Source organism: Lactuca serriola, chromosome 7, assembly GCF_051521515.1.
Source record: "Lactuca serriola cultivar US96UC23 chromosome 7, Lser_US96UC23_V15, whole genome shotgun sequence".
Lineage (NCBI taxonomy): Eukaryota > Viridiplantae > Streptophyta > Magnoliopsida > Asterales > Asteraceae > Lactuca > Lactuca serriola.
In genome coordinates, this window is record NC_136414.1 from 197,897,859 (window position 1) to 197,969,947 (window position 72,089).

Consider the following 72,089-nt stretch of genomic DNA (forward strand, 5'->3'; position numbering starts at 1 on the left):
GGTGTCAGATTGGGATGTTCATTTCACTTTCCAATTTTGGAAGCGGATTCACGACAAGATGGGTACTCCTCTCCACTTCAGCATCGCTTTCCACCCTCAGAAGGATGGACAAAGTGAGAGGACGATTGAGACTCTCGAGGACATGATACGCGCATGTGTATTGGATTTCGGTGTTAGTTAGGATACGTATCTTCCGTTAGTGGAATTTTCATATAACAACAGCTACCACCCTAGCATACATCGAGCTCCCTTCGAGATGCTCTACGGGAGGAAGTGTAGGACCCCAATATATTGGGGTGAGGTCAGTCAAAGAGTCATGGGGTGTACTGAGGTAGTGCTCAAGACCACTAAGAGGATCCAGTAGGTCCGGATCAGGCTCTAGACTGCTCAGAGTCGGCAGAAGAGCTATGCCGACAAGCGGCGTTCAACCTTGGAGTTCATGGTGGAAGACATGGTCCTCCTAAAGGTGTCGCCTTGGAATGGTGTCATCTGTCTCAGGAAGCGGGGCAAGCTGGGCCCCAGATACATCGGTCCGTTCAAGGTATTGGCGCGGGTAGGTCAGATTTCTTACCGTTTGGATCTTCCAGCGGAACTCAGCTAGATCCACAATACTTTCCATGTTTCTCAGTTACGGAAGTGCTTAGTGGATGATTCGGCGGTTGTTCCCCTAGAGGATATTCAGGTTGATGACAGCTTGAATTATATCCAGATACCGGTAGCTATTCTCGATAAGAAGACGAAGGAGCTAAGGAACAAGAGGGTTGAGCTAGTAAAGGGACAGTGGCAACACCGCACGGGTTCGGAGTGGACTTGGGAGCCCGAGGAGGAAATAAGGGAGCACTACCCGGAGTTGTTTTCCGACGCAAAAGACTTCGATGATGAAGTCTAAGAGAAGTGGGGGAGAATTGTAATTCCTGATTCCTGGTATGCATTTAGTTATAATTTATTAATTTTTGAAGGGCTAGTTGACGAGTTGGGAGACCTAGACTCATCGAGTAGAAACAAGATTGGACGCAGGATCTTAAGTCACCTACTCGACGAGTTAAGAGCCTCGACTCGACAAGTAGGTTTGCCAGAATGAAACCCTAATTTTGGGGTTTTGCACCCTATTTAAGCATCTTAATCCCCACTTGTTGTCCTCATTTCTGGCCTCCAAGTCCCAAACCCTAATCTACAAAACCCTAGTGCTTTGTATGAGCTTGTGAGTAGTTTTGAGTGAATATTTTGTGTTTTGAAGCTTGTTGAAGAAGGAGGATCTTGTAGATTCAGAAGGAAGCTAGTAGATCTAGAAACAACATATCGTCCTCTTCATTTTCTGGTAAGCAAGTCTCAACCTTGCTTAGTAGCTTGATAGATCTCCTTCTTTTCACTTTATGGGGTTTTTGGTCCAAGAAGCTTAGACCTTAGAAAATCGATGTCCCAAGTGATTTACCTTTCAGATCTAGGGTCTAGAAGGGGTTTCATGGCATAAAGGTGCAAAATTTATGACCATGGAAGCCCCATGAAAGCTTTAAGGTGTTATTTTTAGCCTTTAAAGGCCAAAAAGGCCATGCGTGGAAGGAAAGTTAGGAGCTTTACATGTTCAAATGATGTCTAAGGCCTAGATCTATGTTAGTATACTCTAGTTTGGAGTATTATGGCTTTTGGACCAAGATCTATGTCCTAGAGAACTAGGGTTTTAGCTAAACCCATTAAGAAGGACTATTAGTGGGTAAAGTTGGACACTTTATGTAACGCCCCGATTCTCAGGTATTGATTTATGTATGAATCCTTTTTGGTCTTTGGTTCTACTCGACAAGTTGGTCGCCCTACTCGTCGAGTAGTAGCAGGATGGTCCACACGTTTTAATGACCTACTCACCGAGTCCAAGAAGGTACTCGACAAGTAGGAGCTAGCAGATGAAACCCTAAATTTTGTGGCATTGCACCCTTTTTAAAGGATCATTGGCTTCCCCCAGCCTCCCCTTTATAGCCTCTTGTCTTTCTTTAACCCAAATTCGAGTGTGTGTTCTTTTGGAGAGTTTAAGCCTTGAGGAAGGATTTTGGTGAAGGAGACACTTTGGGAAAACAAGCTAGTTTAAGCAAGAGTTTGTCCGATTCAAGATTTGCATCATTAAGCACTCTCTTGAAGGAACTAGACCGTTTTCCTTGGATCATTTTCACCTAAAACCTCTTTTACATGAGTTTTAAGAAAGGTATCGTGTGCTTAAGCCAAGATCTGAAGTTGTAACTTCAGATCTGGACTCCCCTTAGCCTCTAGATTCATAAAGTCATCAGCTTTGCATAGTATGATCCTTCCTTTAACTGTGTGATTTCATTTCAAGCTTAGTTTTGCCATTTTAGGGTCTTAAAAGCCTTGCATGCACGTAAAGTTTGCAACTTTACGTGATAAGCATGCCTAAGGAAGTTGGATATGCAATTTGGAGCATTGGCATGGCTTAAAAAGTGTTTGTATGGTTAAGGGACTGAAGGGACTCGACGAGTTGCATGGTCGACTCGGCGAGTCATATGAAGATGGGCATGAACCCGACGAGTTAGATTAACAACTCGGCGAGTCGGTTATGGTTTCCCAATTTATGGATGCGTGTGAACTTGTCGAGTTGCAAGAAGGAAAACTCGACGGGTGGCCTTAGAGCTCGATCGCGAGCCTTAGGAACTCGACGAGTCACTCTGGTGACTCAGCGAGTGGACGAGTATCTCAAGGAACTCGGCGAGTAGCTGAGGATAATCAACGAGTTAGGGTCAACATTGACGGTTGACCTTGACTGTTGACTTTGAATTTCACCAGAGGTTGACTTGTTAACTTATGGGGTACCTTGGAAGGTTGGGGACTTACGAGTATGGTTCTATTATGATAATAGGTGGTGGAGTTTGTGGCAGCGGTCCGAGAGTTGGAGTTCATCTACCGAGCCAACTTTTGCGAGGTGAGTTATCATCTCTATACTAAGGGGTCTAAGGCACCAAGGCCGGCCCATTGGATATGTTATCCTAGCAGTGTTTGATGTTGAGTATGAGTTACTGTTACATGCTAGTGGTTATGCCAGTTAGGAAGACATGTAGGACTACGTGTAATGTTATACGATTATTGCATGCTCAGTAGTTATGTTATATGTTATATGTTATGTGGGATGGGTTAAGGTTGTACTGCTCCGTGCGGTAGCCAAGAAACCCTAGGAGCAATCTAGTTATGGGCTAAGGGAGACTCGTACTATGGGTTCGATGGCAATCCAGATGTGAGTTATGGCCCGGTAGGCAATACCACTCCTCGTTTTGATGATTCTGTTTCTAGGATACTCTGATATAATACATTTGAAAACATGTTTTGTAATAACTATTGAATTTTGAATTCATTTAAAAGTTTAAAATTGGCTAGATTTTTTATGGGTGTTACACTTTACCCTTAAAAGGGCATTTCCAGTATGTGGATGAAGTAAGGAGTTTGGATTTGAAGAGTAGGGGCTTAATCCTTTAAGATGGCCCGAACAGACTGAGGATGGGTAGAGCGAGATGACGATTCAGACTCTCGAGGACATGATACGCGCATGTGTATTAGATTTCGGTGGTAGTTGGGATACGTATATTCCGTTAGCGCAATTTTCGTATAACAACAGCTACCACCCTAGCTTACATCAACCATGTAGGACCCTAATCTGTTGGGGCGAGTTCGGTCAAAGATTCATGGGGAGTACTGAGGTAGTGCTCAAGAACACTGAGAGGATCCAGCAGGCTCCTGACTGCTCAGAGTCGGCAGAAGAGCTATGCCGACAAGCGGCGTTCAACCTTGGAGTTCCAGGTGGGAGACATGGTCCCCCTGAAGGTGTCACCTTGGAAAGGTGTCATCTGGTTCAGGAAGCGAGGCAAGCTGGGCCCCATAGTTTACAGAGAGGGCGATGCTCTACCCAGAGTTTGCCTCCGAGAAGGCTCAAATGACTCGTTATCTGATCATGCTCAAGACTGACATCTGTCAGTTTGTGTCTACCCAGTGATGTGATACTCTGTTTTAGTTGCAGGAGGCCGCCAAGCGGCATGAGTTGGAGATCGAGCTGCAGTTGAGGGAGTAGCGTCTCGCCACGACATAGTCTCAGCTAGCGCTGAAGTGGTCTAAGACCGCTGATTCTAGGACTGGGGGTCAGCAGAGCCGCACATGTGGGAACTGTGGTAGGAGTCATTCTGGAGTATGTCGAGCGGGTAGTGGATACCATAGGTGTGGCAAGGAGGGGCATTATGTGAAGGATTGTCGCCAAGACGCACCGGTTTCGGGTATGAGGTTATGCTACCACTATGATCAGGTTGGCTATGTGAAGGTCAACTGCCCATTGCTAGCCACCAAACCGGCGCAGGTTCCAACACCAGCTACAAAGAGGATTGCTTATGGGAGGCCTGTTAAGGCCGAGCCTCCGAAGGCTCAGGGGCGTGTTTTCCAGCTTACGGCAGAGGAGGCCAGAGCAGCACCGGCTGTGGTTGCTGGTATGTTTGTTTCCTTCACCCCATTTATTATATTTGTGGTATGCTTATAAGTGGTACCTGTGCTTAGGTACGTTCTTAGTAAACTCCTTGCCTACTTTGGTTTTATTTTACTCGGGAACGAGTCCGTCTTTCGTTTCTCAGACATTTAGTAGGGGGTTTGGTGTGCCAGTTGGCGAGCTAGAGTGTCCGTCGCGAGTGTCTATCCCCAACAAACATGGAGTCTATGCTTCTTCGGTCTACCGGGGATGCCAGTTGGAGATCTTCAGAGTGGTATTTCCGATAGATTTGATCCCGATTCCCATGGGGGAAGTATGCGTGATTCTAGGTATGGATTAGCTTAATCATTTCGTTGCCATGATAGATTGCGAGGGACAACGAGTGGTAGTTCGAACCCCAAGTGGGGGAGAACAGATTGTATATGGCGAGGGCACCAGAGCGAGGTCAGGGTTCTATGGTTAGGGAGTTTGTTGAGGTGTGGATACGCAGGTTAGAGGCCAGACTTTAGTTTCAGAGGTTCCAGTGGTTAGGGAGTTTGTTGACGTGTTTCCGGAGGAGTTGCCAGGGATACCTCCAGAGAGGCAGGTCGAGTTCCGAATCGACCTGGTGCTAGGTGCGGCTCCTATTTCCAAGGCATCGTACCGTTTGGCACCACTCGAGATGTAGGAGCTGTCTTCAGAGCTGCAGGAGCTGTTGGGCAAGCAGTTCAGTCGAAATAGCAGTTCTCCATGGGGAGCACTGATCCTCTTCGTTAGGAAGAAGGATGGATTACACCGGATGTGTATTGACTATAGGGAGTTCAACAAGTTGACGGGGAAGAACTGTTATCCACTCCCAAGGATAGACGGTCTCTTTGACCAGTTGTAGGGTGCATCTTGGTTCTCCAAGATTTAGTTGAGATCGGGATATCATCAGGTCCGTGTTAGAGAGGGGGACATGGAGAAGACCGTGTTTCGGACTCGTTATGCTCACTACGAGTTCGTGGTGATGCCGTTTGGGCTCACCAACACGCTGACAGTATTCATGGACTTGATGCATTGGGTCTGGAGACCGATGCTTGATCGCTCGGTCATCGTGTTCATAGATAATATCTTGGTGTATTCTAAGACCCGAGTGCAGCACGAGGACCACCTCAAGGAGCTGTTGGAAGTTTTGAGACGAGAACGGTTGTATGCCAAGTTCTCAAAGTGTGAGTTTTCGTTACGAGAGGTCCAGTTCCTCGGACATCTCATTAACCAAGAGGGGATTTTGGTCGATCCGGCCAAAATCGAGGCAGTTATGCAGTGGGAGGTGTCGAGGTCTCCTTCGGATATCAGGAGTTTTCTTGGGCTAGCAGGGTATTACCGGAGATTTATTCGTGACTTCTCCAAGATTGCAGTACCCCTCACTCATCTAACGAGGAAAGGGGTGGATTTCTGGTGGGGCCCAGAGAGGCAGTGGGCGTTTGAGACCCTCCGATGGTGTTTGTGTGAAGCTCCAGTTTTGACACTCCCCGAGGGAGTAGAGGATTTTGTGGTATTCTGTGATGCATCCATCATAGGTTTGGGGGCGGTCCTCATGCAGAGAGGACGAGTGATAGCTTATGCATCACGGCAGCTGAATCCGCATGAGACGAGATACCCTACACATGATCTGGAGTTGGGGGCGGTGGTATTCGCTCTCAAGATTTGGAGTCATTACCTATATGGGGTCCGTTGTACCATATACACAGATCACAAGAATTTGAGACACATCATGGATCATCTGAATCTGAATATGAGGCAACGCAGGTGGTTAGATGTAGTCAAGGACTACGATTATGAGATCATTTACCACCCTAGTAAAGCGAATGTGGTTGTGGACACTTTGAGCCGCAAGTCAGCTGGGTCTTCCACACCAGCAAGGTGTATGAGGATAGCGGTGGATTCCCCGCTAGTGAGTTTGATCAGAGATGCCTAGATCGAGGGCATACGACCAGAGAACTGGAAGTTGGAAAGGATCAAGGGTGAAAGTGCTCGGTTTGTTCAGGATAGTTGGGGGTTATTGACCCGATGTGGTCGAGTTTGGGTTCCGATGTCTAGTGGAGTTAGACAGATAGTGATGGAGGAGGCTTATAAGTCTCAAATTTTCATACACCTGGGGGCCACCAAGATGTACCAAGACTTGAGTTTGAGTTATTGGTGGCCATCTATGAAGCGAGAAATCGCTTGGTATGTCGAGAGGTTCTTGACCTATAGGATGGTCAAGGCTGAGCATCAGAGGCCGCATGGTAAGCTGCAGCCTCTAGAGATTCCCATGTGGAAATGGGAGTAAATCACGATGGACTTCATTACGAAGCTGCCAAGGACGGCGAAAGGGTTCGACGCTATATGGGTCATCGTGGATCGATTGACCAAGAGTGCTCATTTCTTAGCGATACGGGAGAGTTCTTTGGTCGAGAGGTTGGCCAACATATATGTCCGCGAGATCATTGCTCGCCATGGAATTCCGGTCTCCATTGTCTCAAACCGAGATGTTAGGTTTACCTCCCATTTCTGGTAGAATTTCCACAAGGAACTAGGCACACGCTTGGCGTTTCATCCGCAGACATACGCTCAGAGCGAGTGGACCATTCAGACCCTCGAGGATATGTTGAGGGCATGTGTCATTGATTTCGGTGGGAGTTGGGATTCCCACCTACCTCATGTAGAGTTTTCATACAACAACAGCTACCATTCCAGCATTGGTGCCCCACCTTTTGAGTTATTGTATGGGCGAACATGTCGCACCACGGTTTGTTGGGGTGAGGTTGGACACCGAGTGATGGGACGGACGGAGGTAGTTTTGCAAACTACCGAGAAGATTCAATAGATTAGGCAGCGATTGCAGACCGCTCAGAGTCAGCAGAAGAGCTATGTCGACAGACGCCAATCTGAGTTAGAGTTCCAGGTGGGTGATATGGTGCTACTAAAGGTCTCACCCTGGAAGGGTGTGATCCGCTTCAGAAAGAGGGGAAAATTGGGTCCCTGTTACATTGGATCGTTCAGGATCATTTCCAGGATTGGCAAGGTGGGTTACAGGCTAGAGCTACCAGAGGAGCTTAGCAGGATTCACAGCACATTCCATATTTCGTAGTTGCGAAAGTGCATTATGAACCAGGAGGCAATAGTATCGTTGGATGATTTTCAGGTCGATGAGCTCCTGAATTACGTGCAGAGGCCCTTGGCCATTTTGGAAAGGAAGAAGAAAATTTTGCGGAACAAGGAGATACCTTTGGTGAAGGTGCAGTGGGAACATCGAAGGGGATCCGAGTGGACATGGGAACCGGAGGCGGAGACGCGAGGGCATTACCCGACGTTGTTTACCTCAGCAGACTTCAAGGCAAAGTCTAGTTCAAGTGGGGGAGAATTGTAACACCCCGATTCTCAGGTATTGATTTATGTGTGAATCCTTTTTGGTCCTTGGGTCTACTCGACGAGTTGGTCACCCTACTCGTCGAGTAGTATCGAGATGGTCACGCATTTTAGTGACCTACTCGCCAAGTCCAAGAAGGGACTCGACGAGTAGGAGATAGCAGACGAAACCCTAAATTTCGGAGCATTGCACCCTATTTAAAGGATCATTGGCCTCCCCTAACCTTCCCTTTATAGCCTCTTGTCTCTCTTTAAACCTAATTCGAGTGTGTGTGTTCTTTTTGAGAGTTTAAGCTTGGAGGAAGGATTTTGGTGAGGGAAACACTTTGGGAAAACAAGCTAGTTGAAGCAAGAGTTCATGGGATTCAATATCTACACTAGTAAGCACCCTCTTGAAGGTGATAGAGCATTTTCCTTGGCTCATTTTCACCTAAGCCCTCTTTTGCATGATTTTTAAGAAAGGTTTCTTGTGCTTATGCCAAGATCTGAAGTTGTAACTTCAGATCTGGACTCTCCTTGGCCTCTAGATTCATAAAGTCATCAGCTTTGCATAGTATGAGCCTCCCCTCAAGTGTGTAACTTCATTGCAAGATGAGTTTTGCCATTTTAGGGTCTTAAAAGCCTTGCATGCATGTAAAGTTTTCAACTTTACGTGATAAGCATGCTTAAGGAAGTTGGAGCCTTGGCATGGCTTAAAACGTTTATGTATGGTTAAAGGACTGAAGGGGCTCGACGGATCGCATGGTCGACTCAGCAATTCATATGAAGATGGGCACGAACTCGACGAGTTGGATGAACAACTTGGCGAGTCTGATGAAGGTTTCCGTAGACTCGACGAGTTGGATGAACAACTCGGCGAGTCGGTTAAGGTTTCCTAATTTATGGATGTGTGTGAACTTGTCGATTTGCAAGAAGGAAAACTCGACGGGTGGCCTTAGAGCTCGATCGCGAGCCTTAGGAACTCAACGAGTCACTCTGGTGACTCGACGAGTGGAGGAGTATCTCAAGGAACTCGGCGAGTAGCTGAGGATAATCGACGAGTTAGGGTTAACATTGATGGTTGACCTTGACTGTTGACTTTGAGTTTGACCAGGGGTTGACTAGTTAACTTATGGGGTACCTTGGAAGGTTGGGGACTTACGAGTATGGTTCTATTATGATAATAGGTGGTGGAGTTTGTAGCAGCGGTCCGAGAGTTGGAGTTTATCTACCGAGCCGACTTTTGCGAGGTGAGTTATCCTCAATCTACTATGGGGTCTAAGGCACCAAGGCCGGCCCATTGGATATGTTATCCTAGCAGTGATCGATGTTGAGTATGATTTACTGTTACATGCTAGTGGTTATGCCAGTTAGGTAGACCTGTAGGACTACGTGTAATGTTATACGATTATTGCATGCTCAGTAGTTATGTTATATGTTATATGTTATGTGGGATGGGTTGAGGTTGTACTGCTCCGTACGGTAGCCAACAAACCCTAGGAGCAATCCAGTTATGGGCTAAGGGAGACTCGTACTATGGGCTCGGTGGCAATCCAGATGTGAGTTGTGGGCCGGTAGGCAATCCAGACTGAAATTGTAGGCCCAGGGGTAATCCATTCTGTAAAGTTGTGGACCCGTTACATGAAGTTCAGTTGTTATGTTATGATATTGCTGACATGGTCATGTGGATTGTATGTGTATCGGTATTTTCGGGGAACTCACTAATCTTTCGGGCTTACAGTTTCAGTTTATCGTTTCAGGTACATCAGGGGATCGTGGCAAGGAGAAGGCGTGATCGTACCACTCCTCGTTTTGATGATTCTGTTTCTAGGATACTCTGATATAATACATTTGAAAACATGTTTTGTAATAACTATTGAATTTTGAATTCATTTAAAAGTTTAAAATTGGCTTGATTTTTTATGGGTGTTACACTTTACCCTTAAAAGGGCATTTCCAGTATGCGGATGAAGTATGGAGTTTGGATTTGAAGAGTAGGGAATTAATCCTTTAAGATGGCCTGAACAGACTGAGGATGGATAGAGCGAGATGACGATTCTGACTCTCGAGGAGATGATACGTGCATGTGTATTGGATTTCGGTGGTAGTTGGGATACGTATCTTCCGTTAGCGAATTTTCGTATAACAACAACTACCACCCTAGCATACATCGACCATGTAGGACCCCAATCTGTTGGGGCGAGGTCGGTCAAAGAGTCATGGGGAGTACTGAGGTAGTGCTCAAGAACACTAAGAGGATCCAGCAGGCTCCAGACTGCTCAGAGTCGGCAGAAGAGCTATGCCGATAAGCGGCGTTCAACCTTGGAGTTCCAGGTGGGAGACATGGTCCCCCTGAAGGTGTCATCTGGTTCAGGAAGCGGGGCAAGCTGGGCCCCAGATACATCAGTCCGTTTAGGGTGCTGGCTCGGGTAGGTCGGGTTTCTTACCGTTTGGATCTTCCAGCAGATTTTAGCCAGATCCACAACAGTTTCCATGTTTCTTAGTTACGGAAGTGCTTACTGGATGACTCAATTGTTGTGCCCTTAGAGGATATTGAGATTGATGACAGCCTGAATTACAGATAGAGACCGGTAGCTATTCTCGATAAGAAGACAAAGGAGCTAAGAAACAAGAGGGTTGAGCTAGTAAATGTGCAGTGGCAGCACTGCAAGGGTTCGGAGTGGACTTGGGAGCCCGATGAGGAAATAAGGGAGCACAACCCGGATTTGTTTTCCGACACAAAAGACTTCGAGGATGAAGTCTAAGACAAGTGGGGGAGAACTGTAACGCTTGATTCCTGGTATGCATTTAGTTATAATTTATTCAATTTTGAAGGGCTACTTGACGAGTTAGGAGACCCAGACTCGTCAAGTAGAAACGAGATTGGACGTGGGATCTTAAGTCACCTACTCGACGAGTTAGGAGCCTCGACTCGGTGAGTAGGTTTGCCAGAATGAAACCTTAATTTCGGGGTTTTGCACCCTATTTAAGCATCTTAATCCCCATTTGTTGTCCTCATTTCCAGCCTCCAAGTCCAAAAACCCTAATCCACAACACCCTAGTGCTTTGTATGAGCTTGTGAGTTGTTTTGAGTGAAGATTGTGTGTTTTGAAGCTTGTTGAAGAAAGAGGAGCTTGGAGATTCAGAAGGAAGCTAGTAGATCCAAAAACAACATATCATCCTCTTCATTTTCTGGTAATCAAGTCTCATCCTTGCTTAGTAGCTTGATAGATCTCCTTCTTTTCAATTTATGGGGTTTTTGGTCCAAGAATCTTAGACGTTAGAAAATCGACGTCCCAAGTGATTTACCTTTCAGATCTGGGGTCTAGAAGGGGTTTCATGGCATAAAAGGGCAAAATTTATGACCATGGAAGCCCCATGAAAGCTTTAAGGTGTTATTTTAGCCTTTAAAGTCCCAAAAGGCCATGCATGGAAGGAAAGTTAGAAGCTTTACATGTTCAAATGATGTCTAAGGCCTAGATCTATGTTAGTATACTTTAGTTTGGAGTATTATGGCTTTTAGACCAAGATCTATGTCCTAGAGAACTAGGGTTTTAGCTAAACCCATTAAGAAGGACTATTAGTGGGTAAAGTTGGACATTTTACACTTAAAAGGGCATTTCCAGTATGTGGATGAAATATGGAGTTTGGATCTGAAGAGTAGGGGCTTAATCCTTTAAGATGGCCCGAACAGACTGAGGAACTCGGCAAGGCCAGAGTAGGACTCGACGAGTTTAGTCGTGTTGTCCCGATTTTGTAGAAGCTAGGACTCGACGAGTCTGCGAAGGGATTCGACAAGTTGATTCTCCAAATTGTGACTATGAGTAGCCAGGGAACTCGACGAGTCAGGGGGATGACTCGCCGAGTTGGATCGCGATTTTAGGGTTTTTGATTTATAGAACTCGACGAGTTGATGAGTCAACTCGGCGAGTTGAGTCAACCCAGGAAGTTGAATTTGACCAAAATGTTGACTTTGACCAGGGGTAAAATGGTCATTCTACCCTAAGAAGGATTACCAAATTTTGATTAAGTGTTATTGTGATAATGATAGCTGGGGAGTCATTGGAGCAGCCATCAGAGATTCCTCACGTGAGATTTCACAGTTAGTTTATGAGGTGAGTTTTCCTCCAGTAGGAACGAGTCGAAGGCACCAACGTCGGCCTGTTTATGTATGATAGTATGTTCTGGATTAAGGTTCGATGTCGGGTAGGGCCCAATGTAGGTTTATATGTTTTTCCAGATTTCGATCCGATTCCGGGACGGTACCCGAAGAATGTTAGTATGCTTGATGTCTTTGTAATTCTTGCATGTGTGTCTATTTCTATGTTTCCAGAGCACTGTTAGATGTCAGGGCGGTTCCCGAGAAATGTGTTGGATTAGTGTCTAAGTCCATAACTATTTTGGTATGTACTTGATCCAATGGTGAATGGTCCTTTTGGGTTGCCTTCACCAAAGCAACTTGATAGGATGAATTATGGAGAGAGAGGATTAATTATGATTTATTAATAGATTATGAGAATAATATATTAAAGGAGAAATCATAATGTTTAATTAATATTAGTCAAGAATTAATAAGAATTAAGTTTGTGGCTAAAAGACATTAATTAAACTTAAGGGACTAGAACTGTCAATTGTGTGATAGTTGAATATTGAGCTAATGGACTCCATATTAGAGGGGTGGATGAATTCTATGGGGAAACCCATTAGAAATCGTTTTAGGCCTCTGAAGAGGGAGTCCATGGGTTGCTTAGGGCTTAAGCATCCAAATTAGGGTTTCCTTGTTAGATAACCCTAATAGCCTCACTATTTAAAGGGCCCTTGAGACTCAAAAACGTGGTGAACTTGTTCTTTAGGGTTTCCACACGTTTTGGGCAACTTCCCCTCTCTTCATTCTTCATCCTCTTGCTCTTGGTGTTTGTGAACCATTAGAGGAGTGACACTTGTGACTCTAAGCTTTCTAAATTCATTACAAGGAGGATTTGAGATTGTTATTGCTATATAACAATCAAGGTAAGATCTAAACCCCATTCTTATGTTAATATGATTAATTGTATGCTAGAACTAGGGTTTAAAGTCTTGGATGAATTGCATGTACAATAGAGAAATCTAGATCCAAGCGTTAGGGTTTGTATGAGCACATAGGATGTTCTTATGGCTAAAACCCATCAGAATGTTCGTCTGTTTCCGGATTTCGGTCTGATGTCGGGCGAGGCCCGAGGAATGTGTATATGTCTATAGTTAAGTGGTTATGCTTATCATATGTGTATTATAGTTATGCTCACATGTATGCCGAGCTTTGCTCGATGTCGGGCGGGGCCTGATGCCTGATGTAGTTTGATGCGAGGCGGGGCTCGATGCCGGGCAGTGCCCGATGTAGCAGGGCAGGGCCCAATGTATGTTATATTTGATTATGTGATTATGTATATGGTATGTGGTAGTTTGGGGAGACTTACTAAGCTTCGTGCTTACAATTTTCACTTTTGGTTTCAGGTACTTTCGCTAGTAAGGGGAAGAGCTTAGGATGACTACATGACACACACCACACCTTTTAGCCTGGGAGGATTCGCTCTGATATTTTGGTTTTGTGATTTGGATACAATGTTTTGACATGATATTCAGAGATATTACTATCGTTTTGTTATAAATAAAAATGAAACTTTTAGACCGTGTTTTGCGATGTTTCATCGGGCCTAGTTAAACACATAAACTACCAATTAACAACCAAACATGCATCTCATTAATGAAAAAAGGTAGAACAAAATCTAAGATATATTTGAAATTGATTAATTGGTAGTTCCTTAGCTAGCGAAGTGGAAATGAAGTTCTTTGATTGTTGCAAATGGTGAATTTGGGTCATAATTAAAGCTCATTTGATAGTCGATCTTTGGGCAGATAATCGAACATTAGAGCCTTAATAAGGCGAGCGTTGGTTGATATGAATCTTCTAGTGATTGCTATTTAGATTGCTGCTTAAATAAATAAACCCACAGAGAAGAAAATAGAAGGATATGAAGGGTTTTTGGAGGATTGTGATTATGCTACATTTAGGATTGTGATTCCGATGTGGTGGTTGGTTGGTAGGATTGTATTCTCCGACGATGATAGAGGGCATGCGGTGGTGATAAAGGATGACAACAATGGAGGTCTTCGACACTGTCATGTCTGATATAATAGAAGATAGTAGGAAAGGGATGAGGGAAAGGGCCACTTGACATAAGGGAAAGAAATGGTGGGTCTCTTGTTGTTTTTTACTTCCTTTTAACCATTTGTCTTCTTTTTTATGTATTTGTGTGCAAAACAAAGGGTATTTTCATCATTTTAAAAACACTTAACAGAAAAAGTTAGTCATAAGGATCATTTGAATGCAATATTTGCTTCAAAGGAACCATCCATCAAAAAAAAGGTTTTATAAGGACCATATTATGGAAAAATTGAAAAACAAAAGAACTATTTATGAAAAAAAAAAATTAATCTTAAACCCATTATTTTATTCGTCTAGTATGTTAGCAAAGTCATTTCACGGATTTTATGAATATTGCAAACAATTTTTGAGATCACTTATTGTTAGAAAACTTGGTTCACAAATTAAACTAAAATGTTCTCTTAATATGGTGATCAATTCATGATAAATATCGAAATATGATTATTTTGTTATAAGAACACTCCCATTATGATTCTTGATATAATATAATATTTATTAGTTGAGATTTAGATTGATAAAAGGTGATGTTTAGTTTGGCTTATTACATTTAATTAAGACGGTTAACTAATTCGTTGCCTTTTAAATATGAAAATCATTTTTATTATTTTTTGCATTCATTAAAACAAATACTAAAAAAAAAAATCTTTGTTAGTAAAGAAATATCTTTTGTGGTCCATCAAACTAAAGAGTTACACCTATGATTCGCATTTCAAAATATGACCCCTAAAACTTGACCACACATCAAAGATTGACGCACAAAGCATAGAAGAAAAGAACCAGACAATTAGTGTAAGATGTGGTAAAGGAGCCATCTATGACCAACGTCCACGTAGTTAAAATCAAGAAACGTGTTTTATACGGTGTTGCTTATTTACTTGTTACGGCAGAAAAACATTCCATCTGTGCTGGCTGGAAATTTACTTCCTAGTACAAATATCGTCACAAGAAATTTAGGATAAAACCTAGGTAATCAAAATTTGTCGTACGTATGTAAACTAAGTTCATATAACCCAATAATCGAGGTGAAGCAATTTTGAATGAAAAGAAATACAGCCATAATGCTGTAATCTTACGTCATTTAGACAGGCTTTCATCCATCTAGATAAGTTGGAGTAACTTCTTTCTGAAAAATATATAATTTATTAACTAATAGGCTATTAACAGTTACAACGGAGCAATTAGTCAACGTATCTGCGCTAAACTCATTATAAGACTAAACGGTAATGTCTTCAATATTTGGTGTGGTGCCGCGTACAATTAGCCACTCAATGCATTTTTATGTCTATATAATGGTATGGTGTGTTTCAAACATGTAATTTTTTATTTATACCTTTTGCTTGAATTACATCAAGGTAAGAAATGCTACTGCCGTTTAAATTTAAGTTGCGAATATCTGCTACAATTGGGGTCGTGTTTAAGTCACTTATGTCATTAACACAGTATGGCTTAAACGGTGTTTAAGTCACAATTTCTAGAATCTCAATATATTTTGAGATTCTAGTATCTCTTATCAATTGGTCTTTGGGAAAAAAACCTAAAATCCCATATGTCATACATATATACTAACATAAACTATGTCTATGACATATATTGTTAACTATTATCACCTTTCTACCTAAGTTTATAAATAGCAAATATATAGGAATTATATTGAAATCTATGTAAACAGGAAAAAAAAAAAAACCATTGAAGTATGTGTTTAATATAGTGTCCTAACAACAAATTTGTCTACTAATGAAGCATTAAGATATGTGTTCAATATGCTGTCCTAACACTACAAGAAAAAATCGATATAACTATGGAAAAATTCCGTAACAAAAAGTTGAAATTCCGTAGTTAAACATTAATAGCTACGGAATTTGCTACGAAATTCGACAATTAGATTCCATAGCAGATTTTCTCGTAGCAAATTTTTTATCAACGGAATTTTTACATCCATAGCAAGTTTGCTACGAAATTTATTCCGTAGCATATAAGTTCCGTAGCAAATTCCATAGGAATATTCCGTAACGAATTCTGTAGCGATATTTCCATAGCAAAATTCGTAGTCATGCTTCCATAGCAAATTCTGTAGTCATAGGTCGGTAGCAAATTCCAGAATCATATGTCTGTAGCAAATTCCATAGACAATTTTTCGTAGCAAATTCTGTAGGCATATTTCTGTAGCAAATTCCATAGTCAAATTTTCGTAGCAAATTCCGTAGGCAAAATTTCATAGCTAATTTAGTAGGCATATTTTTGTAGCTAATTCCATAGGCATATTTCTGTAGCTAATTCCGTAGATAATTTTGTAGGCGTATTTTCGTGTCTAATTTCATAGGCATAGTTCCATAGCCAATTTTGTAGTATATTTTAGTAGTGAATTTCATATCCATATTGCAGTTGTTAAAACTGTATTTTCTGTAGCTAATTTGTAGGCATATTTTCATAGCTAACTATGTAGGCTTCATTGTGTAGCAAATTTCACACCATAATTTTTATAGCAGATTTTGTGGGTACATTTTCTAGGAAATTCTGTAACATTATTTATTAGAAATCTAAATACCAATTACATTGTACTAATAAATCTAAACACAATTGATATAAAGCAAGCAAAATTTATAATATAAATGAAAATAGATAATATTCTCCAATACATCAAAAAGTTAACATAGTTAGAATAAAAAGTCAGCTAGAAAACAAATCAACAATACTATTTTCAATATATAATACTCTATCACTGACTAGTAAAGGTTTTGATTTGGTCGGTCAAAGCATTAATAACAGTCATTGCTTGTGCAAGTTGTTGTTCAAGTTTCCCACATTTTGCATCATTTTGTACGTTGCTTCCGTTGCAATACAGAAACACCTCTTTTTTTCCTTCGATTTGTCACCACATGCTCCACTTAATTGAAATTGGACATCTTTCCTGAATATAGAAAAAAAAACAGATTAATCAATACCACCTCAGTTGACCTATCTTAGAACATGTAAACAGTTAAATAAAAAATCCACAATAATGTTTCCAGCGTTTCATGAGCAAAAAGAGACAAAACAAAATTGAAATAGTCCTTGTGTTGCATGAAAATAATAAATATTATTTAGTTAACATATCATCATGCGCAAATAGAGACAAAGCAAAATTCCAAGAAGATATGTCTAATGCCTTCTTTAATGAGCTGGACAAAATACACAAGTGTAAATAAAATAGAAAACAATATAAACAACCATGAGGGCAAAAAGGGAAGGGAGAAAGAGAAGAAAACCAAAAAGCAATGAAAATTTTCTACAACAAGAAACTGTAAAAGCAACAACACCCTAAATAACAAAAAACTTCATGTAGGCATTAGAGTTCTAAGGGGAAAAGCCAATCAAGGTTGGGTTGCAGGGGCTAACTACATAAGGGCAAATTCGTCAATAAAAGGAAAAACAAAAGCAGTGTAATGAGGCAACCAAGCAGTAGAAAAAACAATCTATTAACTAACTTCACCATGCATGTTGGTCAAAACACAAGGCCTATTAGGATATATCTTATCAAAATGCATGTTCACAATGAGCATAACATCAACTACAAAGCAAATTACCTCTGGTTATTTGTAAATCTTTTATAAACCATAAACCATAAACCTTAAAAAAAAAAAAAAAAAAAAAAAAAAAAAAAAAAAAAAAAAAACTATTCAAATTTAGTGTTACCTATTCCAGATGCTAGACTATGATGACCCGAATTACAATCCACGTTCCCAGCAGTATACGATGGCCAATTCTCAATCGGAGATGGAATATCGTTGACACATAAGGGTTTGGGAATTTTGACAATTATATCGATCGCTTTGGAGGCAAATTGGAAAATGCAGCATATATTTATGTGTTTAATTTTGTAATTTTTTCCTTTTATTTTAATAGTTTATTTCAAGTATCTAAATCTTAAAATATTTAAAATAAAAACAAATATTTGTAAAGTGAGTATTTTGGAACCGGTTTGGGCAAAAAATGTAAATTTAAGGATCTAAAAATATATATAACGCGAGTATTAAGGAAAAAAAATCAATATTTTAAATTTCAATTCTATAACAACTTCCCATATTGACAAATTATGTTTTTATAATCATTAATAGTTTCTTTATATAAAATTGATAACCGTTCTTTAGAAAAAGAAATACTTAAATTTGATTCTCCTTAAGATTCTTTACATTGTCAATAATGCCCAATAAATTTCATCATTGAGGTCGAGACATAGGTGGAGATTTAGGTCAATAATGCCCAATAAATTCCAATTCAAGTTGTAGATGAAGTCGTAATTCCAGTTTTGTTCCTATAAAGTAATCGAGTCCCAAAACACATCAATCACATAATTTAACAAGAGAGTGCAATCAAACCAATTACAGCCAAAACACAAACCCCCCAACATATTAGGAATAACCCACCCACTAACAGTAAAAAATACATCTGAAATCGGAGTGACGGGGAGGCTTAGTAGCGGCCAACGATCGCGATTAGAAATTTAGGGGTTGTAGCATGAGTAGGATAGGGACGGAGGAGGGAAAGCTAATCATGAAATTAGGCAAGGGTAAATTTTTAATTCACATAGGGGATTCTATTAACAAACGGTGGAATAACAAATTTTCTATTGTTTTTAGCTTTTTAGGATATTTTATAATTTCTTTAATATAAAATAGGAATAAAACCAATTTTATAAAATCTCAAGTCAATTTCACCTGTTAAGCGATGCAGCTTTTGTTTTTCTTGTAATTGTTAGAAATTTGTTATGGAAGATCATTTATAAAAATTAAAAAAAAAACAATTAAAAAAATTAAGAAAAATATTAAGGGTAAAATAGCTATGACGTTTCATCCCGTAGCAAAATAGCTACATAACTTAGTTCCGTATAAATTTTTGTAACAAAAGAGTTATGAATTTATCCACCGTAGCAAAATAGCTATGAAAATCAGTTATGTAGCATAATAGCTATGAAATTTCATTTCATAGCGAAATAACTACAAAAATCATTTCCGTAACTAAATTTCATAGCAAAACAGCTACATGATATTATTATGTAGCAAATTTGTTACGTATTTTAATTCCGTAGCAAATTCGGTAGCAGACTAACTACAGATTACGATTATGATTCTGTAACAAATTTCCGTAACTAGTTATAAGTTTGCTAGGGAATTTTATTTCGTAAAAAATTTTGTAACAAAAAAACTACAGAAAGTCATTCTGTAGCATATTCCGTAGCAAAATTGCTACGGAATTTGATTCCGTAACATTTTTCCGTAGTTATTCGTGATTTTTCTTGTAGTGTAATACCAAATTCGACTTGATGTTTTTTTTTCTATGTTACAACACCTTGAAACAGTTCTTCGATACCATCTTGATCTATTACAGGTTGGAGTTTACCTTGATAGTAACAAGAAAAAGTAAAAATAGTAGGAGAGTGTATTTTGTTTGATTTTTGGTGTCTAAATATGTCACATAACATTGTATTTATACGTCAATATGTAATTTTGTGTAAGTTGAAACTCTATGTTACGGAACCAAATGTTTGCAAAAAAAATCCTTAAAATTTTATGGTGTATTTGTACCTACACCCATTGCAAGAGAGAGCCTTCCTACTAGAAGTCTTATAAAACCTAAAAACATTTTTATATATAAACCAACTTTTTTTTCTTTCTCTCCTAGTCTCATCCATATGGGATGTACTAACTCTGTAAACTTATTTGTTCATTTATTTCTTCCAACGCCTTTATTTTAACGATTAATTTATTAATTATGAAGGGCGTTGAGGGAGGGCAAAATGAACAGTTGTATATGCTTCAATTTTTTTAATTATATTATATGTATATATATTTATTCAAAAATAAAAAACTTATCTAGCGATTAAAACCTTTTTTCTGGCTCGTCTAGGACATTTGAGGATATTTAAATCCTCATGACCGATCCTATTATTAATCATCTTGTTTTGCATGTGTGATATACCAAAACGAAGCAATAACAGAAGATAACATAAACATATAACCATTAAATCATTTTAATAATGTTTTGAAGTTCAAATTCATATTAAAAGATCGAGGAAAACCTATTTTTAGATATCGGTTAAACCAATTTTCCAACAAAGACTATGGGGGTGTTTGACTTAGTTTTTCACAGCCAAAAGTCCTTTTTGGAAAAGAAAAAAAAAAAGCAAAAGATGTTTGGCAAAACTAGTTTTAAAAGTTACTTTTGGAGTTTATATACAAGGAAAATGAACTTTTTGCAAAAGTCAGAAAATCCTGACTTTTTGTAACTTTTCCAAAAAGGACTTTTAGGATGTGAAAAGCTAAGTCAAACACCCCCTAAATTGCATGTGAAACGAATGTTCATTTAATTGACTATTATTTTGAAGCAGCAATTTTTATATTCGTTGTTTAAAAACCCATGTTATATATTTATAATTACATAAATGATCTCATGGACGATCTTACCAACAAATCAGTTTTTGTTTTAGGTAAAGAGTTCCTATTTAATTATAAACTTACCATATAAGCCTTAGGTCCTATTCCGAAAAGTGTTGTCTGAGAAAATGGTGTATGAGAAAGTTTTCTGACTGTGAAAGAAAAATGTTGTTTGATTATACATCTGACTGACTATGTTCAATGATAAAAAACGACCATATTACCATGTTGTTTTATACTATGATAGGTGAAGTTGCTGAATAATTATAAAACCATAAAAATTGTCATACAAAATCAAAATTTCACAATAATCATTTTAAAATCCAAATACAAATTGTTATACAAAGTAATTAAACATACATCAGTTAAAATCTAAATAAAATATCGATTATGTTGTTTTTATTTTTTGTTTTTCAAGTGGATGTTATGTTGTTATTTTTTCTATCAATTTTATTTTTTTTATAACCCAACGTGTAATTCTTGATTCGATTTATGTCTGTGAATGGTGGGATAAATGAAATTTTTTAAAATAAATTAGGATCATGATGATGTTGTCCAAAAAATAATAATTAATCCAATAAAAATCAATTAAAAAACTAATTAAAATAACTAATGATCCAATAAAATAATATTCATTAATATAAAATTCTATATATTATAAAAAAATATTTATTAATATATAATAATCCAATAAAAATGAATTAATCCATAAAAATAAATTATTTAAAAGAAATTAATAATCCAATAAAATAATATTTTTAATACATAAATATTATATGTTAAAAACAATATTCACCCAAAGTATTTCAAAACCAACGCCACCACACCACTCCTATGTTATGAATAAAACTACACACACCATAATAAACAAAACAACGTTTTTTTTTGTAATTTACGTTTAAATATAATTTTCATCGTTTTTTCTTATTTTACAGTTTTAGAATTTAACAGTTCGCCTAACATATAAATCAATTAAAAAAACACAAACATTTCAAAATTTCATACTTATTTATTTTATCATATAAAAATAAATTAAATAATGTAACTACTTGTTGAGAGGGGGATTCATTTTCTTATTGTTAGACTATGTTATCATTGTATGTAGGAGTTTTATTTGTCGGTTTATTTGATTATCAGTTTATTCAATTTGGTTTAATCGAGTTTTTTTTACTTCTAAAATATTAACTGAAACCAAACTAAATAAGGTTTGGGTAAATCAGTTTTCAGGTTATTTTGTTCAGTTCTCGGTAAAATCTGAATAACAAAAATCAACATTTCAAGTATATTAATAGATATTGATTTGTCCAAAAATAACTTAACAAACATTGTCTAAGCCAATCGTAGATCAGAAAATACAAAAAAAAAACGATGAAATATATATATATATATATATATATATATATATATATATATATATATATATATATATATATATACATTACAAAAATAAACATCGACTTTTATTATTATTATTATTATTATTATGTGTCTGACTTATACGATTCCCTAGCGGTGTTTTGTTAGTGTTGGTTTTGAAAAAAATTAGCCGAAAAAAAAGTTCTCAAATTCTCACACAAATATTGGTTCTCAAAAGAACTTTTGATTTTGTTTAAATTTAATCCCCTTTTTTTGTACATTATATATCATCTAACATGTTTAAATTGTTCACATATTACCCTTGTAGTCGGTCACAAGGGTAAAATATGAACAACTTCAACAAATTAAATGATATATGTTGTACAAAAAAGTGATTGAACATGAACAAAATCAAGAGTTCGTTACCCTCCTAAGTCAATTTATGTTTTTTTTCCAAATTGTTTACAAATTTGAGATAAGTTGGTACAAAAGTAATCATGCTTTTTTCCACCTTGTTTACAAATTTGACTAGTTTTAAGAATTCGTTAAATTAACCATTTGTAACATCCGTTTCCTAATATAATCAACCATTAAATTATGATTGATGAGAATAGGGTATCGAGGGAAACCTGAAATCGCAGTGTGGGTATTTGGGTACCGCGACACGACCACGTCATTTAAGTAGCAGTGCGGTTATGAAGCTTTCGTAGTGCGGTGTCGACTGGGTACTAAACCCCAGATCTCGAGCCTTGGGACTTATTTAAGCAATGTGTTGATTTGGTTTTTGTCTTATTTTAGCATCTACCCTTCTAAAAGAGAAACCCTAGCCCTTGGTGTGTTTTTGAGAGAGCGTTGGCCATTTTCGTGAGTTTTGGTGGAAGAATCAAGGTGTTGTGGGGCAAGCAAGCTAGATCTAGAGATTATACATTCTTTTACTAAATTTTGGACATTTGTAAGTATCAAAGATCCTTGCTTTCTTTAGGTTAATGCATATATCTAGGTTTTAATGGTTATTTGGTGGTCTCTTGGACCCATATCTTATGTTTACTTGGAGTTGGGAGAACTCTAATGGATAATGTTGTCTAAGCTTTATTTGTGGACCATTTTAAGTTAGAAAATTGGGTTCTTACACCCTTTCTATAACACCTCGAGTTTCGGTGTGTTTTATTTAATTATTTATAATATCCTAGATGTATTTAAGTAATAAAAATTCATGGAATTTATTCGGGGAAGCTTATTTTGTTAGTTTGGTATGTAGGGGTGGTTTTTTTACATTTTGAAAGAGTTGTGAGAAGGTTTATGTAATAGGGACCATTCTTGCCAAGTTGAGAAATCTAGCGCATGTGTGCATGTGTTTAGTGTATGCAATGTAACATCATCAAAATCACAAGAAATTTAAACTTTTAAAATCAACCCAAAATCATAAATTGTTTACAAAATCATGGTTTTCAAAATGTTTTCTAAACCTCAGAGTCTCCCAAAATTATAAGCCATAAAGAAGAGGATGTGACGCCTTTGCCTTCCCGCGATCATCTAAAGTGCCTGTAACCATAAATCCAAAATTGTAAGCCAATGCTTAGTGAGTTCCCCCAAAGTACCACCACATAAACATAATAACAAACAACATGAATACGGAGCCTTCAACCTGACTGGAACGCCGTGCTGACTTACAGACTATCTGGACCGCTCACAAAACCTTCAGCATGACGGGAACGCCTCACCGGGCATTCAACATATCTGGACCGTTCTTCGGGCCTTCGGCCTGACTAGTACGCCTCTCAGACCTTCAGTCTACCCGGGCCACCCTGGGTCTCCTGGAATTTACTCTACACTGGTTCGCCTCAACCCAACCACACATACATGTCGACATATACATAACAGATCAACATATATAACCAATCAACAAACAATCAGGCAGATCTACATATCACTAAGCATAGAATCATCCTATATACCAAGATATCGAACTAACAGATCACTGCAACACGATAACATACTATCATATTGATGGGTTTTGAGCAAAACATCATTCCTAGGGTGTACATGAAAACCCTAATAGCTTTTGGATCTAGTTTGTCTAATGAACATGCAATTGAATATCCAAAGCTATAAACCCTAGATCTAGCATACAATTAATCATATTAACATATGAAAGGGTTTTAGATCTTACCTTGATTGTTATGTAGCAATAACAATCTCAAATCCTCCTTTGTAATGGCTTTAGAAAGCTTAGAGTCACAAATGTCACTCCTCTAATGGCTTACAAAACACCAAGAGCAAGAGGATGAAGAATGATAAGAGAGGAGGCACCCAAAAACGTGTAGAAACCCTAAGGAATTAGTTGGCCACGTTTTTGGTTCCCTAGTGGTCCTTAAATAGTGAGGCTATTAGGGTTATCTAACAAGGAAACCCTAACTTGACTGCTTAGGCCCTAAGCAACCCATGGACTCCCTCCTTAGAGGCCTTGGACGATTTCTAATGGGTTTCCCCATATAATTCGTCCACTCCATCCTCTATGGAGTCCATTAGCTCAATATTCAACTATCACACAATTGACAGTTCTAGTCCCCTTTATTTAATTAATCTCTTTTAGCCACAAAATTAATTCTTATTAATTATTGACTAATATTAATTAAACACTATGATTTCTCCTTTAATATATTATTCTCATAATATATTAATAAATCATAATTACTCCTCTCTCTCCATAATTCATCCTATCAAGTTGCTTTGATGAAGGCAACCCAAAAGGACTATGCACCATCGGGTCAAGTACATACCAAAATAGTTATGGACTTAGACACTAATCCAACAGTCTCCCACTTGGATAAGTCTAATAACTATTATGCATATGACTTCAGATCCTGATCTGCAATTGTAGCTTTCAAAAGCCGCTGTCAACTCTGATCTTATCAGATACGCGTGCTTTAGATAAGGGATCATATATTCCTCCATTCTAGATATCGTATAGACACGAGACATGGATTTCAATCATTCTCTCTATACTGTTTCCCGATTTCCAATTTATGACGACTGATAACAGACTACAATTGAACACATCAAATTAGTCCCGGCTTGGCCAAGCGCTTATGTGTCATCACTAAGTCATCGTGGGGCCCACATATATCGCTTTCATCCCACTTTGGATAAAAGGAAGGGAAAAACTTTGATTCATGATAAAATCCATGAAGTGATCTAAGTGAGCGTGGGTTTAATCCAATGCTCAAATCATATTCATAAGCACTCATGAACGTTGCAGCAAACATTTGCTTATGTCTAATACTCTTTAGACAATCCACACACCAATTCACGACAGTCTTCATTCATACCTACTTCCAACATATGAACGACTGTGGTCCGTTCTAATAATTTGATTGTTCTGAACCAATTTAATTATTCAGGAAGTCAAAACATGCAAAGTGAAACACAAGAATAATACTAATCCCATATGGCCCCAAACTCTGGATATAAATAAAACATTTTATTTAATCACCATATTGATTACTCATTATTTGTTGTTTTGGGTAATCAACTTCTTACTTGAATTATTACTACACTTGTCCCATGCTCTCAGCATGCACACAATGTTTACCTATGGTCCTTACTTTGTGAAATAGATCAAATGAACACATTTCCAATCTTACTCATTTCACAACTTCCAATCCTTATCATAAGTATAAGAATATCAAATTCTTGTTACTAATGCTAAATTCTAACATTTTATGCAATGATTCTTTCGTAAAGTCATAGCTCAAAATCATCAAGACTTGGCCAATCTCTATCAGAACCAATTCTATAGATATGATGTCTCTCACTAAAAGTACATTCCTTTGAACATCCTTCTTGCATAAAAGTTTCTAATCTAGACATAGATTCTCAATATCCAACTCCCAATATGGAAACATTTCCATATTTGCCATACGACAACTCATTCTTAATAAAATCTTATCTATTCATAATAATGTCGATATGATCCATCCAATATCATACTTCCAACTACTCACAAGCGACCAATCCTCAGCGAGCTTTGGATCGTCCTTTGATAGTTGTTTAATTATCTTAGTCAAAACCGATTCTTGTCCTTTTTCCCTCTTAATGCGCTAGACATTTGGAAAATTTTAGAATGGTCAAATACTATAGCATTTACAATTGATCCTTTACCTGAAGCGTATGGGACACGATGCATAATGTCTTACATAAAGATCTGATACTTTATCAATCTTCTGGCATAAAATTTTATGTGTCACGTTCTTACAATTCGAACTGTGAAGAAGGATACCGTAATCATAATCGAAATTTAAGAACACACTATGTATCCTTTGACAAAATTTATTAAAATTTCTCAATCTAAGCTTTAGATTTTGAAACGAAGTACAATATTCTCTCCCTTAATTATAGCAAAACAACTTTTCAACCCTTGCGACTTTGCAAAGTATAACTCTTGTTTTCTATAATTAATATTGCTAACTTGCAATACTTGCCTTAATACTCATACAAGCACAACATTTATGCTCCTACTATCACGATGATTATTATCATATAAGCATAACACTTATGCTCCCACTAGCTTTGACATGTTTTAGAAAACAACTGAACTTCCAGAAAACAATACTTATTGAATTTTTGAAGTTCATATTTCTAATACCTAATTCTTTAATAATCCTTTATCTAAGCTTCTTAAACTTATACACCTTTGCCTTAGATAGCTCATATGTGTGTCTAAACAATTCAGACTAATTGCCAAATCTCACAATTCGAATTATGGAAAGGGATACCGTTACCATAATTGAATTCGAGAATACAATTTTCACAATCACTATCTTCTTAAAATCTCTCTTAGTGAAAGCATTTCCTCACAGTCATTTTCATGAAGGATGGAATCTTATGACACTTAGATTTTATGGTGTATGTGTTCCTATCCATGTGAATTTGTCAAAACCAAAGTTTGTGACAAATCCAAACTCACATGGACCGAACCTTCCCAATCTTGATCTCTTGCCTTATGGTAACACGGGTGCCCGCTATGTCTTCCAAGTAGTTAAGCAGCTCACCCTTTCCTATCAATGTACTTTTCATTGATCAAGGTGCTTGCCTTTTATGCGTTCAAATGAGAACTCATAGAACTCACATGCATAATTAACTCATTTGGAATGGCACAGAAACAAAATAATGTCAACACGATAGGTTGTAAACCTCAAGTCGTGTGCTAGTGATGATCAATAAGGTTTATTCTTGATTTGTTCTTGAAACCTTTCAAGACCAGTGAGACTCCCACTGACTCCTTGACATATAAGATTCTCTTGTCAATAAACATTTCTTGACAAACAAATATTCAAGAGTTAGTGTAGCTTTTATCAAGACAAAACACTTCACAAAATTGGTCCTAGTTGGTCTTTGTCTTATCCAAGACATCACAACTTTCCAATTTCAAATGTGCAAGAATAAGAAAACCTTTCCAAATTCCACATTTGGCGAATATTGTAAACCTTCTTGAGACTTGTCACTCAATTCACAATCTTAACTTTGAGACTTGATATTGGAACGAAGTATGATTGACTTTTTGATTTAACCATTTCTTCAATTCTTGATTCCTCTTCTCAGACATACAATTGCACTAAGACTCACTTAGAGGATCAATTGAGATATGGTTCTTAATCATTAAGACCTATCATAAAACATAATAAAAAGTACTCTCCCTTCTTCTTAGAATAGAGAAACTTTTATCTTTCTGCCTCCTTGATTCTTCTTATTCATTCTGCTATTGATTTAAACTCTTTCAATCAACTCGGAATTACACTTAATCTTATAAGTATAATCATATTTACTAAACCTTTAGTAAATCATGACGTATATCTTTGTCACTCTTGTGGTGGACTTGATCAACACACAACCTTGTGTACTCGATCTCCTAGTCCTTCACTTGACACTTTGTCAACGAATTAGTCTAATTTCCAAATATGAAATTTCTCATTCATCATGCAACCAAGTTGTATGATTCCAAGTTTCTGTCCAATTGAAACTTGGGCGATGAGAAACTTTCCCTATTTGGTAAATTCTTGACCTTTCCACAAATAACATAATTAAGAATCAAATCCATTATTGCTAATAATAGAAACTTACAAACATCAATTTTTCATACATGCCATTCCAAGGATAAATAAATAATATAAAATCAAAATTTATTTTATTGCGGAAAAATTTGTCCTTACAATGCAATTCAATTGAAAAACTATGTTAATACACATTTCTTAGCAATCTATTCTAACTCCAAGTAGTAGCTCAAAAAATCTAATCTTCTAGTAATGCGATCGAAATCCATTTCTTCACGATTAGATTTAACTCACTTCTTCCCTTAAGCTTCCTTTCTTTTCTTCGATCCTACAAAACATCAAATGTAATCTTATCACATCATGTATAAAGAATCTAGAATAGGAACTTTAAAGAGTTAGCTAATGGATTTTACCTAAAGTAGAGCCATACGTTTTGACTCTCCCATCTCTTAGATCTCTTAGGTAAATAGGGCAGCTTCGCCTCCAATGCCCCTTCTCTTGGCAATAGAAGCAAATTGACTCTTTTGGAATGGAACAAGGAACTATCTCAAAATCTACCTTTTTCTGGATCTCCAATGTCACCATTTTCAATGTCCATTGAAGTTTGGGAGTTTGATTCACCAGACAAATTTGCTCGACCAGCTCACCAAATCATTGCTGATTCAGCAACTATAAGCAAATAGGTCAAATCAATGAGGGTCACGTCATTATCCATCATATAGTACTCTCTAACGAATTCACTATATGATTCAGGAAGCAACTGAAGAACCCAGGCAACAACCAACTTACCTGAAATCTCAACACCCAACATCCTTAACCTATCAATGTGTGACTTCATCTCTAAGACATGTACACATATAGGTTTCCCATGTTTACTTGCCAAAAGGGCTTGAGTGAGCTTGAATTTTTTTTTCAAGCCTTCGAGCTTGTGGGTTAAGGAGAATAATTGGAGGAGGTGGAGGAAGTGAAGCATGATCTCTTGTTCCCCGATCAAATCGTGGAATATCATCTTCATGTGGAAAGCTTGTTCCATGGGTTTTGGGAAGACCATAGTTGTCACACTTTGACATATACAAAACGGGAGAAAATTCAAGTTAAGTTGATTAGGATCCTCGATGTGACACCCAAATGAAACATCGAGGCTAGGATCCAACACAATACTCTACAACCTAGAAGAGGGATGTCGTATCTAGTTGCAGAATATTTGAAGGTAGGTAAATGACGATTTACCAATTTCCACCATGAAAAACGAAAAAAAAAAAATTAAGTTTTAAATCTATTGAAAATTCCTAGATCTTATGAGATTCATTGAACTTTTCAATGGCATGTTTAAATCACGATATGCCCCTCGGTTTGTGACTGGGATGCCGAGGATCACAAAACAGGGTGTGAATAACCATGCAAACTTACATGGTGCCCCCAATGTTAGAGTCACCTATTCGATGTGCCGGTTAACCACACACGCTTCACCGAAATATGACAAACAATGAGTCACCCTTTGCTACCTTTGCTTAGAACCATTTAGTATGCCGGTTAACCACACACGCTCCACTAACGTCTTCGCAAGGGCACAAAGTGTAATTTCATGGAATTGCATCAATTCACTTTTGCCTAAGGTAACTAAGATTGGGAATTTTGTAAAAGCATTTAGTTACTTTTGTACTTCATTATACTTATAATGGAAGGTTTCTGTCCTATCCTACCCGTTCGGCTAACGACCCTCCACTAGTCAAAAGTGCGGTGGGTAAGAGTGGATACCCATTCAATCGCCATTTTAAAGGCAATTTCCTTAAACACCCCTTACATACTAGCTTCGTGAATGAGGCCTACTAACGGTAAGACTGACTGTTTACTCATACATATATAATATTAGACTTTTAATGTTATATATAGTATAGGGTGTATTTTACGCTTTTAAAATACTAGGTGGTCTAATTTAATAAATTATACTTTTAATTTAATTAAATGTAAACCAAAACTTTATGGGTTTATTAAATCTATTTTAATTATACACCTTATTTAATTAATAAAACCACAAGGGTGTGATTTGAACTTTTCAAAACAATACTAGGGTTTTAGAATTTAACATTTCTAAATTAAACTTTTTAATCAACTTTTAAATTCCAAAACTTGAGGGCAAGTTTTGAAACATTTCAAAACATTAGGGTTTAACTTATTTAAATTTCAAAAACAAAACTTTTAAGTTCAAATTTAAACTATAAAACCTAAAGGGATTAATTTGAAACTTTTCCAAACTTTTTCAAGAATATTCTAGATCACAAAATTCAAATAAGGCAATTAACAATTAATTGGTGGTTATCTAATTTGACCTAGTCCAAATTCTTGCAAGATAATTCACCAAATAATTCAAATAATTAAATCTAATCATATAAGGAAATAATTATCTAACTAATATTAAGTTATCTTTAATTTTGGCAAAGATAATCACCCAATATCATAAAAATCTGATGTATATCAATAAAAAACGTTTTGGTAACTATCCCACAGCCAAAAGAGCACAAAATCCCGATTTTCCCTCTTTCTGACCAGCTGACTCGTCGAGTCAGGCATGGACTCGACGAGTTCACCATGGAATCGGCGAGTTCATCTATGGACTCGGCGAGTTCAGCCCCCAGAAACCCTAAATTTCGAATTTAAAGCAAGGATAATCCATAATAGCATCAAATACATCAAACAAATAGCCATGGCTCTGATACCACTAATGGGTTTTGAGCAAAACACCATTCCTATGGTGTACATGCAAACCCTAATACCTTTTGGATCTAGTTTGTCTAATGAATATGCAATTAAATATCCAAAGCTATAAACCCTAGATCTAGCATGTAATTAATCATATTAACATATGAAAGGGTTTTAGATCTTACCTTGATTGTTATCTAGCAATAACAATCTCAAATCCTCCTTTGTAATGGATTTAGAAAGCTTAGAGTCACAAGTGTCACTCCTCTAATGGCTCACAAAACACCAAGAGAAAGAGGATGAAGAATGATAAGAGAGGAGGCACCCAAAAACGTGTAGAAACCCTAAGGAATTAGTTGGCCATGTTTTTAGTGCCCTAGTGGTCCTTAAATAGTGAGGCTATTAGGGTTATCTAACAAGGAAACCCTAATTTGACTGCTTAGGCCCTAAGCAACTCATGGACTCCCTCCTTAGAGGCCTTGGACGATTTCTAATGGGTTTCCCCATAGAATTCGTCCACTCCATCCTCTATGGAGTCCATTAGCTCAATATTCAACTATCACACAATTGACAGTTCTAGTCCCCTTTATTTAATTAATCTCTTTTAGACACAAAATTAATTCTTATTAATTATTGACTAATATTAATTAAACAATATGATTTCTCCTTTAATATATTATTCTCATATAATATTAATAAATCATAATTACTCCTCTCTCTCCATAATTCATCCTATCAAGTTGCTTTGATGAAGGCAACCCAAAAGGACTATGCACCATGGGGTCAAGTACATACCAAAATAGTTATTGACTTAGACACTAATCCAACACACATAACAGGATATCTAATCTAATGGGCCGACCTTGGTGCCTTTAACCTGCAAGTATAGTGAGGAAAACTCACCTCACAAACTAGACAAAAGGTGATGAGGCCTCGACTCCAAATCTCAGCTCTAACCATCACATATCCAACTAAATGACAAATCTCAATAAAAACCCCAAAATGCCCTTAAGACATACTTTGTCAAAATCAAAGTCAAAGTCAAACTGGTCAAATCAACTAAGTCAACTGAGTTAACCCATCTGAGTCAAGCCAGCCGAGTCGACACAATGAGTGTACGTGGGGCATACTCCCAAGGTACGTTGGGCATACTCGAGTATTGACCACCATCAGGGTGGTTGACCACGTACGCGATGTGTACTCCCGGTACCTGGGGCATACTCCCAGATTTCCCAAACTCTCATCAAGAGCTTAATGGCCTAAGCTCTCACGTCCATCTTTCAGATCCATGGCTAAAATACCTTCAATAGTCATAAAGTTTCCCAAGTTTATGATTTTGCATGCCCATTAAGTGCTTAACTTAACTTCTTAATCCATTAAGATATTCTAAATGATGCATGTAGCAAAACCAACCATTTTGAACCCATTTTTATGACTCAAGACCCTCCCTAAGGTCTGAAAGCACAGCTTAATGGGTCCAGCACAGTCCATGCTCAAGAATCATCATTTTGGGACCAAAAAGTGACCTAAAAGAGTAAGAATCTAGATCTACATGATGGAGAGGTAAAGTTGCAAGATTTATACCTTCAAGGTGTTGCAAACAAGGTAGAAATCTCATATCCAAAGTTCTCTCAACTCAAAGATCTTCTCACCACCTTTTTCTTTCATTAAAACTACTTCTAAACTCTTTTAAAGGCTTAAAAATGGCTCTCTTGCTCTTAGGGTTGTGTGGGAATCGATGTCATAAAACGAGGTTGGGTAAGAAGAAGATATCAGACCTTAAGGATGCTTATATATTAGCCAAAACCTTAAAAAGTTAGTTTTCATGCTTTCCACATACACCCTTCGTACAAAGGTGTATGCCCAGCGTACTATGGCGCGCCGTAGTACGCTTAGCGTACACACGTACGCACAACGTACTCCTCCAATCCCAAATATTACCAAAATTCCACCATAGGCTCTTTTGCACTCTTTCTTAACTTAGGGACAAAAATGCAATATAATTCAATTATAGGGTCAAAATTAGAAGTACCTCATCATTAGGATATTACAATTCTCCCCCACTTGATCTAGACTTCGTCTTCGGAGTCGTCTATGGTGAATAACTCAGGATAATGATCCTGCATCTCAACCTCCAGCTCCCAGTTCCACTCGGAGCCTCTCCGATGCTGCCGCAGTACCTTTACCAAAGGTATCTCCTTATTCCACAAGACCTTCATCTTTTTTTCCAATATAGCCATCGGTCTCGCAACATAGTTTAGGCGCTCATCGACATGAATATCATCCAACAGAACCACTACCTCGCTGTCCAACACACACTTCCGCAACCGAGAGACATGGAAAGTGTTGTGAATCTAACTGGGCTCGCTCGTAAAATCCAACCTATAAGCTACCTTGCCAATCCTGGCAATCACCCGAAAAGATCCAATATACTGGGGACCCAATTTCCCTGTAACATCCTAAAAATTTCAACAAATTTAAACCATTCAAAAACGACCGATTTATTAATAAAAGTTTTTACAAACTATTATTTACAAAACATTAATTAAAATCAAAGTTTCCCAAGATCCAATCAATTTTAAACCAAGGATGTGTACGGTCACGCCTTCGCCTTTCCACGGTCCACTGAAGTACCTAAAACCATAAACCAAAACTGTAAGCACGAAGCTTAGTGAGTTCCCCCAAAATACCACCACACGGACATATAACATATACCAACAAACAACATGCATAGAGGGCCTTCAGCATGACTGGAATGCCCTACCGACCTACAGTCTATCTGGTATGCTCATAGAGCCTTCAGTTTGACTAGAACGCCCCACCGGCCTACAGTCTATCTGGTACGCTCATAGAACCTTCAACATGATTGGTACGTCTCACCGGGCCTTCAGCCTATCTGGAACGTGATGGGTTTTAGTCATAAGACATCCTATGTGCTCATACAAACCCTAATGCTTGGATCTAGGTTTCTCTATTGTACATGCAAGTTATCCAAGACTATAAACCCTAATTCTAGCATACAAGTAATCATAGTAACATAAGAATAGGTTTATAATGTTACCTTGATTGTTATGTAGCAATAACAATCCCAATTCCTCCTTGAATTGACTTTGGAAGGCTTAGAGTCACAAGTGTCACTCCTCTAATGGTTCACAAACACCATAAGCAATAGGATGAAGAGGAGAGAGGATGGAGGCTACCAAAAACCGTGTGAAAACCCTAGCAAGAAGCTTGTCAACGTTTTTGGTCCTCAAGGGATCTATATATAGTGAGGCAATTAGGGTTATCTAACAAGGAAACCCTAATTTGGATGCTTAAGCCCTAAGCAACCCATGGAGCCCTTTCCTTAAGGCCTTGGATGATTTCATATGGGCTTCCCCCATAGAATTCGTCCACCTTATAATAAAAGGCAATCCATGGCCCAAATTGCAATTATCCTATAATTACAATTCCAGTCCCTTAAGTTTAATTAATCTCTTTTAGTCACAAAACTAATTACCAATTAATTCTTGACTAATATTAATTAAACAATATGATTTCTCCTTTAATATATTATTCCCATAATATATTAATAAATCATATTTAATCCTTTCTCTCCATAATTCATCCTATCAAGTTGCTTTGGTGAAGGCAACCCAAAAGGACCATGCACCATCGGGTCAAGTATATACCAAAATAGTTATGGACTTAGACACTAATCCAACAGAACGTTCTCTAGGCCTTCATCCTGACTGGTACTCCCCACTAGCCTTCAATCTATCTGGGATGCCCTGGGTCTGTTGGCCTTTAGTACAAAGTAGGACCGCCTCAACCCAACTACTCATATATCGTGTCGACACACATATATAAATCCAAAACACATATAAGCCTCGTAAACTATAACAACATATCGATATAAACATTACTAGGTTTGTTGACTGATATCATGAAGCAATACAATCTTAACCCACCCACACCATAACGACATATACATAACTAAACATATAACCAAGCAGTCAGGCAGAGCTTATAGATCACTCAGCATAGCATCATCCTACATACCAGGATACAGATCTAACAGATCACTACAACACAATAGCATACATATCCGGATATCAAAGGTCCGATGATCCCCCAATCTATCAATAACTAACAATACCCAATTAACAATTGGAATCAAATCTATATCCTCCATCCATACTTAGGGTAAAATACCATTTTACTCCTTATCTAGCTTGGCCCAAGAATGAGGTCCAAACATACAATCAAAATGGCCTAAACACGGCCCAACATATCACATGGTCCATCCTGATCAAACTTTTGGTCAAAGTCAAAGTCAATAGTCCATGTTCACCAAATACGTTGTGTTGCCCCTTGGACATGCCGTGTTCTTCCATCATTCAAATAATCGTGAAAACCCCATCCAACACGCCGTGTTGGCTTGCAAACATGTCGTGTTTTCCCAAGATTCAACAAATTAATACAATAAGTTGTTTCTCCGGTTCCAAGAGCTCTAAAGCTTACATCTAGTCTGAAACATGGTCCAAATGGATAAAGTTTCCAAGTTTATCCAATGGGACTCCCCCAAAATGTCCAAAAGGATAAAGTCGCCAATTTTACGTTCATGCATGTCTAATTGAAGCTCTTAAGCTTAAAAGGACTTAATAATTGACTTAATGCATGCATGCCACCAAAACTCTCATAATGCTTGCACCTTTATGCTCAAGGATACCAAAACAAACTCAGATCTGAAAGAACAAGCCCTTTAATGACCTAACTCATCCATTAACCCAAAAAGGGACCAAAAGCACAACAAACTAACTATGAAGAGATCTAAATATATACAAGACAATATGCAAACTTGATACCTTAGAAAGCTTCCCCACAAGATGATGATTTTGGATCCAAAACCTTTTCCCCAAGCAAAGAACCTTCAAGATCTCCTCTTCCTTTACAAAGACCAAAAATGAGCACTAAGAACCTCTTACTAGCTCAAGAATACCACTAAGAGACTTAAAGATCGATTTTAGGGTTTTAGTGGCAATGGAGGTTGGAAAGTGATGGGTTTGAGCCAAAAGAACATCCTATGTGCCCATGCAAACCCTAATGCTTGGATCCAGGTTTCACTAATTGTACATGCAATCATCCAAGACTTATAAACCCTAGATCTAATGAGAAGAATTCGAAATTAAAGTTTCAAATCAGATCTAGAACATTACCTCTTGTTGCTTGCTTGAATCTTCTTGTCTTTCAAGCTTAGAGTCACAAGTGTCACTCCTCTAATGGATTACAAACACCAATAGCAAAAGAAAGATCTTGGAGAGAGGTTGGAGGCTTCTTGAATTCGGCTCTATAGCTCTTAGGAATAGGTTAGCCGATTTATGTAGCCTAGGGATCCTATTTATACTGGAGCTTCTAGGGTTTCTGTCAAAAACCCTAATGGACAGCTTAGGCCTTAAGCTATCTAAGGAAGCTTCTAGAATAAGGCCTTAGGGCCGAAATTAGGGATGGACACATCCTAATTTTGTCCATGCCTAGTCCAAGAGGCTCCTCAGCCCAATACTCAACTATCACACATTTGACAATTTAAGCTTGTTATTAAATTAATTTCTTTTAGTCACAGAATTAATTTCTTAATTAATTCTTTTCTAATATTAATTTAATTATATGATTTCTCCATTAATATATTATTCATATAACATATTAATAAATCATAATAACCTCTTTCTTAATAAATCATCCTATCATGTTGCTTCGGTAAAGGCAACCCAAAAGGACCATGCACAACTGGGTCAAGTACTTACCAAATATAGTTATAGGCTTAGACACTAATCCAACAGTATCCCACTTAGATAAGTCTAGTAACTATAAATGCAAGTACAATCCGATTAGCAATCGTAGCTCTCAAAGACGTTGTCGTACTCTGATCTTATCAGTAGCCTGTCCTTTAGATAATGGATCATATATTTCTCCATTCTAGATATCGTATGAACTAAGACATGGATTTTAATCATACTCCCTATTCACGTGTTATTTCCTGATTTTCGATTTATGACGACTGACAACAAAATACAGTTGAAAACATCAACTTAGTCCCTGCTTGGCCAAGCGCTTAGGGTGTCATCACTAAATCATCGAGGGGCCCACATATATCGTTTTTATCCCAATTTGGGTAAAAGGAATGGATAAACTTCGACTCAATGCTCGCTTGTACTCACTCACCGAATCATAAACAATAGTACATTTTATAACACCAAGTTACTGGTGCGCTTACATATTATCAATGTGTAACCGACTCGCAAGATACAACTCACACATCTCGATATCAAGAATATAAGATATTACCGTCTCACCAATCACTCGTGATAAAATTCATGAAGCGATCCAAGTGAGCGTGGGTTTAATCCAATACTCTAATCTTATAGCAGCACTCATGAATTCTGCAGCAAACTTGTGCTATGTCTAAACAATTTAGACAATCTACAGACGGATTCATGACAGTCTTCATTCATACCTACTTCTAAAGTATGAGCGACTGTGGAGGGTTTGAATAATCTTATTATTCAGGAAACCAAAACATGCAAAGTGAAACACAAGAATAATACTTATCCTATATGGTCCCAAACCTTTGAGTATAAATAAAACATTTTATTTAATCACCATATTGATTACTCATTTTTTGTTGTTTCGGGTAATCAACTTCTTACTTGAATTATAACAACAGTTGTCCCATGCTCTCAGCATGCACACTATGATTTCCTATGGTCCTAACTTTGTGAAATAGATCAAATTAACACATTTCCAATTATGCTTATTTCACAATTCCTAACCCATTAGTGTAAGAATACAAAATTCTCACCACTAATAGAATATGTTAGATTCTAACATTTTATGCAACGGTCCTTTCGTAATATCACAGCACCAAAGTCACCAAGAGTTTGCTAATGAAATTACAAATTACTCTATTGGAGATCGTTACAAGACAATTCCATAGTCATTAAGTCTCATATTTAAAGTACATTTCTTTGAACATTCTTCTTGCATAAAAGTTTCTAATCTAGACATTGATTCTAGATATCCAACTCTCAATATGGAAACATTTCCATATTTTCCATATGACAACTCATTCTAAATAGAATCTTATCTTTTCATAATAATGTCAATATGTTCCATCCATGACTATACTTCCAACTGTCCACAAGCGACCAATCCTTGGTGAACCTTAGATTGTCCTTGACAATTGTTTAATTATTTTAGTCAAATCCGGTTTTTATTCCCGTTTTCCCTCAAAATGCCCTAGGCATTTGGAAAATTATAGAACGGTCGAATATTACAGCATATGCAATCGATCCTATACCCGAAGCGTATGAGATATGATTCATTAAAAACGTGATACTTTATCAGCTTCTTGTTATAATATTGTCATAATGTTCCTATTTGCGGTGTTCTCAAAATTAGAACTATGAAGAGGGATGTCGTAATCATAATCGAACTTTGAGAATGCAAATAATAAATATATGCTTGACTAAATTCCATTAAAAATTTCTCGATCTAAGCTTTTAGATTGGAAACGAAGTATAATATTATCTCCCTTAATTATAGCAAAAACAACTTTTCAACCCCTGCAACTTTGCAAAGTGAAACTTTTGTTTTTCTATAATTAATATTTCCAACTTGCAATACTTAAAATAATAATAATCATGCTCCCACTAACACGATGATTATATCCATTCCAGCATAACATTTATACTCCCACTAGCTTTGACATGTATTCAGAATACAGTTGGACTTCTAGAAGACAATACTTATTGACTTCCAAAGTTCATATTTCTAATAGGATGTGCTTCAATAAGCCTTTTATCTAAGATTCTCAAACTCACACACCTTTCCTTAGACAGCTCACATGTGTGTCTAAACTAATTCAGAACCTATATTAGTAAGTCCCAAATGTTCAGACTAATTGTCAAATCTCACAATTCGAACTATGAAGAGGGATGCCGTAATCATAATCGAATTTGAGAATGCAATTTACATAATCGTTATCTCCTTAAAATCTCTATTAGTGAAAGCGTTTCCTCACAATCATTTTCATGAAGGAGAGAAACCTTATGACACTTAGATTTTATGGTGCATGTGTTCCTATCCATGCGAATTTGTCATAAACATAATCATAAGATAATGTTTGTTACAAATCCAAACTCTTATGAACAGAACTTGTACATTTTTAATTTCTTGCCTTCTAGGGTCCTACCATTGCTTCCAAGTTATTTAGCAGCTCACCTATGCCAGTCAATGTACTTTCATTGAACAAGGTGCTTGCCTTATGCAGTCTATTGAGAACTCATAGAACTCATATGCATAATCACTCAAGTGGATTGGCATAGAAATAAAATTTTGTCAACACAATAGGTTATAATCCTCAAGTCGTGTGCTAGTGTTTAATAGGTTTACTTCTTGATTTGTTCTAGAAACTTTTCAAGATCTTTAGACTCCCACTGACCTCTTGACATATTAGATTCTCTTATCAAGAAACATTTATTGACAAAAAACAAATAACCAAGAGTTAGTGTGTGACTATATCAAGACAAAACTACCCGCAATTTGGTACTAGTTGGTCTTTGTCTTATTCAAGACTTCACAACTTACCAAAATGTGCAAGTGTAAGAACATTCCTACTTAAGATTATCTCACCAAGTCACAATATTGGAGTATGACTCTAAGACTTGATTTTGGAATGAAGTACGATACATCTTATTTACTTAACCACTACAACAATTCTAGATTCCTCTTCTTAACCAAACTAGTGCACTAAGGTGTCCTTAGAGGATGAATTTCAATATGGTTCCTACGATTACCAAGACGATCATAAAACACGATACAAAATTACTCTCCCTTCTTCTTAGATTGGAGAAACTTTTTAACTTTCTGCCTTCATTGATTCTACTTATTCGCTTTGTCATTCATTGAAACTTTTCAATGATTCAAAATTACACTTAATCTTGTAAGTATAATCACATTTACTTGACCTTTAGTAAATCATGACGACTAGTGTTATTTTTTAATTATGGTGGACTTGACTAGCGCACAACATTGTGTACTAGTTCCTTTAGTCCTTCACTTGAATCACATAATTATGTGAACAAGGAATTAGTCTTAATTACTCAAGTATCAAGATTTCCATACATCACACAATACAAGTTGTATGATTTCAAGTTTCTGTCGAATTGAAACTTGGGTGATGGGAATCTTTCCTTACTTAGAAAATTATGACACTACCATAAATAACATAACTAAGAATCACATCCATTTCAACATTTCTAATAATAAAAATACACAAACATCACTTTTTCATACGTGTCATTTCAAGGATAAATAAATAAAACAAAATCAAAATTTATTTTATTGTGGAAAAATGTGTCTTTACAACGCAGCTTAATTGAAAAACTATGCTATTACATTTCTTAGCAATCTATCCTAACTCTAAAGTAGCAGCTCAAAATCCGATCTTCGAATCCATGCGATCAAAATCCATTTGTTCACGATAAGATTCAACATGCTTCTTCCATTAAGCTTCCTCTCTTTTCTCTGATCCTACAAAAACATCCAAATGTAATCTTATCACATCATGTATTAAGAATCAATGAATAAGAACTTAAAGGAGTTAGATAGTGGATTTTACCCGAAGTAGAGCCATACGTCTTGACTCTCCCATCTCTTAGATCTCTCAGGTAGACAGGGCAGTTTCGTCTCCAATGCCCCTTCTCTTGGCAATAAAAGTAAATTGACTCTTTTGGAACAGCACACGGAACTACCTCAGACTTTGCCTTTCTCTTATGATCAACCTTTTCAACCATGGCATGCCTTTCGTTGCCATTCCCTATTTCCATGGAGGTTTGGAAGGCAAATCCATCAGTCAACTTTGCTTCTCCAGTGCACCAAATCATTGTTGATTCAGCAGCAACAAGCAAATAGGTGAGATCGATAAGCGTCGTTTCATGGTCTATCATATAGTACTCTCTTACGAACTCACTATATGAGTCAGGAAGCGACTGAAGAACCCAGTCAATAGCTAGCTTCTCACATACAATAGCTCCCAACATTCTTAACCTATCAATGTGTGATTTCATCTCTAAGACGTGTGCACACACTGACTTTCCTTCTTCATGTTTACTTGCCAAAAGGTCTTGAGTGAGCTTGAACCTTTCAAGCCTTTGAACTTGTGGGTTAGGGAGAACAATAGGAGGTGGTAGAGGAAGTGAAGCATGATCTCTTGTTCCTCGATCGAATCGTGGAATATCATCTTCATGTGGAAAGCTTGTTCCAAGGGATTTGGGAAGACCATAGTTGTCATACTTTGACATCTACAAAACGGGAGAAAATTCAAGTTAGTTGATTGATTGAGTCCTTAATAAAACACCCAACTGAGATATTAAAGCTAGGACCCAACACAATATTCTACTACATGGAAAAGGGATGCCGTAATCCAAATTGTAGAACATTTGAAGGTAAGTGAATGACGATTCACTAATTTTCCACCATGAAAAACGAAAAGGAGATTAAGTTTTAAATGTATTGAAATCCTAGATTCTTTGAGATTCATTGAACTTTTCAATGGCATGTTTAAATATTGAAATGCCCCTTGATTTGAGACTGGGATGACGAGGATCACAAAACAGGGTGTGAATAACCATGCAAACTTACATGGTGCCCCCAATGTTACAGTCACCTATTCGATGTGCCGGCTAACCACACATGCTCCACCGAACTATGACAAACATCGAGTCACCCTTTTCTACCTTTGCTTAGAACCCATTTAGTGTGTCGGTAAACCACACATGCTCCACTAACATATTAGCAAGGGTACAAAGTGTAATTTCATGGAATTGCATCAAATTCACTTTTGCCTAAAGTAACTAAGATTGGGAATTTTGTAAAAACATTTAGTTACTTTATAATTCATTATACTTTTAATGGAAAGGGTTTGTCGTATCCTACCCGTTCGGCTGACGACCCTCTACTAGTCAAGAGTGTGGTGGGTAAGAGTGGATACCCAATGACGGTCATTTTACAGGCCGCTTCCTTAAACACCCCTTATAGACTAGTTTTGTGAATGAGGCCTACTAACGGTAAGACTGACATTTAAGTTATACATATATCATATTAGACTTTTAATTTTATATATAGTATAAGGGTGTATTTTACACCTTTCAAAATACTATGTGATCTAATTTAACAAATTACACTCTTAATTTGATTAAATGTAAACCATGTCATTATGGATTTATTAAATCTCTTTTAATTATACACTTTGTTAGGGTATAAATGTTGTAATAAGTCGAAGTGTTAGTTTTGTTACGAAGGATCTTTAGTCTTCGTAAGTTGAGTCTTCGGATGTAATGTTATATTTACTAAGGCATTTTAATGAAGTCTTAATGTCTACTCCTTAGTATTTTGTTATGCTTTTGTACGCCTATAAATAGGAGTATGTACTGAGTGAGAACTTAACTTTTCAAATACTCCTTACAGAAAATTCTTTTATACTCTGTAAAATTGAAAGCATAATATGAGCTGATCAAAGATTATATTTACTCTCGTGTTCATCGTGATTCTTCTTTCTTAATTCTTACGTGATTTGATCTTTAAACTCGATTACAAATCTCTACAATTGGTATCAGAGAAGGAATCCTTTCTGTGATCTGATTTTCATTCGATCAAAAAGGTTTTTGAATCTACTGTTTGATTCAAAAAGTTTCCGTCCTTTTTGAATTTGAAAATTTCATGTAGATCTCAATCTAGGATTTGATTCTGCAAAAATATTTGTTAATCGAGTGTTCGGTGTGTAATTCTGAATTGAATTATACAATTTGATTTTCAAAATTCTCAAAAGTTTAGTATCATCTTGAAGCTTTTGTCCGTACATTAATGGCGTCATTCAATCTGAATTCGATGACATCATTTTCTCATTTGCTTGGATCATCCACAAAAATTCCAATGCTTATTCCAGAATATTATGATCAGTGGGCAGATCGTATGGAAGATTACTTGAACGGATTGGATGAAGAGTTATGGAAATGCATCTCAGGAGAAATCAATCAACATGTACAAGTTCAGCCAATCGGCATGTCTTCAAGCAGTTTAGAAGTTGATAATCAAACCGATTGTTTAAAACGTCTGGAGAAGAAATGCATGAGGGAATTAAGAGGTGCGTTGCCTCCTGTTGTGTACAACTATGTCAGAACATGCAAAACAGCTAAAGAAATCTGGAACAATCTCAAAGACAAATTTCAAGGGAGTGAAAAGACGAAGATCACATCTGTGAAACAATGCCTTGTAGAACTCAAAGATTTCAGACAGAAAGAAAATGAGTCTATTGAAGCATACTATGATAGGTTCAACGAGTTAATCTATCGTTGCAATCGTTATAGTATAATAAGGTCACCAATGGATTACAATTTGATATTTGTTATGGGACTTCGAAAGGAGTGGAGAAGTGTGAGCATGATGGTGAAAAATCAACAAAGTTTTGATACTTCGACTTTGAATGACTTGTACAATCAATTAAAATCTCATGAAAATGAAGTTAATGAAATAGTTGAAGAAGCTGTAGCAAGTCTTGGTGGTCCTTTGGCTCTAGTTTCGAAGGTTACAGAAAGAGAAAGTGAAGAAGTCTGATGAAGAAGAAGGTTTTTTGATGAATTCTGATGATGAGGCTGTTGCTTTTTACTCAAACAATAGAGTAAAGAAATTTTTTAAGAAACCTTTTAATCCAAAGAAGTCATCAGATTCGAAGGGTAGCTTTCAGAACAAAAACAAATTGGATGAAAAGAAAATAGAAATGAAGACAAATTCGAAGAGTGAGATGGAGCAAATGAAGATACTATTGAAAGGTGATACAAGGATCAATTGTCATTATTGCTATGGAGCAAATCATTTGGCTGTAGATTGCTTGTTGAGGAAGAAGGAGTAAAAGAAGAGTAAGAAAAAGGATGAAGCTTACTACACTGAGAAACTGGAGGAAGTAAAGAAGAAAGCGAAGAATCTGTCATTGGTAGCTCATGGAGAAACTGAATCGGATGGCACATATCAAATATGGTCTTCGGGTTCAGATGATGAAGAGATGAAAAATCCAACTCATGGAGCTATATATGCAAAAATGGAAGAGGATTCAGATGATGAACAGACTGACGAAGTGTGTGGGCGATGCTTCGTTTCGAAGTCTACTGACAAGTCGCCTATGACTACCAAGGTACGTAACATTCTTGAATCTTTTAACATTCTAGTTTCTGCATATAATTATGAGTTAGTATCTTTTGACGAAACTGTTACTTACTTAGATTCAATCATTGTGTCTGCTAGCAATGAAGCTAAAAAGTTAAGTGATCAATTACTAGAGACGAGAAAAATGTTGGATTCAAAAGTCACTAGGATTGATTACTTAGAGTTGCAAGTTTCAAATATCATGGAGGATAGAGAACAATTAGGAAAAGAAGTAAACTTGTTGTTAGCTCAGAGAAATGTTTTTTGTAATTCAGCAAAACGATTGTATGGAAAATTAACAGAGTTACATCATTCGTGTGAAATAAGTAAGGAACAGCATAGAAAATTACTACCATTTTTAGCTTATGATAGAGCTAAGGTTGATAGTATTTCATATGATTGTGAAAAGGAAATTTCTGATTTCAACAAAGTTCCAGATGATAGGTTTAGATATGGAATTGCAAAAGTCGAAGATTATCTTGATGCTAATGATTTAGTAAAAATTGTAAATGAAACCTTAACTAAATCAGAACAACTTCGAATTTTGAAAAAGGCTGAGAATTCTACATCTAATAATGAAACTAATAATGCTAATATTGAAGATAATTCTGATAATATTAGTGAAATTAGTGATTTAGAAGATGTAGATTGTTCACAGTTGTCTGTCATAAATGTTGCAAATTCATTTAAAGGGAAAGAAAAATGTGATGATTTATTAATGAAAATTGAAACTAATAAACCCTCAACTTCAAAAGTTTGTGATATGGAATATGTGGAAATACATGAGAGTCAAACGGAAGATAGTGACAATGAAGAAGAAAATACAAATTCAAAGCAAAGTCAAAGGTTGGAAGAAATTGAAATTCCTCGAGTGGTTGTTGATCAAGTCTATTTGGATACACAAGAATTTGAGAAAATTCTTAGTGAAAAAGGTGCTCATTATCTTGAATCAAATACTGTTGTTTATCCAATCTTCAAATGCACTGATGATATTGTGTTCCCAAATCAAGTCTTTGTAACAACAGGTAATGTTGAAAATATAAAACCTGAATTCAAAAAGATGGTTGTGGAAGACAATATGAAAACATCAAAAGAAGGATTCTTTTCAAATCAAAGTACAGTTGAAAATACTATTACAAAGAATTCATATAAATTTCAACATCATAAACCAAAAAGAGTATGGATTGAAAAGTCAAAAGTTGAAAAGGAGGAAGTTGTCCCAACTGCAAATATGTTTTCAAAGCACGAAGATGTTAAAACTGATGTTAAAACAATTAACAAAGTGATAAAATTAAATTCAAAAGAATTAAAGCTCAAGTTGAAAATTTTTCAAAGGAAAATAATATTTCAAAACGTCAAGCAAGGAAACAATTTTTTGGCAAACTGTTGAACCATCAAAAATGAGATCAACAAATTTTTCAAAAACAAGAAAAGTTTTTAAAGAAAAATCAAAATCTCAAAATTTTGAAGAGAAAAGTGCTTTGTTTTCAAATAAAAAGGTTGGAAATCAAACTTCAAAGTTTCAAAACAAGACATCTTATCATGAATCTTATCTTTCAAAACCAAAAGTTGATTATGTTCCAAATACAGCAAAATGGTATAATCCTTTGAAGAAACAAGCTGACAAAGTCTCATATGCAAAGGGAATAACAACAAAGAGAAATATCGATCATTGGTTGGAAGGAAAAGGAAAGATATACCAATCAAGTAAGTTTTCGAAAGAACAGATACATGAGGCATATGACAAATATGCTAATCCTTCAACGAATTGTAGTTTATCATCGAAAGAGTCAAATATATCAGTTAAAGTTTGGCAGCCAGTCACAAGAGCAAAAAGGGAAAAATCACAAACTCAAGATGCGAAGGGTGAAATTAGTGAAAATTTGAATAAAATAAAAACTCATATATCTGATCCTTCGAATGAAAATGTTAGATTTATAGACAGTCTCAAAACCAAAGTATATGATTGGGTTAATGGTTGTACTTTACAATTGAATCACAAACCTAATTTGAATGGACCCAACAAAGCTTGGGTACCTAAATTTTTCCAATGATTGCAGGTACTTTGTGACGAGCAATATGATAACAAGCGGTATATTGATAGCGGTTGCTCACGTCACATGACTGGGAAGAAGGAAAACTTGCGTGATTTTCGAAGCCTAGAAAATGGAGGAGTGGTTAAGTTTGGTAATAATCACAAATGCAAAGTCAAGGGTTATGGGAAGATAACGAATGGAAATTTCACTATCAACAGAGTTGCATTTGTTGAAGGTTTGCAACACAACTTGATAAGTGTTTCACAACTTGTTGTGGGCATTGGCAATCAAGTTCTTTTTAATGAAGAAGGAAGTGTCATTTCGAATATCAAGACTAAGGAAGTGTCCTATTGTAGGCAAACCTGTTGTGTGTCTACTTTCGAAGGCTGCTGCTGATGTTAGCTGGTTATGGCACAGGAGATTATCACATCTCAATTTTCGAAATATCAACAAACTTGTCATACAAGATCTGGTAAGAGGTTTACCCATTCTTAAATATGATAATGACAGTTTGTGTGTAGCTTGCGAAGTAGGGAAACAACACAAACAAGGTCATCCAATCACAATAGATTCGAAGATTGTTGAACCCCTTGAACTCCGGCATATAGATTTATGTGGTCCTTCAACAGTTGCTACTCTTAACAAGAAAAGGTACATTTTGGTAATAGTAGATGATTTTTCAAGATTCACGTGGGTTTATTTTCTCAGGTTAAAATCTGAAGTTCCACAAATGATGATTGATTTTATCAAAAAGATGGAAGTTTCATTGAAGAAGACAGTTCAAAAAATTAAAAGTGATCATGGAACTGAATTCAAAAATCATGTCTTCGATACATTTCTGGTGGAAAAAGGAATTTCGCATAATTTTTCATCTCCTTATACACCACAACAAAATGGTGTAGTTGAGAGAAGAAATCGATCATTATGTGAAGCTGCAAGAACAATGTTGGCATTTTCGAATTTACCTCAATATCTTTGGGCTGAAGCTGTTTCAACTGCGTGTTTTACTCAAAATCGATCATTTATTCATAGACGGTTTAATGTTACTCCTTATGAAATCATCAATAATCGAAAACGTAATGTCAAATTTTTCCATGTTTTTGGACGCAGGTGTTTCATAATCAATCTCAAGGATAATCTTTCGAAGTTTCAAATAAAAGCAGATGAAGGAATTTTCTTGGGATATTCACACAATTCAGTTGCTTATAGAGTGTTAAATAAGCGAACTCGCAAAGTGGAAGAAACTTTTAACTTGACATTTGATGATCATTACATTAAAAAGTCTAATCATAAATTTGTGAATTATCCTATTTTGCAAAATTCTTCAAATATAGATGATTCAATTGAAATGAATGATGTTGATTATGATTCGATTTTCGGTATTTCAGATCAAGCAATTGATGCAGAAAGAAATGCAACTGATAATCAAACATCCGAAAATTCGAAGTATAACAATGATTCAACTTCGAATTTGAATTTAAATCCAAATGAACAAGCTGATGATCCAGTGGAGGGGGAGCACTTGGATTCAAATACTTTTGTTAAGGGGGAGCATTATAATGAACGAGATAACATGTCAAAAAATGTTAGTGTCAGAGAGGAGCAAATTCTTGAAGAAGAACCGATCAATGAACCAGAGCAAAATATCGAAACGGAGTCAATCATCGAGGGGGAGCTTATACTAGAGAATGATCCAATTCTTGAAGAAGAACATTTTAATGATGCTGATGATTCTATTTCTATAAATGGATCAGAAACAGATGTAATGTTCGAAGATGCACTTTTGGAATTTGATCCTAATTATCCACCATTGGATAAATGGATAAGAAATCATCCAAAAGATCAAATTCTTGGTGATCCACAAGCAGGAATCATGACAAGAGCACAACTTCATGCACGAAATGAGGTACTGAACAATCATCAAGAATTCTGCATGTTTCATGTTTTTATTTCCAAAATTGAACCAAAGACAGTTAAGATTGCAATGGAACACTCTGATTGGGTTGTTGCTATGCAAGCTGAATTGTCTGAATTCGAAAGAAACAAGGTTTGGAGATTAATTCCAAAACCTGATGATGTGTCAGTTGTTGGACTTAAATGGGTTTATAAAAACAAAACTAACAAAGATGGAAACATTATTCGAAATAAGGCCAGACTTGTTGTTAAAGGATATTCTCAACAAGAAGGAATTGATTACGAAGAAACATTTGCCCCTGTCGCAAGACTCGAGGCTGTTCGTATTTTTCTGGCTTTTACAGCTCATAAAGATTTTGATGTCTATCAAATGGATGTCAAATGTGCATTCTTAAATGGAGAACTCGAAGAAACAGTATATGTTGAACAACCTCCAGGTTTTATAAACTCAGAGCATCCTGATCATGTTTATATTTTAGATAAAGCTGTATATGGGTTAAAACAAGCACCAAGAGCATGGTATGCAACTCTAACATCATTTTTGAAACAATCTAAATTTAAACAAGGTTCAGTTGATCCCACTTTATTTCGAAAGAAAATTGGAAATCATCTGATGCTTGTTCAAATTTATGTTGATGATATAATTTTTGGCTCAACTGATCCTGCTTTATCTAAAGAATTCGAAAATTTGATGAAAAGCAAATTTGAAATGAGTATGATGGGCAAAATTAATAACTTTTTGGGTTTGAATATTAGACAAAACAGGGAAGGCATATTCATTAATCAAGAGAAATATACGAAGAATTTGTTGGAAAAGTTTGGAATGACAAATAGCACAAGGTTACGAATACCAATGGCAACGGGCATAAAGCTAACTCCTTCGTTAGATAAATCAGCTGTTGATATTACTTTATATCGAAGCATGATTGGGTCTTTATTGTATTTAACTGCAAGTAGACCTGATATTATGTATTCTGTTTGTAAATGTGCAAGGTATCAATCAAATCCATGTGAACCATATCTCACAGCAGTAAAGAATATTTTCCGATATTTGAAAGGTACTACTTCGTTAGGATTGTGGTATCCTTCGAAAACAGGGTTCTTTGTACAAGCTTATTCGGATGCGGATCTTGGAGGATGCAGTCTTGATCGTAAAAGCACAACTGGTGGGTGTCAATTGCTAGATAGAAAGCTGGTCAGCTGGCAATCGAAGAAGCAAACATGTGTTTCAATATCAACCGCTGAAGCTGAATATGTTGCGGCAGCTGCGTGTACATCACAAATAATTTGGATTCAAAGTCAATTAAGAGATTATGCAATTAATATGAAAAAGATTCCTTTATATTGTGATTCACAAAGTGCAATAAGAATTTGTCATAATCCTGTGCAGCATTCGAAGACCAAACACATTGCTCTTCGATATCATTTCATCAAAGATCATGTTGAAGAAGGAAATATTGAAGTTCATTTTGTAAAAACAACGGATCAATTGACAGATATTTTTACAAAGGCTTTGGATGAAAAATCGTTTCTTCGGATCTTAGATGGATTGGGAATGATTGATGAAAATTCTCTTCAAACTAATAAAAGCGAAGAGTGATGAGTCTTAATCATTTGGTGTATGGACGAAGAGAATGATTCAGTGTTCAGAGGTTACTGTTCATGGTCAACGCTTCGCATTCGGAAGTTTTTAATCAGAGGTTATTGTTCATGGTCAACGCTTCGAACGCTTCGCATTCGGAAGTTTTTAACAAAATCAGAGATTACGGTTCAAGTCAACGGTTCGAATGCTTCGTATTTGTACACATGTCAACTAAGGTTAGATTTTTAGTTTGTTTAATTTTTTTTTATTATGAAAAACTTGAAAAATCAAAAATATTTTCTTTTATTGAAAAATCAAAAATCCAAAAAGATTTTCTTTCAATTTGTCTTTAATTTTTCTGAAAAATTTCAAAAATACCAAAAATATTTTTTATTTTTTTCGGTTTTAACATGTGTGTTGTGAGTTTTGTCAAGTTTCAAATACGAAGGATTCATGCGTTTGGATTTGAAGAAAAGGTATGATCTCTATACATTTTGGATTAGTTAGGATGTTCCTAGAAGCATGCTGCTGCATGTTGTCTCAAGCCTCGTATGATTCTATGTATGGGAAATGAAAGCCTTGATGAAATTATCTCATGAAAATTTCTTCCCAACAAGGCTTGTATTTGCATAAATCAACAAGAGCTACCTTACTCTTCTCAAATGAGTTAAGAGTTTTCTGTTTTGTCCATTATAACAAAGGTACCCTTCGATTCTTATCCAATCTTTTTAAACCAAACAATTCTTATATTCCAAATATTCGAAGCAATTTGTCCTTGAGGTCTTTGATCAAACCAATCAAAACCTAGACAAATCACAACTCTGTGTTTATGATCTAATATCATGAGTCCGTGATAGAAGTGAAACCCAAAATCAAATAAGCCTTAAGGAATTGACGGGGAACCATGTTCCAGATCTTACGAAGCTTTTGCTTCTGTACCTTTTACACTCCAAATCATATTCATTTCTTTTGAGTGATCTTAATCAAACATTCAAAAACTACGATGTTTGTTCCCAAAAAGATCCAGCATAAATGTTTTTTTTTATGAATATGATTTCCGTGTGAGTATATTTTCAAAATCCTAGTTACTTTGAATATCATTCGCAACCAAGTTGTCACTGACTACACTGGTCATACAACTAATTTTGTTTACAATTCCTCATCTTATTTTAAGGTTGATATGTAACGAAATTTTCGAAGCCACCCCATGTGTTCAATACAAGAAGCCCTTCGAAACTTCTTTACAAGTTATTGATTGTAATTCACGGGAAACCACACAAGCTGTTAATTATCTCTCTTGATAATTTTCGAAGATATCTTTGCCTGGGGTAATATTGTTTTCATGTCAAAAGAAATTGTTGACATCACAAGTTCTCAAAAAAAAATTTATCCTTGTTTCTCATCTAATTTCTTTTGGAACACAGCACACACGAAATCCTTGAGGTTTGAGTAACACCAACTTAAACTGACGATTTCGAAATTCTGGCAAATGACTTCGCTTTTTAAACCCCAAAGTGAAAGAGCCTTACCACAATTCTGAAGGCATCCGACGGTTACAATTCTTTTGGGGAATACCAAACAGTCCTATCTCTTGATGACGCATGGTGTATGATAAGTGTGTAAGGCGTGTTGACAGTTACGATTGTTACTTTTTGATGAGTACATTCCGGGTTTCAAGGTGCCATGTCAGCAAGCATTTAATGCATCCCGCTTCAAATTCAAATTCTAGGGTTACATATAAAAGGGCAAATCAGAACTCCATAACACTTTACGCGATCAAACCTTCATAAACACAAAAACTCTCTATGCAATTCATCTTATTCACAAGTTCTTTTCTCAAAATCATCTGCAATGGCGACTACTTCATCACCAACAACAAACGAGATCATCAGTGTTCCGATTCTAAAGATCCAGGGTTCCAACTATCAAGTCGAATCGGATTTGTCCAAATATCCGGAAGAACTACACATGTTGGTGGTTGCTTTACAGAATTCTGTTCTGTCTAAAGCCATGTTCGACTCATATGCTGCTCCCATGTCCTGGTTATCAAAGGCAGGTTCCACGGCATCATACAACAAAGAGACTGGGTGTGTTGAATTCACAATGGTCAACGATACAAGAATTAGGGTCTCAAAGCGGTTGTTTTGCAAGATTTTGGGAATTCCGAATACTGGCCCGTATGATGAACTTACTTCTTCACAGGTGGTGTACATGTTCAATGAGATGGGTCACCAACCTCCATTGACACGTATAAGTGATTTCAAGAAGTCGGGGTTACCAACCATTTGGAACTTTTTTTTTGGCATCTTTCTTAGATGTCTTACTGGAAGAACGGTGGGGTTGGATAACGGAAGGATGGAGGTTTACGCAATGGTAGCTGGTCTATACTACGATTTGCAGGTGGATTATTCTGAGCAGTTATGGACAAAGTTCATCAAAAGCATTTCGAAGACCAGTGCCAAGCAGGGAATTTCTTGTGCAAGATATTGGAGTCTGATAGTCCAATACGTCTATCAGAAGGAGAAGATAAAAGTACCTGATTACGAAGAGAAAGTTGTATTCCACATGTACTGGAGTCCGAAGGAAGTACATGATGATCCGGCCATTTTTACCATAGTTGCTCGCATTCCGGATGCTATGCTCAAGAAGGTGGATCCCACGAATAACGTGTTGGTGTCATACTCACAATCCATTGACACAACTGTTGTGACTGGGATGTTACAACAAGAAGAGAAGAAGAAGTCGAAAAAGTCAAAGAAGACAGATGGTGACTCTTCGGAAAAACGGGTAAAAGAAGAACAAAAGAATCAGCAGCTAATCGTTCCTTCTCAAACTATCGAAGAGGTGTCTCCGGTCTTAACCTCAGTGGCTGATACACCGGTTATCGAAGCCTCTCCATCTAAGGAAACGATTCCTTCGAAGACGGGAGTTTTTCGAAGAATCAAGATGAAAAGAAAATCTCAGTTGGTGAAGAAAACTTAGGTTACTCATCAAGGGGTTACTGTTCGAGAAGTTCCAGCTCCGATGTCTCCATCTTCGAAACAGCGAAGGGCTGAAGATATGGCCAAATTTTTGAAGAAAACTAAACGTGTTGAAGAAGTGGAACATGTGCCTGAGACTCCTGAAGATGAGATTCCAAAAGAAGTAGAAATCTTTCAGTCTACTGAGATTTCGAAGCCTGCTGACATAAAGATTCTTGAACCAACGTCTTTACCACAAGTTACTTCAACAACTGATTCTCCTACATTCCAATCCATTATGGATCAACCCTTCACCACCATCCTCTCTACACAATCAACTGATCCACCAAATCCATCATCACATGTTGCTGAAACAATGGCGATTGATGAAGAAACTGATAACGAAGGGTTTGGAGGAAAATTCGAAGCTCTTTCATTTGATAAAGCTGAAGAAGAGTTTCCTGACCATATGTTGATGACGATGAAGTAGTTTAAAATATTGAATTCAAAATTGAATTCTATTTTACAATCTCAAGCGGATGCGGGAAGTGCTGGAGTCAATATCATGGAAGTTGATTCTCTTATGAAGGAAATGGAAAGCAGGGTGATGTCGAAGGCTTCAGGGTTAATGCGTGAATCTGAAAGCCGCATTATTGAGAAGACTGATCAGAAGGTTACACAGGTGGTGAAAGATTTAAAGATGGTTACGAAGGAGCGTCATGTGCTCTTCGTACAGGAAGTGAAGAAGGTTCGAGAAGATGTTAATATGCAGATTCGTGACCTTCATGAAGAAATGACGAAGGAAGTTCAGCATATTCAACAGGGATATGAATCAGCACATCAGAAGATCGATATCATTTGTGATGCGGTTGTTCGATGTGTGAAGATGTTCGAACCAGTGAATCCTCAAATGATCTCTCTTTCAGCCACAGAAGAACAACATTTCGGAGAGTTGGTGAAGCTATTGAAGGAAATCAAAGAAATCTCTTCGAAATCATCTTCTCCGATTGTCTCTCAAGAATTTCTTTCTCAGAAATTTCTTCATTTCGAAGCCATTCTTCAAAAACATCTTACACCATTACTTCGAATATCAAGCCTTTTGCCGACTATATCAGATGCCCCACCTGTTGTCACAGGGGTGCAAGGGGGAGAAAAGGTGGTTCAAGCAAAGGCTGGGGAACATGAGAAGATATCTGAAGATTCGAAGGTGGTGGGAAAAGTTTATCCTTCGAAAGCTGTGGTGAAACCAACAATAGTTTCTGCTGCTCCAGTCATTTCGACTGTGACTACAACTGTACCAATTTCAAGACCTAGTACAAAAGGTATTGTAATTGGGAATGTTGTTTCTTCAAATGTTTCTTCATCAAAGAATGCAGCTCCTTCAAATGTTAAAGATAAAGGAAAAGGAGTCTTGGTTGAGAAGACTAACAAAGAAATAAAAGCTGAGGTGGCAGCGGAAGTTGAAAGGATGAGGCATGTGGAAAGCATTATGCGACAAAGAGCTCTCGAAGGTTCAAATGTTGATAAGGGAGATCCTTCAAAATTGTTCAACTACGAAACTATTGAGTCAAGGGTGATGTTCGATCATATGTACTCATTTGAGAAGATTCCGAAGAAGAGTTTTGTGGTGACGAATACTGATTTTGGTCAACTTGACTTTCCGATCAACGAGATGATGTTCGTCATGCCTCAGTTTAAAGCAGAAACAAAGTCAATGGATATCGAAGAAGGAAAGAAGATGAAAATTCGATTCCATGTTGTGTTAGCAAAGGCTCAAGAAGAAGTCTGGTACTTGGAGAAGATTAAGAAGGTGATATCCATAAAAAGGGATGTCATTTTCGAAGGAAAGTTTCAGAACTTGAAGTATGTTGTGACAAGGGCAAGTGGAAAGATACAAGAGTTCACTGTGGCGGACTTTCCATTGATGAACACTTACGATCTCATCAATTTAGCTCTGATTCTTAAAGACAAGTCCTTTTCTTTCCTCCAAGGGACTGAACCAGACGTCTTCAGTCTTGGGTGTAGGCATATAAAAAATTTCTTGGAGAATTATTTCGAATGCCTTGCTCAAACTGATGTCGAGCTTGCTACTGTTAAAGGCATCGACATTACAGCACCAATGGCTCCTACGAAGAAGCAGGTTGAGTTGAAGAAGTACGAAGACGGAGAAATCTATTTAAAGCCATTGGGGATTGTCTTCGCTGGAAAAGATAAAGCTGGAAGAGCCAAGAGATTCTTGTTTCAAACCTCTGAAGTGGAAAGATATACAAATTCGCAATATACGAACTTAATTGTTCGTATGAATCATTGCAAGAAGAATTCAGAAGGAGACAAGAAGGAGATAAATAAAATAAACTCTTGGTACATGGAAATCCGAAGAGTGCTGATGTATGTTGTTCAACTACTAACTTCATGAAGACTTCGACCTTTATTCCAAAGGGGGAGATTGTTAGGGTATAAATGTTGTAATAAGTCGAAGTGTTAGTTTTGTTACGAAGGATCTTTAGTCTTCGTAAGTTGAGTCTTCAGATGTAATGTTATATTTACTAAGGCATTTTAATGAAGTCTTAATGTCTAGTCCTTAGTATTTTGTTATGCTTTTGTACGCCTATAAATAGGAGTCTGTACTGAGTGAGAACTTAACTTTTCACATACTCTTTACAGAGAATTCTTTTATACTCTGTAAAATCGAAAGCATAATATGAGCTGATCAAAGATTATATTTACTCTCGTGTTCATCGTGATTCTTCTTTCTTAATTCTTACGTGATTTGATCTTTAAACTCGATTACAAATCTCTACACACTTAATTAATTTAATAAAACCATAAGGGTGCAATTTGAATTATTTCAAAATTTAGGGTTTTAGAATTTAACATTTTAACATTAAACTTTTAATTAAAATTTAAATTCCAAAACTTAAGGGAAAGTTTTGAAACATTTCAAATCATTAGGGTTTAGAATTTAAATATTTCAAAATAAAACTTTTAATTAAAAAATTTTAATTCAAAAACTTGAGGACAAGTTTTGAACTTTTCAAAACACAAAGGATCAAATAGCAAATAATTTTAAAATTAAACAATTAATTTAATGATTATCTAAATTTGACCTAATCAAGATTATTTATAAGATAATTCACCAAATAAATTAAATAATTAAAGATTATCATATAATGAATTTATTATTCAAATAAATGGTAATTATCTTTTAATTTGGTAAGGATAATCATAAAATATATATAAAAATCGGATTTTATTATTCAAAAATTTTTTGGTAATTATCCAAACACAAATTTAGTCAAAATCCGAATTTTGAGTCATCTAATCCACAGACTCGTCGAGTAGCCTACTGCACTCGTCGAGTCTGTCAGACAGACTGGTCTCATGTCATGAACTTAGTGAGTCACGTCGTGAGCTAGGTATTTTCAGAAAAAGCGATTTTCATATCAAGCAATGAACGGACATATTAGAATCAAATATAATTGAAACCAATCAAAGCTCTGATACCACTGATGAGTTTGAGCCAAAAGAATATCCTATGTGCCATGCAAATCCTAATGCTTGGATCTATGTTTCACTAATTATACATGCAATCATCCAAGACTTAAAAACCCTAGATCTAATGAGAAGAGTTCGAAAGTAAAGTTACAAATCAGATCTAGAACATTACCTCTTGTTGCTTGCTTGAATCTTCTTGTCTTTAAAGCTTAGAGTTACAAGTGTCACTCCTCTAATGGCTTACAAACACCAATAGAAAAATAATGATCTTAGAGAGAGGTTGGAGGCTTCTTGACTTCAGCTCTATAGCTCTTAGGAATAGGTTAGCCGATTTCTGTAGCCTAGGGATCCTATTTATACTGGAGCTGCTAGGGTTTCTGTCAAAAACCCTAATGGACAGCTTAGGCCTTAAGCTATCCATGGAAGCTTATGGAATAGGGCCTTAGGGCAGAAATTAAGGATGGACACATCCTAATTTCGTCCATGCCTAGTCCAAGAGGCTCCTCATCCCAATACTACACTATCACACATTTAACAGTTTAAGTCCTTGTTATTAAATTAATTTCTTTTAGCCACATAATTAATTCTTGTCTAATATTAATTTAATTATATGATTTCTCCATTAATATATTATTCATATAACATATTAATAAATCATAATAACCTCTTTCTTAATAAATCATCCTATCATGTTGCTTCGGTGAAGGCAACCCAAAATGACCATGCACAACTGGATCAAGTACTTACCAAATATAGTTATGGGCTTAGACACTAAACCAACAGAAAGGATGCCAACCATGAGGACTTAAGGCCTTTAAATAGGGTACAACACCCTAAAAATTAGGATTTTCTCCACCAACCGCAAACATGCCATGTTGGCCTTAAAGAAATCCGCGTTTCTTCAATCTAGACATGCTGTGTCTAACCCTAGAAAGGGATTTATTTCAAACAATTATTCCTCAAAATTACGGGTGTTACAACTCTCCCCCGCTTAAAGATATTTCGTCCTCGAAATCATTCCTTACTATCTCCTCTTACGAACTGACAATCTTGGCTGAACTCCCTGAATCCCAGAAATGACTAGGGAAGTCACCCCGCTTAGAAGACCGCCTGACCTTACTGATGCTGAATCCAAAATAGAAAATACCCAACCGCTATATCTAAAATTGAAAACCCTGAACAATGTCGGACTCCATGATAGACAAAACCAATCAAAACTACTCCCACAAGGACACAATCTCACAACCCGACCCGGTCAACCTATCCATTCTGAATGAATTTACGAATACCCGAGGACATATACCCCCGACCACGTACCAGATCCCTGATAAAAGATAACCATCACTACTCAGATCAAAACCATGAATTCAATACCTTACCTGAAATGAACCCAAACACATAAATCACGATTTTCCCACAAATTCGAAGTCCATAAGATGCACCAAAAGCCTTTAATTAACTCGTGACTCCCTGAAACACCATTCCAACCACTGCTCCTATGAGCGAAGATGAGAATTCTAGGAATTCCACTTTTACCTTCAACCCTTAACAATCCATATGTACCCCCGTCAAGCAAAACACCTGATAGATTAACAAAAAACTTTTGATTTGAGACTTCATAACCGGTTCCCAACCTTGATAAACACCCCCTCGTAACAGCTTCTGAGAAAATGGGATAATAATTCTAATACACTTGAGAGACTTCCTGATACACGACCGATACCCCCAACAACCTTTAATTGTTCCCTTTGTCTAACCCAACTGATTGTGAGCCTCCCGACTTCCATCAATACACCAATACCGAAAGCACCATAATGAGAAGAATTCCATCAATCAATCAATCAATGAGTCACTGAGCCTAGAACCTATATCTGGAAAACAAGGTGAAGACTATACCACGCCCAATTCCTTTCACAGAAATAGCTGCTACTAATGCAGATTCGGCGAAATAAAGGTCGACCACAACCCAAGAACCGGATAATGGTTGTATACTTGATTCAATTCAGAGGCTACCACCCAAATGAACAATGCGCGTACTTCGAATCAAGCCCCAAAGCTATCTTGTCCAGCCCACCTACATACATTGAATTACCATAATGCACATTCTTAGGGTACCTATAACCTCATCCAAAAGAGCAGAAATACCAAAGTCCTATCGAACGATGAACCTCAAAATTAACATAAGACATCCTTATGATCGATCAAAACAAGATTCCATATTGGATTGAGACTGAACAGGTTCCACCAATACTCAACCAGCTCAAGAAGACTTCTAATGTGGTCCTGACTGCCCCCCAACCCAAGCCTGCTATGAACTAAAATTCCATACCATTACAAAGGGTAACCATACCCAGAGACCAAAGGAACATAGAACATTCTAAATTAGATGATACGTTGACACATCCATAGAACTCCAACTGCCACACTCAAAAACTTTAGGGAACCTTTGTTGAATGCCCAAACAATGCGACCAATGATCGGAACACATGACATTAAATCGAATGAACCAAAATCCTTGCAGGGCGGAACGTACCAAATTCTAAAACTGATTCCTTGATCGATCCTTGCCCCAAACTAGACTATTATTAGAAATCCTTAAACCCATATGGCAATTTTCCCTTCAATACCGTTACTCGAACTGAGTAGTCCCAACGGTTCCTTATCTGTTTATTGGCACCCCCAATAGGAACAATTATCTACAACGAGCTCCTTGATCACTCCCTTCCGGATGAGAGACAACCCATGTGTCTCCTCCACACATGTATATGATTATTACCTACTATATACCCCTTCCTTGACCAAAACCTAAACCAAGATTCCACATACTCACACCGCAGATCCCTAAAAGCGATTCCTTAATACCACGAATCTGAATAGATCGAATATCCTCCATGTTGAATACCTAGTTCTCCCCCACTTAGGGTTCAAACTACCACCCACTGGTGGTGAAACCAACCAATAACTCACCCGGCTCAACCAAGTACAACCATCCCCAGACCCCAAGAATGAATAATACACACATTATGATCTACTAAATAAGGATCACACAAATCCAAAGAGAATCCTGAATTTTAGCTGAAGATCTCCAAAATATCCCAACCATGACCATTTATCACTAAGGATCCCTTACAAGAGCATATACCAATACTGACTTATGATCACAAAACATACACTCCTTGCCTGCACTCCCAACCACTAGTCTAGTGCATGTCTTGCTATAACCCAAGAACACAGACCCTTAGTCACATCACAGAGCACCCATAACACATCAACCCATCTGCACACTATTGTGCTGACATCCTGTCTCCAAACACCGCGACCAACAGACCCCAAGCTGGGCTTACATCCCAACCTTGAAGGTCACAAGCCTACTCACCCCTTCCATGAACTCGGAATCTGAACGGAAAAATCTCCACCATAGATAGCGACATACCAACCATCAACCAACCATTCTATTTCTAACTGAAATCCCTAAACCGATCATAACGGTCGATCCATCCTTGAGTCCAGCAAATCGAATGCATGGTCTTGAGCAGAACCTTCGAGACCTCAAAACCAATAAGCTCATCTATGTCTGCACCAATCAATCTAAACCAATATCGCTGCTAGGACTGAACCATTACTAGACCCAACCTCATGCCCGAGAAACCACAACCAAGATTGACAGATACGGAGCTACGGCTACGGATCATGGTATCCAAACATGCTATCTTCTCTCGACCAGTCCTTAGAATCCTAGAATATTTCCTCGATTCAAGTATAGATCATGTGCTTCCAGTAGTACGGGCCCAATACTACCTTCCACACCTATCCATAATTTCCTCAAGGGTCACCTCGGGTCCTCTAAGACCTACTCATAATAATACTCCCAATACCCGCTCAACGGCGAAACTACAGCACAAAATACTTCTTACGCTTTCTTAGGATTTCCCCACCTCCCCTGCCATCAACTATTGAAGAGCTCCAATCGATGTCAGTCAACCACTTCATGAATACAATTACATGCAACAAAACTTAAATAATCTTTCGGCTAAAGGACCCAACCCTACAACGATTAGACTAAAACGAGAGCTGCGCAATAGGGCTGAATCCTTCACTCTAAGGTTATTTAACCCTCACAACATGCAACTCGGTGTATTTATTTGATGGTCATCCCACATCAATGTGATTCCCACAAAGCACAAAGCAAGCATCATTCGAGTAGTAGAATTGACTGTCACTAAAACACAATAAAAATCAGATGGATTCTCATACGAAATTATCGATCTACAAATCCCAGCACCTCGGATATGCCTTCAACCTGGCCTCACTCTATTAAGGGTGGCTAATAATTCATCGCGCTGACCCGTTGTACACTGCACCCACTCATGAAACTTCCACCAAACCTGCTACTACTTGTGTATGCTAATCATACATAATGATGGATCCTATAGATAGTCGAATATCTGATCCAAACTTAAGCCCTTCATCAAACAAGAACATGAAATAAGGCCAATCCAAACATTCTCAAGCCATAGAATCTTAATTATGTATAACTATGATGCATATACTAAGCAACTACAATAATGACATCAATTTCATATAAGGAAGAACCCTAGGCTATCAGGCAATTATATCATGCAATTCCTAAAGATCCCTAGCCTATCACTAGCATGTTGTTCTAACATATCACAATATCAAATAACAGTGTGGTAATTTGGGGTTTACTTACTGGCTCCGGCTGATCGTACACATCGCATCCTCCTTGTTTATTTTGAAAACCATATGAAATTGTTTTAAAAATCCTTTTACCTTAGTTTGAGATTGGATTCACACAGATGCTCCTCCAATTCACTCAAACCAAGTCTCTGATACCAACTTGTAACATCCTAAAAATTTCAACAAATTTAAACCTTTCAAAAATGACCCATTTATTAACAAAAGTTTTTACAAAAAATTACTTCTAAAACATTAATTAAAATCAGAGTCTTCGAAGATCCAATCAATTATAAACCAAGGATATGTATGGTCACGCCTTCGCCTTGCCACGGTCCACTGAAGTATAAGAAACCATAAACAAAAACTGTAATCATGAAGCTTAGTGAGTTCCCCCAAAATACCACCACACGAACATATAATATATACAAACAAACAACATGCATACAGGGCCTTCAGCATGACGGGAACGCCCCAGCGGACTACAGTCTATCTGGTACACTCAAATAACCTTCAGTCTGACTGAAATGCCCCATCGGCCTACTGTAACACCCAAAGTCAGGAAGGCCAAGAAAGGAAAAGAAACCCTAAGTTTAAGGGACGACTCGTCGAGTCCAAGGAGGAACTCGGCGAGTCCGAGCGGGATCCGGGTCAAGGAGTAAGTGACCGACTCGGCGAGTCAGCAAAGAAGACTCGACGAGTCTGGTCTGAACGAGGAAAATCCTAAATCCGGGACTTGGAGCCTATTTAAACGTCTCATTCTCTCCCTAGGGTTCCTTTACTGCCTCTTTTACCCAGAACACCGAACCCTAAGCCCCATTGTTGCTCATTCAAGCTTCCAAGCCATTTTTGGGCGATTTGAAGGAAGAGGAAAGATGGGAATCATTGAATCTTAAAGGATTGGCCTTAGATCTGGAGTTTGTGGAACCTTTTTGAGTTATTGAAGGTACTAAGTCGTTTCCTTCATTTAGATCTATTCTAGTTGTGAGTTTTGGGGCTTTTTAGCCATGATTAGTTATCCATTTGAGTTAGAAGCCAGATCTGAAGTTGCTACTTCGGATATAAGCACATTTTGGCCTTGTGAAGCATAAAGTAACTGCCCTAGAGCTGATTATGGAGCCTCCTTGCCTTAAACCCTAGTTTATGGTGTATTTAGCCTAGATCTCCTTCTCTACACATAAAGTTTGCAACTTTACGTGAGGAATAGGCTTGGGAAGGGTAGATCTACAGTTTGGAGTCCATGCATGACTCAAAAGTCCTCTGCATGTATGAAGATCTGAATGGACTCGGCGAGTCCTTTGAGTGGAATCGACGAGTAGCATGAAGATTAGGAGCAACTCGATGAGTGGGATGAACAACTCGTCGAGTCGGATGAAGATTGCCTTGTACTCGGCGAGTCTATTATTGGACTCGGCGAGTCAGGTCGCGAAACCCCAAACCCTTCAACTTGAGACTCGAATCAGTGAGTCGAGTGGAGACTCGGTGAGTCGGACAGGGTAGGACTCGAAAATAGGTAGACTCGGTGAGTCATGGACTGACTCGGCGAGTCGAGTCGCGAATGGAAGGACTCTGAGCATATGAACTCGGCGAGTCAGTAGGTTGACTCGGCGAGTAGGGTTGACCTGGGAGGTTGACCTTGACCAGCGTTGACTTGGTTGACGTTCGGGGGTCAATTAGACTAAGTGTTGCATTGATATTGGTAGCTCAGGGAGCTAGTGGAGCAGGAGTTCAGGAAGTTGTCGGGAACAGCTAGAGGGGCTATCAACAAGTTCAGCAAGTGCAGGTGAGTTTCCCTTTTGTGTGAATGGGTCTACGGCCACAATGTCGGCCCATGTAGTCATGAGTAGAAGACCCGGGGGTTAGCCCTAGGCACAGTATGCTAGTATGATATTCAGGATGAGGTCCAATGATAGCGGGTGGGTGCCCAAGGAATGGTTTATGTGATAGTTTATACTTGTTGTCTGTGTGATACTTGTATGTGCCTGGTAGGGATCTGAGTGTCGGCGAGTGTGACATCCCAAAAATCTCGGCCAGAAAAGACCGATTTTCATTTATGCTTTTAAAATAATTTCAGAGTAAATCCTTTTGATTTGAAAGAGTTGCGGAATTTGTTCCCCAAAACAAAACATGATAAAACAATTTTTACCAAAGCATTTCATAAAAGAAATGTATTTTCATTATATAATCAAAACTCTGGGTGTCATGTTCCGATACAGACCAATAAGCATAAACGATAACATTAGAAGTCATTCAACAAATATATACATATACAGACTTGTAAACAAAATAACTTGATGGTTCATCCATCTTATGCCCTTGCGCCACTTCCTGTAATACAAATAAAACTGAGTGGGTCAGGCTTGGGAGCCTGGTGAGCATATAGGGTTTTCAACCCACAATAAATAATTATATTTAATTTCCACCAACCAACAATAACCCAATTACCCATTCCCATTATTCTCACTTTATGTCCCTAAAATAACTAACACAAGGAACCTAGTCTAAGAATATTTCATCGGGACGACAACACATGCTTCGGGGGTTCCTCAGTAATATAAGTCAAATAAGGCAACCATGAGGGGGATGGAATACAGCGAATGAACACCCAAGTTCATTAACACCTACAGGTGGCGAGCCTGCTAATGTTCCACATGACTGTCTAGAAAAGTTCGTGGTCGTCATCTAAACTCCGCTAGATGACTAAATCAAACAACAACGAGGCCTCTCATCTGTTTATTACACACCAACTATCTACCCATGTTCTACCCAACATATTAGTAAATAAAAATATACATTTTTATACATAGTTTAAAAAAAAACTGTATAGCATGCTTTAATCAATACATACTCCACATAACAGATGAGGCACACACACATAACACGTATTTCATAGAGAAATAATTCGATCTATAAGATAGAAGAAAGTGAATACACATTCACACATATAAACAAATATATACTTAATACACTAAAACCATACTTGTATTATTATCGTGTTTATGAAAGGTAGTATACACTCACTTGATCAGAAGAGGATCGGATAGCACTATGGCTTGCAGAAGTAGTAATCCTCAGCAGATCTGGAAGATCTTCACAAAAACCGGACTCCTCGCGGGCAGAGCTTCGGCTCGGGAATCGCACTTCTCGAGATCTTCGGGATCTCGGTACTTGCTTCGGTACTCGGGAATATTACCGGGGCTTCGGGGTACTTCTGGCACGCAAATCGAGGCAAAGCGGGAGAGAGAAGAGAGAAAAAGAGCAATTGAGTCGGCTGCCCTCGCATCCTATTTATAGGAGGCTGGAGCCTCGGAGTACGCGGGGCGTACTGCCTTACACGGGGTGTACTGCCTCGGTCGTCATGGCTTACGTATCCGAAGTCACTTGAGTGCGAGGCGGTGCATGCATTGGGGTACGCTGGGCGTACGCGAGTACGCAGGGCGTACCTCGGATCAGATCGGTGACTCCTCTTCGGATAATGCCGACTTTTATAATTAAATTTAAATATTAATTATTTAATAAACTTCGGAAATTCATATCTTCTTCATACAAACTCCGTTTTCGACTTTCTTTATATCCACGCGAAGGTGAGACTACGCTCTACAACTTTCGTTTAGACTCCGTCGGCTAATTTTAAATTTATTTGTATTATTTATTTTTAATAGGCCGGGACAGAAAAACTTCGTTATAAATTCATAACTTCTTCGTTTGACGTCCGTTCTCGCCTAACTTTTCATTGCATCGATACCAACAACAAGATCTTCGATTCTCGTTCAGATTGCTTCGGATAAAAACTGCTCGATCTCAAATCGAGTATATCAGGCTACATATCGCTAAGTCGAAACTTCAATCAATCATAACTTCCTCATACGAAGTCAGATTTGGGCGTTCTATATATATATATATATATATATATATATATATATATATATATATATATATATATATGTATGGAAACCTCGTTTCAACTACTACAACATTATCCAAAGATATCAAGTTTATTTTACACTTAAATCTTGACGCTTATTTTTATTCTTAATTAATCAAACCACATAATTAAGCAATTAAGCACAAAACACATAATACTCAAATAATACACTCTTATTATTTCAAAACAGGTTACAAATGTTAACCTAGACTATTACATTGCTAAAAATGGCAAGCCCGGAAACACAGGCGTTACAGCGAGGTCCCGTAACTCACCAATAGCAGAGTGTGGATGGTATTCCACATCTCATTAGCAGCAGATTAGGGGCGAGGCCCAAGTTAGGGAAGGAGTGAGGCTGGGCTGTGCCCGTACCTCACTATCAGCAGGAATATGGACGGGGTTCCATGACTCCTCAGTAGCAGGACAAAGGCGAGGCCCATAGACAGGCGAGGCCTTAGGACAAGATCTGTTAGTATGTGTTTAGCTTATGTGATGTGATATGTTTATGTGCTATTATATGTTAGCGGACGAGGCCTTGTGACAGGCGAGGCCTAAGTGAAACAGATCTATATCCGAGCGAGGCTCGAAGCTAGGCGGGGCCTAGAGAGGCGGGGCCGTTGTAGCGGGCGAGGCCCGAGCTAGGGGGCGAGGCCTGGGATAGCAGGTGTGGCCCAGTATGTGCAGTACGTGGTTATGCATGGTATGTGGTAGGGTGGGGAACTCACTAAGCTTCATGCTTACGGTTTTCAGTTTTGGTTTCAGGTACTTCCGGAAGCGGAGGGAAGAGCTCGGGGTGATCGCATGGCACACACCATAGATTAGACAGCCTGGGAATGTTTACTCTGATAACGAACCTGTGTTTTGGAAATTAATACTCTGATTATATTTTGGATTGATGACTTTTCTTTAAGTAATGTTCTATTAAAAGAAATTTTTAGTCTTGAATTTTGGGACGTTACACCTACAGTCTATCTAGTATGCTCACAAAACCTTCAGCATGACTGGTACACCTCACCAGGCCTTCAACCTATCTGGAACGTTCTCCACGCCTTCAGCCTGACTGTTACGCCCCACTAGCCTTCAGTCTATCCGGGACGCCCTGGGTCTGTTGGCCTTCAGCACAAAGTAGGACTGCCTCAACCAAACCACTCATACATACACCATGTCAACACACATATATAAATCCAAAACATATATAAGCCCATTAAACTATAGAAACATATCGATATAAACATTACCGGGTTTGTTGACTGACAGCATGAAGCAATACAATCTCAACTCACCCACACCAAAACGTCATATACACAACTAAACATATAACCAGGCAGCCAAGCAGAGCTTGTAGATCACTAAACATAGCATCATCCTACACACCAGGATACAGATCTAACAGATCACTACAACGCAATAGCATACATATCCGAATATCAAATCCAAAGGGTCGACCTTGGTGCTTTCGACCCATAAGTACAGTGAGGAAAAACTCACCTCATAGACTGGGCATAACTGATAATCCCTGACAGTTGGTCCGATGATCCCCCAATCTATCAATAGCGAAGAATACCCAATTAACAATTGGAATCAAATCTATATCTTCCATCCATACTTAGGGTAAAAGACCATTTTACCCCTTATCTAGCTTAGCCCAAGTGTAACATCCCCCTCTGGCACGTATCACAATATTGTCCGCTTTGGGCCACTCGGCACGAGGACTTCCCAGGGGGTCACCCATCCTGGTACTACTCCCGCCCGAGCACGCTTAACTGTAGAGTTCTTATGGGATCTGCTGCCCTCATGGCTTTAAAACGCGTTGTTATAGGGAAGGTATCGACACCCCTTATAAGGAATGCTTAGTTCTCCTTCCCAACCGATGTGGGATCAGATCTAACCCACTTTCACCCACCATTATAGGGTTCGACGTCCCCGTCGAACACATCGACCCGTGCCCTAGCTCTGATACCATTTCGGCTGGGAAGGAGAACTAAGCATTCGTTATAAGGGGTGTCGATACCTTCCCTATAACAACGCGTTTTAAAGCCGTGAGGGCAGCAGATCCCATAAGAACTCTGCAGTTAAGTGTGCTCGGGCGGGAGTAGTACCAGGATGGGTGACCCCCGGGGAAGTCCTCATGCCGAGTGGCCCAAAGCGGACAATATTGTGATACGTGCCAGAGGGGGATGTTACAAATGGTATCAGAGCAGTAGTTTGAGTGAACTAAATAGACTTAAACTATTGGAGGTTCAATATATGAACTTAATCATTGTAAGTATAGGGATACAAACCATAGGAAATATATAAGTAAAAGTTATAGATAATCTCGTTAGAAACATTTATGCGAAAACCTCATCGAAATCCGAGTTATAACGAAGAAGTTATGACCAAACGAAGATCCGTGATAAATCCGAAAAATACCTTGTCGCATAAAAATTTAGCTTTCGATAAACTAATTTTTAGCCTTAGTAATGTAAATGAAAGTTGTAAAACTCGTGAAAATAATCAACTTTCATATAAAGACCGTTTGAATCTGACTTCGTATGAGGAAGTTATGATTTTTCGAAGTTCCAGATTAGCAGTAGACAGCTAAAAACTCGAATTTTAGATCGAGTGATTTTTAGCCGACACAACCAAAACGAGAATTGAAGGTCTCGTCATTAGTAGTGCAACGGTAAAAAGTCTGACGAAAACGGACGTCGGATGAAGAAGTTATGAATTTTTAACGGATTTTCCTGTCCCGGTCTGTTAAAAATAATAATATTAACGGATTTTCCTATCCCATGTCACCAAAGTGTTGCCCCTTGGACACGTCGTGTTCTTCCATCATCCAAATAATCATGAAAACCCCAGCCAACATACCGTGTTGGCTTGCAAACACGTCGTGTTTTCCCTAGATTCAACAACTTAATACAATAAGTTGTTTCTCCGATTCCAAGAGCTCCAAAGATCAGATCTAGTCCGAAACATTGTCCAGAAGGATAAAGTTTCCAACTTTATCCATTGGGACTACCCCAAAAAGGTTCAAACCAAATCCATAAAGCTTAATAATGTAATGGCTTAACCACTAAATAGTTAATCTATAAGGACACATCCCCAAAAAATAGACATGACTTTAGGTTTTTCTCCACTAGCCGTCAACACGTCGTGTTGCTCTATAAACACGCTGTGTTGACCTTAAAGAAAGTTGTGTTTCTTCAATCTAGACACGTCGTGTTGGTTCCACCAACACGCCTTGTCTAACCCTAGAAAGGGGATTCATTTCCAACAATTATTCCTCAAATTTTCGGTTGTTACATTCCCCCTCTTTCTGAAGCGTATCACACCCTTCCATAGCGTGGCCTTCAGGAGTACCATATCGCTGACCTGAAACTCCAACTCTGATCGACGTTGGTCGGCTATGTCTTCTGCCAACTCTTAGTGGTCTGCAGTCTCTGCCTGATCTGTTGAATAAGCTGCATAGTCTGAAGGACTACTTCGGTACTTCCCATGACCCTATGACCAACCTCTCCCTAACAAATTGGGGTACGACATCTCTGACCATACAAGAGCTCAAATGGTAGGGCACCAATGCTGGAGTGATAACTATTGTTGTAGGAGAACTCCTCGAGAGGTAGGTAAGAATCCCAAATCCCACCAAAATCAATAACACAGGCCTGTAACATATCGTCAAGGGTTTGAATAGTCCGCTCACTCTGGTCTTCAGTCTGTGGATGATATGCAGTGCTGAAATGTAACATCGTGCCTAGTTCCTCGTTGAACTTCTGCCAGAAACGGGAAGTGAACCGAACATCTCGGTCTGAAACAATGGATACTAGAACCCCATGAGGAGTAACAATCCCCCAGACATATACATCGGCCAACTTTTCGGCCGAAGAGCTCTCCCGGATGGCCAAAAGGTGGGCACTCTTGGTCAATCGATCCACAATGACCCATATAGCATCAAAACCCATGGCTGTCTTCGGCAACTTGGTGATAAAGTCCATGGTGATATGTTCCCACTTCTACATGGGAACCTCCAGAGACTGCATCTTTCATGCGGCCTCTGATGCTTGGCCTTGACCATCCTACAGGTCAATCACCTCTCGAAATACCAGACTATCTCCATCTTCATACACGGCCATCAGTAACTCAATCTCAAATCCCAATACATCTTGGTGGATCTTGGGTGTATAGAAAAATGAGACTTATGAGTCTCCTCTAGCACAATCTGCTTAATCCCACCATTAAACTAGAACCAAAACTCAATCACACCGGGTCACTAACCTTAGACTATCTGTGAAAAACCTGTCGATCTCACCCCTAATCCTCTTCTTTTTCCAGTTCTCCTTCTGAACTCCCTCTGCATGTGCCTCTCTGATCAATCCCAAAGCAGAGAATCAATGGTGTTAGGGCCAGAATCCTTACAATATCGAGGATCCTCAAATATCCAGGATCCTCGTCTACCTCATGATCCCGACTAATTAGCGTTATTAATTTTATTAATATTTATAACGGTCATATTTTTTCTATAACTAACGCGTGTGCAGAAGTAGTCAAGGGAAGACCAATTCTCAACGAGGAATTGCTAAAGACCCGAAATACTTGGACAGATAACGTTCATGAAGCTGGTAGTAGAGGATCCCGAAAATATCGGACATCTTGTTGGCTAGATTAGACTATAAATTGACACTTGTAATATGCACACGACACACTGTTTTCTTTAGTCTAGGCTTACTCTACGAAATTCTTTACTCGTTCTTACTTAGAACTCACTGTAATCTTCATTTTATATCAATAAAATCATCAAGGCAGGTGGTCATCATCACTTCCTAAGGTTTTGTGTCGGAGATCCTAGAAAGGATCAAGGGCTTTCCTTGTAAACCATTGTGTCGCTTTCTTTTATAATATGCTATTACACAATCTGAACATCACAACCTCTCATTCAATTTGGTTGGCTAGTACTTTTGTAATTTTCGACCAAAACAATTTCGCGCCCACCGTGGGGTCGTGGTGTTCAAAATCCTCGAAAAAAAATCATGTCCACACAACCGATCCTCTCTTCATCCTCTGCTCCTTCCATTGCAACCAAAAACCTACCACCTTCTCCGAGTGGCCCCCTAACTCAGAGGAAAACGCCTGATACTTCCAAGAAAAGCACCCCCTCAATTGCTAAACCAAGAAGTTTGGGATCCTCAGGGATCCAGGATCCAACTGCCTAAGTCACTACTACAGAACTTTTCGCTATTATGAGGAAAATGACGCAACAGGTGACCCAACAGCAGGAGGAGAATAGATCACTACTCAAAGAAGTGGATAGGATGAAGGCGGAATTTCAGAAATCCCAGGAAACAATGCCCACAAGTGTGCAAACAAGGATCCTGATCCTGGACTTCGATAATGCAGGATCCTCAGAAAATCGCCAGAGGAACACGATTCCTACCATTATGGTGTCACCCTGGGTCGCAACTATGGACAACCAAGCATCCATAATCAATGATCTTAATGAACCTTTCAACGTTCCTAGAAATCTTGATTCTAGTAACTTCTTAAACAACAATACTATTAATACTAACTATACTAACGTTGATGCAGGAATAAACCCAAACATGGCCAAGGAACTTCAACAATTAAGACAAATGATCTCCAGTGTACCCAAAGTGGTCCAACCAATACCAGAATCATCTCCTATAAGCCATAGAATCTCGAGATATGCTCTCGTGATAGCCGATACCGAAGTTCCTAAGCGCTTCCAAACTCCCAGCATGAACCTATATGATGGAACTACAGATATTGAAGAGCATATATCCCAGTACAGAGAAAGGACGGAGATCATTCCCATCCTATGGCACTTGAAGGAAGCTTGACTATGCAAAGGCTTTGGTTCGACCCTTACAAGATCAGCCCTCAAATGGCTGCTAAACGTTCCCCCATACTCGATTACTTCATTTGTGCACTTAGTCAATATCTTTAATAACCAGTTTTCTTGCATCGGTTGCTTCGAGAAGATCACTAGTGATCTCTAACGGGTGGTTCAGGATCCTAACATTCTACATGGACAACCATTTTGTCAGAAGGATTCTTGCTGACGGAGGATCCTCGGTCAATATCGTACTCCTAGATGCGATGAAAAGAATGAACATCCCAGAATCAGAGATAGTCAGGAGATCCTCAGTCCTCATAGGATTTAGCGGGTAAAAAACACAAAATTGGAGAAATAAAGCTACCAATATACATAGAAAGGGTAAACTCTATACAAAATTTATGTCTTATTGACACCTTATCTTCTTATAATGTGATACTAGGTAGACCGTGGATCCATGAGATGAAAGCGGTTCCATCGACATACCATCAGTGCGTGAAGTTGCCCACTCCATGGGGAACAGTGAAGATCATGGGAGATCAACAAGAATCGAAAGAATGCTACAAAACCTCTATGAAATCTATGACCAAGTCCCAACAAGCATAGCAATTAAGACAGGGGGCACGACATGTTCTGGAGACAAAGGAACAAGACGTAAAGGAAGTGCCCCTAGTCATCGAGGATCCTGAAGCTAAAGTCCTCATAGGATCCTCAATGCCTGAGGAGATCGAGCAGGATCTATTGAATTTCTTAAGAACCAGAAACAAGACATTTGCATGGAAACACGAAGATATGAAAGGTATAGATAATAGTATTATTACTCATAAACTTAATATTGATCCTTCTTTCAATGAAAGCCGAAGATCACCTCAGAGACCTTAAGGAAGCATTTGACATCCTGGACGAATACAATATGAAGTTGAACCCACTCAAATGTCACTTTGGAATGAAGTCAGGCAAGTTCCTTGGATACATGGTAACCAAAATAGGGATAGAAGCAAGCCCGTAACAGATCAAAGCAATCATGGAATTAAGATCCCCATCTTCAATAAAGGACATCCAAAGGCTAGCCATAAGAGTAGCAACACTCAACAGGTTTATTTCAAGATCCTCAGAAAGGTGCAAGCCCTTTTACGATATCTTGAAAAAGAACAAGAAATTTGAGTGGAAAGAGAAACACGAGAAAGCCTTCCAGGAACTCAAAAATTATCTAAGCTCTACTCCACTACTAGTGAAGCCTATAGATGGAGAACCACTTATTGTCTACCTCAAATGCGGTAAGTGTTGTTCTGGTCAAGGATCTTATGGGGATCAACATCCTAACTACTATGTAAGTAAAAGTCTCTTGGATCCTGAAACCAGATACTCTCACCTCGAAAAAATAATTATTTCCTTAGTAATTGTTTCTACCAAGTTAAGACACTATTTCGAAACACACACTATACATGTAAAAACTAACTATCCTATCAAGAATGTCATGAGAAAACTAGAAATGTCAGGAAGGATGGAAAAATAATTGGTGAAGTTAAGTACATTTGACATCAGATACGAACCAATATCTGCTATAAAATCACAAGCATCAGCAGACTTTGTGGCTGACTTTAGTGATGATCTACAAAATGAAGTGGACATGGAGGCTAATCAACTCCTGGAAGATGAACATATGAGAAAATGGATGTTGTTCACAGATGGAGCTTCAAATCAGAAAGGAATAGGCCTAGGGATCATACTAAAGTCACCATAGGGGGACATCATACCCCGGGTAGTTAGTTGTGAATTCAACACTACCAAAAACAAATCAGAACACGAAGCACTCATCATGGGACTACAATTGGCTAAGGATCTTCAAATCAGGGATCTTCAGGTATTTGTTGATTCTTTA